General features: G+C 37.4%; 2 protein-coding genes and 1 long non-coding RNA gene across 3 annotated transcripts; 1 reads left to right on the top strand and 2 right to left on the bottom strand.

Moving 5' to 3' along the window:
- Positions 1-23,489: 23,489 nt before the first annotated feature.
- Positions 23,490-25,514, bottom strand: TIN1 (tunicamycin induced protein). Its single transcript, XM_078995696.1, has 3 exons — positions 25,200-25,514; positions 24,496-24,846; positions 23,490-24,412 (listed from the first exon to the last, which is right to left on the bottom strand). Exons 1-3 carry the CDS (start codon positions 25,323-25,325, stop codon positions 23,588-23,590), a joined length of 1,302 nt encoding a protein of 433 aa, XP_078851822.1. The 5' UTR covers positions 25,326-25,514; the 3' UTR covers positions 23,490-23,587.
- Positions 25,515-27,943: 2,429 nt separating this feature from the next.
- On the bottom strand, positions 27,944-29,532 carry LOC144997485 (transcription factor bHLH25-like). Its single transcript, XM_078957398.1, has 4 exons — positions 29,352-29,532; positions 28,738-29,258; positions 28,289-28,648; positions 27,944-28,177 (listed from the first exon to the last, which is right to left on the bottom strand). Exons 2-4 carry the CDS (start codon positions 29,209-29,211, stop codon positions 28,103-28,105), a joined length of 909 nt encoding a protein of 302 aa, XP_078813524.1. The 5' UTR covers positions 29,212-29,258; positions 29,352-29,532; the 3' UTR covers positions 27,944-28,102.
- An 11,050-nt stretch (positions 29,533-40,582) lies between these two features.
- Positions 40,583-41,451, top strand: LOC144998868 (uncharacterized). Its single transcript, XR_013660461.1, has 2 exons — positions 40,583-40,670; positions 41,102-41,451. It is a non-coding gene; the product is annotated as an uncharacterized LOC144998868 (long non-coding RNA).
- Positions 41,452-72,089: the final 30,638 nt, after the last annotated feature.

Here is a 72,089-nt window from a genome sequence, read left to right as displayed (position 1 = left end):
GAGATTTCCTATGGGGTGGATTGGATGGAGCCTCAAAAATTAGATGGGTCTCGTGGGATAAAATCATAGCAGCAAAAGATGAAGGAGGACTAGGTGTGGGTTCGATTAAAGCACTCAACATTGCTTTAATCGTTAAGTGGTGGTGGCGGTTACGATCTGATCCATCTTTCTTATAGAGTCGGGTTATTTCAAGCATTCATATCCTAAATTCTAAGCCCTCGGATTATTTTGCTAATATGAAAATCTCAGGTTTATGGAAAAGCATGGCAGGGGTAAAAAAGGAAATGTTAAAACTTGGAATTCCACTTCCTGATGTCATAGTGAAAAGAGGTGGAAATAATGTAGTATGGAGATGTAGTTTATCTTCTGATGGGATATACTTGGTCAATATATTGAAGAAGAAAATTGACCAACCCACCCCGATCAACCTGAAAAAAATTGAATGGGTGAAAGAAGTTCCAAATAAAGTAATGTGCTTTATATGGAAGACTAGAATGGGTAGAGTTCCTGCAACAACACTTCAAAATAGGGGGGGGGGGGGGGGGTTCAATTGGACTCCCTAGCTTGGTGCAAAGCTTTTGTCTGTGATTAATTCATATTCCCCCGTGTTCCAAAAAAATTAATTCATATTCCTTGGAATCCATAGTTACTAGCAACTGTCAACCTAAATTGACTCGATTTATCATAAAACTCATGGAATTAAGTTTATAATAAACGACTAATCGAGTGCTTAATACTTGATTTCACATCATATAAGACGTTCTATTTGAAAAAATCCCTTATGTTTTCCTATTGTTGATGAATTACGAACTTGCTTATTCATTTGCTTGCTTTTGTGAGGAATTATACGTACATCAGGATTGTTTTTATTAAAAATAGTAAGCTCTAGGGGATGGATGGTCTATTAGAGAGTTGATGATCATTGTAGGATTTCATGCACACAAGGTGTTTGTCATTTTCTAAAAGAACCTAATAAGTGTGAAAGTGACATTTTATGTGAAATACTTAACTTTGAACACCAAAAACCAGGCTTCACGTGGACAGAGTTTCGACTCAAAAACTCTTTTTCTTGGGATTTTCGGGCTTTCTTATGATGCTAGGATGATATTATAGGCATGGGGTATTTAGTGTAGCTTGGAAGAGAGAAAAAGGGTGAAAGAAGTTCAATTTGTAACCAAAAATCAGCTGGCTTCGGATCCTATTTATAGGAGGCCGAAGCTCCTTATTACGCTAGGCGTAATTCTTCGGTACACGGGGCGTACTGCCTCGGAAGACTCTTCGTTGGGCATAACTTCGTACTCTAGGCGTACGAAATGGATCAGCTTGGACGCGTCAAGACTACGACACGTGTCTCTCATGCGAAGGAGTAGGGGGTGACAGACTCCGGATCACTTACACGAGTACGCTGGGTGTACTCCTTCAATATGCTGGGTGTACTCCTTTGGACCAGCCTCAAAGTTTGTGCCTAACACTTCAAAATTTCGTAACGTTCGCATACAAACTCCGTTTTTGACGTTCTCTATATCCACGCGTAGGTAAAATTATGCTCCATAACTTCCGTTTAGACTTCGTCGGCTAATTTTGACTTTTTTTTTTAAGTTATATTTTTAACAGGTCGGGACAGGAAAAGTCCATTAAAAATTCATAACTGCTTCATCCGACGTCCATTTTCGTCTATCTTTTTACCGTTGAACTGCTATCAACAAGATATTCAATTCTCGTTTAGGTTGTTTCGGCTAAAAATCACCCGATCTCAAATTCGAGTTTCGGGTTGCAAAATGCTATGTCAATCTTAGAAAATTCATGACTTCCTCATACATAGTCGGATTTAGACATTCTTTTTATGTATTCTCTCGGTTTAACGTATACTACGATTTTCATTTAGATCGCTAAGGCTAAAAAGCACTTTATCGTAAATTCACTTTTTACGTCATACAACGTCGTGTCGATTCTGTTGCGGAACTTCGACAGGTCATCACTTCTTCGTTGTAACTCGGATTTTGGTATTCTTTATATCTTCAGAATCCTTGTTTCAACCACTACAGCTTCCTTCATAGATATCGGGTTTATCTAACATTTATTTTCGACGCTTATTTTTATCCTTAATTTATTAAATCATAATAATTAAGTATAAGCACATAATACTCAAATAATACATCTTTATTATTTCAAAGCAAGTTACAAAGGTTGGCCTAGACTATTACATCATCATTAATGCTTAGCCTAGAAACACGGGTGTTACATCTTGGATGGCTCATCAATAACCCAATCACCAAAGCCCAAAAGAAAGGCCGAACTCAAGGCCCAAAAAAAATTAGGGTTTTCACATAAAATGACGATTAGAGTTAAGTGACGATTAGAGTTAAGTGTTCTCACTTAACCCATTAAGGAGTTAATCCATTAATTCCATCATTCTACTAGGTCAACCATATAATGTGGTTGGGATTAATCCATAATTCCAATCCAATGGTCCAAACATGCGGGTCCGACAATTCCAAATTAACATATCCAAAATTAGGGTTTTCTAAACCCTAATTAGGGTTTCCAACCCAATCTCATTCCAATTAGTCAATTTGTTAAGTTTTTAGGTTAATTAATGTTAATTAAGTCGGGTACCACCCACTCTCACCTCGGGCGGTGGTGGTCGACGGTGGCTTACGACGGCAGCCAACACCTCGTGGTGGTGGTGGTTATGATTCTAATCCAAATCATGTCTAAGCATCTAAACTAGCAATCCAATCTCACAATGCTCACCGCCACCCAACACGGAAGCTGGTGGCGGAAGAAGGCGGCAGCCACCACCTCACGGTGGTGGTTATGAATTTCCTTGATTATTCCGGCCACTAAATACAGCTATACAAAAAATATCCAAATGAACACACACCCAAAATAATACATGCACACGTACTCAGCCACCCTTGTGGCGGCAGGCGGTGGTTGGGGGTGATAGCCACCACCTCACGGTGGTGGTAGTAGCTTTTCTCGTGAAGTCTGGCCAATCAAACACACATACGACATGCTCTCTAGTGGTAGAAGCATACATACAGACACACACACATCTTTTTCTTGGAAAATGAACCCAACCACCCACCTGGTGGCGTATGGCGACGACAACGACTGAGAGGACGGTAACGGCGGATGACGGTGACTACATCTCTAACGATTTCGGCACAGCGGCGACAGCAATCCCGGTGGTTCACAACCTACACCAACACTCCCAGGTTCGCCTTCGGCCTTTGGTGGATCTCCCGGTTGTTCGCTACGTCCCAGAAAGTGGTGGTAGCGATTCGATGGAGAAGTAAGGGGTGGCGGATGAGGGCTTCACATGGTGGCGGCTAAAGAAAGAGAATAGGAAGAATGGTGGAAGTACGGTTGTGACAACCCGAAATTTCCATTGTACGAACATTATCTATTCAATAGAAGCTAGTCCAATTTCTGTAAATTTCAGACTTGTCCGAACAAGTTTGTGTACATTAGGGTTTACGTTTCTGGACGTATCAGGAGAGTGGATGCTCCTGTAATTGTGAAACTTGAACATTTTAAGTTTCATAATGTTATAGTCCGACTTCTGGAATAAAAATATTTTCTGTCAAAATATTCCAGGACTATAAATAGATTTCTAAATTTAATTAATTCATTATTCACAATTCCAACTAGAGAAAAGCCAATTCTCTCTGACGGATCTTCGGGTTTTCATCCCAGATTGTGAGTCTACTTTCCTAAACATGTTTTAATAATTGTTATATGCTTTATAACATCAATTACATGTCCAAAATACAAGATCCGTGAGTTTACCGCCCAAGAACGTTCTTGGGGAGTAAACTCCAAAATGGAACTTTAAGGCTTCCTAGTCCCGATTCCGTGTTAGACAACGTGTAAAGGACCTTGTGTATGATCTTTATAGACTAGAAAGCATCCAAAATCAACAAGTTAGAGGAGTTTACGGCCAAGGAACTTTCTTGGGCCGTAAACCCCTTTTTAAGGGTCAAACATGCCCTAACTTTCCTCCTTGAGCCTAAGGACTTTAACCACTAATACTTGTGCTTAGTTTGGACTTCAAAACACTTCAAAATGATATAATTATAGGAGTTTACGGCCAAGGAAGGATCTTGGGCCGTAAACCCCTTTTCTAAGGGTAAAAATCATTCCAAGCACACCTTAGGCCTTAAGACAATTTACCTTGAGTACTTGGGACTATAATGGAGAGTAGAACACATAAAAATCACTCCTTGAAAGGAGTTTACGGCCAAGGAACATATCTTGGGCCGTAAACTCCAAGTGAAGGCACAAAAGTGTGCCTCTTGTCCCCATTAGCCTTAGATAAATTCATGGAAGCCATCCTTGATGTGTAAGAGCCTCAAAACAATTAAAAGCCATCACCCCATAGGAGTTTACGGCCGTAAACTCTAGGGTGAATGGACTTTAGGCCGAAAACTCCACTATGGGGTATTCTAGAGCCTTAAACTACTTCATGTGTTATTCCAACAAAGCTAGGAGTGTTCTAGGATCAAGATAGCACCATAAAACACCCAAGACCACCCTTTGAGGAGTTCACGGCCATAAACCCATGAGTTTACGGCCGTAAACTCCAAGGTGTGGGGTTTGTTGGGTGGTGAACTCCTATGCAAGGCCATTTGATGTTTCAAACCCTTTTGCCTTGTCCCGTAGCAACTTAGATGCAACCATTTGAACCTTAAACACTCATAAAAGTGTTTACATGTTTCCTAAGTGTCTTAACTTATTTATTTAAGTTATTATTTGTCTAATTAGTTATATATATGCTTATTATATGATAACTAGGCTCGTGCGAGTAAACAAGTCTCCGTTTGCCACCTAGCACGGTATCCGACACTACAATTCAAACGACTCACCACAAGTGAGTTCATACCCCTTGAATCAACCTTTGAAATGATTTTAAATGTTTTAAATACTTCTAACGGGGGGAATACAAGTCAAATACTTATAGTTATTGCTTCAATCACATGTGATTGCATTTAATCACATGTGATTAATAACTAGGAAAACAACGATTTTTACCAATGTTCAAACTGTTTATCAAACTGTTTCACTTCAAATGTTTTACAAACTCTTTTTTACTTATCAAATGCTTTTATTAAACTTTGTTTTACTTCTTATAAATTGCATGCCCATATATGTATATATATATATATATATAAGTAATGTTTAAAGGGCTTAGGAAGGCCATCCGCCCTATTTCCTTTTCGCGCACTGAGATGTGGTCTGGTGGGATTTCGGGTGACCATCCGAAGGTCGTTTCAACATTAGTTATATATCATATATACATGTATAGACATAAAAGTACTTCCATATTCATATTTATCAGTACATCAATAGTTAGTTACCATCGGGGTAACACAATACATAAAACAATACATATACAATGATGCTAGAAACAATACATATACATATACTAGAAACAATACTTATACAATGATGCTAGAAACAATACATATACATATACTAGAAACAATACATGTACAATGATGCTAGAAACAATACATATACATATACTAGAACGAGAAACAGTACATATACATGAATACTTTATTATTGTGATTTAAATCGGAGCATGACTTAACTGTCATGGCTCGAGTTGTAGCCAGAATTCTCTTGAAGGGAGAGCGTGAGTTTGCGTATAGATCTATACTGGATTGACAATCCTACACCTTGCTGCTAGCTACAGCTGGACCTGCAGGTTTGCGGGTGCCAAACGTCATTCCGTTATTACGACCATTCATTTGTCGTTGTTACTAGTCGATAGTATGGTGCAATTTATCACGTAATGCCTTAATATAAATCCGGTTTAAGGTAGTTAGTACAGCAGTAGTTCTTATAATACAAGGCTACAGTACTACAATAATTTACCCATTACATATTTTTAGTGATAACCTCACTTAAACGTTTATGTACAACTATATTTTGTTAAATGATAGTTACACTTGGGAAATTACACACTTTTACATCAAACGAGCATACAAAACAATTAAGCCTTGGTAGAAGGCTACTTTAATAGAAAATATAGGTTTTTCTGAGAGATTCAAACTTTTACAAACAATTGCAAACCTTTACATACATTTTACAAACTTATTCGTTATACATGTTCAAACATTTTTGGATGACAAATACCGACACTAAAATACTTATGAACTCACCAGCTTAATGTTGATAAACTCTTTCAAAATAACTTGTATTCTCAGGTCATCAGTAGACAGGTACCGAGGCCAGCTTTTGAGAAGATGGAGCGCATTCACGACTCATCTTATTATTTTGATATACGTTATTTTTGGTGTCTATAATGTACAGAACACGCTTGTATTAAAACTATATATTTAATGCAATGGGTGATGTTGTTTGCTTATTTACATTTACTGTGTTGTGATACTTACATGACGTCCTCCGCCCCAGAACGTTTCCGCCGTTCTTGGTTTTGGGGTGTGACGGATTGGTATCAGAGCATTGTTTATAGTGAATCAAGTGTATCAACCCATAAAAGATATACTAAACTATAAACCCATTTGGGATTAAAACACTCTGACCAAGAGTCTATACTTAAAATACTAAAATATTTAATTAAGTATACTAGTCTACATTCATACTAAAACCAGTGTCACAACGACAAGAACAAAAGTATTACGTTTGTTAAATATCACAGGTAAGCTCGGGGATATATGGTCAGTCTTGGGAATGGCATAGCTTGATCAACTATGCTGGTCCGAGGAGTGATTAGCATATGCTCTAGAATGGTTGTGATGTGTTAACAAGTCTAAAAACTTACCAACAATACCACAAGAAGATTCAATAGAACCTAAACTTAAAATACTATAGGTGTATTTTGTACTACCAACTACTTGTATACTATATCTTTATACCTCTCTTCTCGCGTAGATTTAGATGGCTGGATTCCATCACGGCGACCCATACTTTCCAAATGAAGGCAACGTAGGATGGCTCGAAGCAGAGTCTGACGATGAACACCCAATCCCGTTGGATGATCATCAAGCTGAAGGCTTCTCAGATGGATCAGACTCTGAGCCCGAAGTTAACAACCTACCTCCAGTAGGTTAGGCCCCGAACAACAACCCTCGACCAGCTTTTCTAGGTCCCACTCCTTTATGGGTACATAACTTGAATCGCTGGAGTGATGAACAGGGTCAACCCTTACCATACTTTGGGGACCGAACCTTTTACAACGTCAACGATGGTGGCTCTGCTGACCGAGCTCTACCTGTCCTTATCCGTAGAATAGCTCGTAATGTCGAGCAAGGTCGAGCAGCCATCGACCGGGTCGTGGAGATTGATGCCAACTCTGGTGTCAACACAGTCCGCATTCGCCGTCTCGAAGAAGATATGGAACGGACCCGGAGAACCAATGAAACTCTGCAGCAACGTCTGGTTGCCTCTCAAGCTGAAGTCATGGAACTTCGAACTCGTCAAAGGGCTCATGAACGACACCTTCAAGAGGTGGTACGGCAAATGAGAGACCTCAGGGTTCTCCCGAGGAATACTCATCGCCGTTAGATGATGTCTAGTACATCATTATCTTTTGGGTTAAGGATTAGCCTTTTAACATCTGTGCTCTAAGTAGCACTTATCTGTAAAATATTCCTAACTTTCAGTACTCTAATTAGGAATCTAAGAACTGTCAAACTTTCTGTATGGTATGATGTAAGACCTACTGTTAGGTCAATTTTCATTGAACTTGTTACATCAGTAATACCAGTATTGTTGACAACTACCTACTCTGTGGGATGAATCTTTACATTTGGGTTTTCCTACACATCTTTCTGGTTATGAACACAAACACTCATTCAATTGTTGGGCTATGGTTAGTTAGTCCATGTGTCATTCACACATTACTTACAAATTGATTCTTACCACTTTTCTCATCTTTATAAACATATAGTTGAAAGATGCCTCCTCGCAAATCTCCCAGGGCAAGGAATAATCATGCACCTCCACCGCCTCCACCACCTCCGGTCATTGATACAGCAGCCCTAAATGCTGCCGTAGCTGCAGCAGTGGCAACTGCCATGGCACAGTATCACTCTACTGATGCCAACAGAGGTGGAACCCCTGTGGAATCTATTCCGATCGAAATCCCTGTGCGCTCAAGGGAGTGCTCCTACAAGGATTTTACAAACTGCAAGCCGAAGCCTTTCTATGGCACCGGCGGAGTCATTGCTCTCTCGCAATGGTTCGAGAAGACTGAATCAGTCTTCGAAATCTGTTCGTGCCCTGCTGCATTCAAAGTGAAATATGCCGCATGCACCTTCGAGGATAAAGCCCTAACGTGGTGGAACGGCCACGTCAAAGTCCTAACTCTCGTTGTGGCTAACGACATGGGCTGGGAAACGATGAAGGACCTCATGACTGAGGAGTACTGCCCGAGGGGCGAAGTCCAGAAGTTAGAACATGAACTCTGGAACCTGACCATGAAGGGCACCAATGTGATCGCTTACACTGCCCGCTTTAGCGAACTGGTGGCCCTATGCCCCAATATGGTTCCCACTGAGGGTAAAAAGATCGAAAGGTATGTATGGGGGCTAGTGCCTCCTTACCAGGGGAATGTCTTAGCATCCAACCCCGCTACCTTCGACAGTGCCAAGCGTTTGGAACAAAGACTCATTGACCATGGAGTCAAGACCCCCGTAACCACAACCACCCAAGACATCCCAGAACCCTCCAAACCCGCGGGCAACAAGCGGAAGTTCTGGGATGAGAAGAAGAAACAGCGAGCTTCGAAGAAACAGCAAATCGTGGTAGTGCATGCTGCGGTAACCCCTACTGCTGTTACTGCTCCGGGGAAGCAGTATGCTGGAAGTTTGCCAAAGTGCAACAAATGCAACTTCCACCACAACGGCCCCTACCGTGAAATGCAGTGTTCTAACTGCAACAGGAAAGGACACACCATCCATTTCTGTAAATTCCCGGCACAACCAATCACGCAAGTCCCTGGCTCTGGCGCGAGCCCAACTTGCTATGGATGTGGCGAAACAGGCCACTATAAGAGGGACTGCCCCAAAGCGAGAAATACGGGAGGAGCAGGGAGGGTACTAGCTATAGGCCACGGGGAAGCAGTCGCTGACCCGACAGTGGTGACTGGTACGTTCCTCCTCGATAACTCCTATGCATGCATTCTGTTCGATAGTGGAGCGGAGCGAAGCTTCGTAAACCACAAATTTGCTCGCATGCTTAAACCACAACCACACGCACTTAAAGAACAATTCACAGTAGAAATGGCTAACGGCAAAATAGAAAACACCAATAGCATATACTTAGGATGTATCCTAACCCTAGATAACCATTCATTCCCAATCGACCTCATGCCGGTCTCAATAAAAAGTTTCGACGTCATCATCGGCATGGATTGGTTGAGTCTTCATCGCGCCGACATCATGTGCTTCGAGAAAGCAGTCCGACTAAACCTTCCGTCTAATGAAACTCTTATAGTCTACGGCGACAAACCTGGTGCGAGTCTTCGCATTATATCAAGTATTCAAGCACAGAAATATCTGCGCAAAGAATACCATGCATTCCTTGCTCACGTCGTCGACACGAACCTCGAAACGAAAGAACTCAAGAACATTCCAGTAGTGAGCGACTTTCCCGACATTTTCCCAGAAGAACTACCTGGATTACCTCCGCAACGACAGGTCGAGTTCCGAATCGACTTAGTCCCAGGAGCTACCCCAGTAGCCAAGTCGCCCTACCGATTAGCACCAGCAGAGATGCAGGAATTATCTAGTCAACTTAACGAACTGCTCAGCAAGGGATTCATAAGACCAAGCTTCTCACCTTGGGGAGCACCGGTCTTGTTCGTTAAGAAGAAAGACGGATCATTTCGTATGTGTATCGACTACAGAGAACTCAACAAACTGACGGTCAAAAATCGTTACCCTCTGCCTCGCATAGACGATCTATTTGACCAACTGCAAGGGGCGAACTATTTCTCCAAAATTGATCTAAGATCCGGATATCACCAGTTACGAGTGCTAGAGGAAGATGTTCCAAAGACAGCCTTCCGAACTCGTTACGGACACTACGAGTTCGTGGTGATGCCATTCGGATTGACCAATGCGCCAGCAGTTTTCATGGACCTGATGAACAGAGTATGCCGACCTTACTTGGATCAGTTCGTCATCGTTTTCATTGACGACATCCTAATCTACTCCCTAAGTAAGGAAGAGCATGGCGATCACCTACGACTAGTTTTAGGAACTTTACGAACGGAGAAACTTTATGCAAAGTTCTTGAAATGTGAATTTTGGATCCGAAGAGTCGAATTCTTAGGACACGTGGTAAGCGAAGAGGGAATCCACGTGGACCCATCCAAAATTAAAGCCATCGAGAACTGGTCAGCACCCAAGACGCCGACAGAAATTCATCAATTTCTAGGTCTTGCTGGCTACTACCGCAGATTCATTCAGAACTTCTCCCGAATAGCGAAACCTCTTACAACCCTGACCCAGAAAGGCGTGGCCTTTGACTGGGAAGAGAAACAAGAGAGAGCGTTCCAAACGCTCAAACGAGCCTTGTGCACCGCACCAATACTATCTCTCCCCGAAGGGATAGAAGACTTCGTAGTCTATTGCGATGCATCGAACCAAGGGCTCGGGTGTGTTCTGATGCAACGAGGTAAGGTCATCGCCTACGCCTCCCGACAGTTGAAGACACACGAAGTTAACTATATGACACACGATCTTGAACTGGGAGCAGTAGTGTTTGCCGTGAAGATCTGGAGACATTACTTGTATGGAACGAAGAGCACTATCTTTACCGACCACAAGAGTTTACAACACATATTCGATCAGAAGGAGCTCAACATGAGACAACGACGGTGGTTCGAGCTACTCAGTGATTACGAATGCGATATTCGTTATCATCCGGGTAAAGCCAACGTAGTAGCAGACGCCCTGAGTCGGAAAGAATATTCTAGTCGCAAGGTCAAGTCATTATCAATAACCATCCATTCACACTTGTCTAACCAAATTCAGGCGGCCCAACTTGAAGCCATGAAACCTGAAAATGTGACGAGTGAATCCCTTAGAGGAATGGACAAGAATTTAGAAGCCAAGGGTGACGGAGCCTTATACTTCATGGATCGGATCTGGACACCGAAACACGGTGGTTTCCGAGACTTAGTCATGACCGAGGCGCACAACACTCGGTATTCCGTCCACCCAGGTTCAGATAAGATGTATCTGGATCTTAAAAAGCTATACTGGTGGCCTAATATGAAAGCAGAGATTGCTACCTTCGTAAGTAAATGCCTTACTTGCGCAAAGGTAAAGGTCGAGTACCAGAAGCCCTCTGGTTTACTGCAACAACCAGAGATTCCAGAATGGAAGTGGGAGCGGATCACTATGGATTTTATAACCAAGTTGCCCAAGACAACGGGTGGACTTGATACCATATGGGTCATCATTGATAGATTGACCAAGTCTGCACACTTCCTGCCTATCAAAGAAACCGACAAGATGGAGAAACTTACGAGAACATACATTAGGGAAATCGTACGACTACATGGTGTACCTATATCCATTATCTCCGATAGAGATAGTAGGTTCACCTCAAGATTTTGGCAATCACTGCAACATTCCCTAGGAACAAGGCTGGACATGAGCACAACCTACCATCCACAGACTGACGGACAGAGTGAGAGGACAATCCAGACTTTAGAAGATATGCTGCGTGCTTGTGTAATTGACTTTGGAAAAGCGTGGGATACTCATTTACCCCTCGTCGAATTTTCCTACAACAACAGTTATCACACAAGCATAAAAGCAGCACCATTTGAAGCTCTCTACGGCCGAAAGTGCAGATCCCCTCTGTGCTGGGCTGAGGTGGGGGATACCCAATTAGCTAGAGGGCAAGCTTCCGACAGTACTCTCACTGGTCCGGAAATCATTCGGGAAACGACAGAGAAGATCGTTCAGATTCGTGAACGATTGAAAGCCTCTAGAGACCGACAAAAGAGCTACGCTGATAAACGCAGAAAACCTTTGGAATTTCAAGTAGGAGACCGAGTCCTTCTCAAAGTCTCACCCTGGAAGGGCTTGATACGCTTCGATAAGCGTGGGAAGCTTAATCGTAGGTACATAGGGCCTTTCGAGATTCTCGCAAGAGTCGGCCCCGTAGCTTACAAACTTGATCTACCCGACACACTTCGTAACGTACATTCTACATTCCACGTATCTAACTTGAAAAAGTGTCTGTCCGACGAGACTCTCGTAATCCCACTCGACGAGATCGAGATCAACGAGAGCCTCAACTTCGTAGAAGAACCTGTAGAGATCATGGACCGTGAGGTCAAGCAGACGAAGCAAAGCCGTATCCCTATCGTGAAAGTTCGCTGGAACGCCAAGAGAGGACAAGAATTCACTTGGGAACGCGAGGATCAGATGAAACTGAAATATCCTCATCTTTTCGCTTAGTTATTTGTAACTTCTTATTTGCTTAAATTCTAATTTCGGGACGAAATTCCTTTTAACGGGGGGATGATGTGACAACCCGAAATTTCCATTGTACGAACATTATCTATTCAATAGAAGCTAGTCCAATTTCTGTAAATTTCAGACTTGTCCGAACAAGTTTGTGTAGATTAGGGTTTACGTTTCTTGACGTATCAGGAGAGTGGATGCTCCTGTAATTGTGAAACTTGAACATTTTAAGTTTCATAATGTTATAGTCCGACTTCTGAAATAAAAATATTTTCTGTCAAAATATTCCAGGACTATAAATAGATTTCTAAATTTAATTAATTCATTATTCACAATTCCAACTAGAGAAAAGCCAATTCTCTCTGACGGATCTTCGGGTTTTCATCCCAGATTGTGAGTCTACTTTCCTAAACATGTTTTAATACTTGTTATATGCTTTATAACATCAATTACATGTCCAAAATACAAGATCCGTGAGTTTACCGCCCAAGAACGTTCTTGGGGAGTAAACTCCAAAATGGAACTTTAAGGCTTCCTAGTCCCGATTCCGTGTTAGACAACGTGTAAAGGACCTTGTGTATGATCTTTATAGACTAGAAAGCATCCAAAATCAACAAGTTAGAGGAGTTTACGGCCAAGGAACTTTCTTGGGCCGTAAACCCTTTTTAAGGGTCAAACATGCCCTAACTTGCCTCCTTGATCCTAAGGACTTTAACCACTAATACTTGTGCTTAGTTTGGACTTCAAAACACTTCAAAATGATAGAATTATAGGAGTTTACGGCCAAGGAAGGATCTTGGGCCGTAAACCCCTTTTCTAAGGGTAAAAATCATTCCAAGCACACCTTAGGCCTTAAGACAATTTACCTTGAGTACTTGGGACTATAATGGAGAGTAGAACACATAAAAATCACTCCTTGAAAGGAGTTTACGGCCAAGGAACATATCTTGGGCCGTAAACTCCAAGTGAAGGCACAAAAGTGTGCCTCTTGTCCCCATTAGCCTTAGATAAATTCATGGAAGCCATCCTTGATGTGTAAGAGCCTCAAAACAATTAAAAGCCATCACCCCATAGGAGTTTACGGCCGTAAACTCTAGGGTGAATGGACTTTAGGCCGAAAACTCCACTATGGGGTATTCTAGAGCCTTAAACTACTTCATGTGTTATTCAAACAAAGCTAGGAGTGTTCTAGGATCAAGATAGCACCATAAAACACCCAAGACCACCCTTTGAGGAGTTCACGGCCATAAACCCATGAGTTTACGGCCGTAAACTCCAAGGTGTGGGGTTTGTTGGGTGGTGAACTCCTATGCAAGGCCATTTGATGTTTCAAACCCTTTTGCCTTGTCCCGTAGCAACTTAGATGCAACCATTTGAACCTTAAACACTCATAAAAGTGTTTACATGTTTCCTAAGTGTCTTAACTTATTTATTTAAGTTATTATTTGTCTAATTAGTTATATATATGCTTATTATATGATAACTAGGCTCGTGCGAGTAAACAAGTCTCCGTTTGCCACCTAGCACGGTATCCGACACTACAATTCAAACGACTCACCACAAGTGAGTTCATACCCCTTGAATCAACCTTTGAAATGATTTTAAATGTTTTAAATACTTCTAACGGGGGGAATACAAGTCAAATACTTATAGTTATTGCTTCAATCACATGTGATTGCATTTAATCACATGTGATTAATAACTAGGAAAACAACGATTTTTACCAATGTTCAAACTGTTTATCAAACTGTTTCACTTCAAATGTTTTACAAACTCTTTTTTACTTATCAAATGCTTTTATTAAACTTTGTTTTACTTCTTATAAATTGCATGCCCATATATGTATATATATATATATATAAGTAATGTTTAAAGGGCTTAGGAAGGCCATCCGCCCTATTTCCTTTTCGCGCACTGAGATGTGGTCTGGTGGGATTTCGGGTGACCATCCGAAGGTCGTTTCAACATTAGTTATATATCATATATACATGTATAGACATAAAAGTACTTCCATATTCATATTTATCAGTACATCAATAGTTAGTTACCATCGGGGTAACACAATACATAAAACAATACATATACAATGATGCTAGAAACAATACATATACATATACTAGAAACAATACTTATACAATGATGCTAGAAACAATACATATACATATACTAGAAACAATACATGTACAATGATGCTAGAAACAATACATATACATATACTAGAACGAGAAACAGTACATATACATGAATACTTTATTATTGTGATTTAAATCGGAACATGACTTAACTGTCATGGCTCGAGTTGTAGCCAGAATTCTCTTGAAGGGAGAGCGTGAGTTTGCGTATAGATCTATACTGGATTGACAATCCTACACCTTGCTGCTAGCTACAGCCGGACCTGCAGGTCTGCGGGTGCCAAACGTCATTCCGTTATTACGACCATTCATTTGTCGTTGTTACTAGTCGATAGTATGGTGCAATTTATCACGTAATACCTTAATATAAATCCGGTTTAAGGTAGTTAGTACAGAAGTAGTTCTTATAATACAAGGCTACAGTACTACAATAATTTACCCATTACATATTTTTAGTGATAACCTCACTTAAACGTTTATGTACAACTATGTTTTGTTAAATGATAGTTACACTTGGGAAATTACACACTTTTACATCAAACGAGCATACAAAACAATTAAGCCTTGGTAGAAGGCTACTTTAATAGAAAATATAGGTTTTTCTGAGAGATTCAAACTTTTACAAACAATTGCAAACCTTTACATACATTTTACAAACTTATTCGTTATACATGTTCAAACATTTTTGGATGACAAATACCGACACTAAAATACTTATGAACTCACCAGCTTAATGTTGATAAACTCTTTCAAAATAACTTGTATTCTCAGGTCATCAGTAGACAGGTACCGAGGCCAGCTTTTGAGAAGATGGAGCGCATTCACGACTCATCTTATTATTTTGATATACGTTATTTTTGGTGTCTATAATGTACAGAACACGCTTGTATTAAAACTATATATTTAATGCAATGGGTGATGTTGTTTGCTTATTTACATTTACTGTGTTGTGATACTTACATGACGTCCTCCGCCCCAGAACGTTTCCGCCGTTCTTGGTTTTGGGGTGTGACAACGGTGATCTCTTGGTGGCCGTTAGCTGATCGGAAAAATGAGCTACGTGTATGGTAGCAACGACCGGAGGTGAAGGGAGAAATAAGGAAGGTGGCAGTTGTTTCAACTACTTGGGTTAGGGTTATGGGACGCATGGGGAGATGGGTTATATGCATCCATCACATCTTGTAACATCCCAAAATACAGTCAAAAAATTTCGTTTAAAATCATTTAAGAAAAACATAATTAATCAAACATCATAATAATAAAATCATAAGTCATGTATCTCAAATCATCGTATCAAAAATATAGTATTAAATCACGTGTCAAAATATCAGAGTCTAAACATCCCAGGCTAGAAGTTGTGGTGTGTGTCATGCAGTCATCCTAAGCTCTTCCCCTTGCTAGCGGAAGTACCTGAAACCAAAATTGAAAATTGTAAGCACAAAGCTTAGTGAGACTCCCCAAACTACCACATACCATACACATAATCACATAATAAAATATAGTGGGCCTTCCTCACTACATCGGTCCCCGCCCGACATTGGACGAATCCGACATCGAGCCCCGCCCAATATCAGACCGAAGTACGGTATACATATAACATAGCAACAAGCATATAACATAAACACATAACATAAACATATAAGCCAAATTCTTCCTCGGGCTTTCCCCGACATCGGACCGAATTCCAGAACATACAACATATAACATGTAACTAAACATTCCTCGGGCTTGCCCTGGCATCGATCAAAGTCCAGAACATATAAACAAACACATGCAAGAATCATGAAGACATCAAGCATACAAACATTCCTCAGGCTTTCCCTGACATCGGACCGAATACGGAAACATATAATCTACATCAAGCTAACCCGGGCATCGAACCGAAACCCGACATATGCTAACTTACATAAATGGGCCGACATTGGTGCCTTCGGCCCGTTCCTATTGGAGAAAAACTCACCTCTCAAGCTGGCTGCTGAAATATCGTGTGAGGAATCTCTGATGGTTGCTCCAATAACTCCACGACTATCATTATCACAATAAATGCTTAGTCAAAAACTAAGAATCCTTCTATGAGTAAAATGACCATTTTACCCCTGGTCAAAGTCCACATTCTGGTCAAAGTCAACATTCTGTGTTGACCCAACTAGCCAAGTTGCTCCATCAATTCGCCGAGTCCTAGAACCCTGAAATCGCGATCTAACTCGTCGAGTCACCCCCTTGACTCGTCGAGTTCCCTGGTTACTCATAGTCGCAATTTTGCTAATCAACTCATCGAGTTCCTTCACAGTCTCGTTGAGTTCTTCCTTAAACTGAAACGGGACAATCCCGACTTAACTCGTCGAGTTCCTCTATGGAGTCGACGAGTTCCACTGTTTGTTTGGGCCATCTTAACAGATTAAGTCCCTACTCTTCAGATCTAAACCCCATACTTCATGTACATATTGGAAATGCCCTTTTAAGGGTAAGGTTTCCAACTTTACCTGCTAATAATCCTTCTTAATGGGTTTAGCTAAAACCCTAGTTCTTTATGACATAGATCTTTCTCCAAAAGCCTTATTACTCTAATCTAGAGCATGAAAATTGATATCTATGTACTAGACACCAAATGAACACGTAAAGTCTCAGACTTTACTTCCATGCATGGCCTTTTAGGGCTTAAAAGGGCATGATAACACCTTAAAGCTTGCATGGGGCTTCCATGGTCACAAAGTTTGCACTTTTATGCCATTAAACTCCTTCTAGACCCCATATCTGAAAGGTAAGTCACTTAGGATGTCCATTTCCCAAGGACTAAACTTCTTGGACCAAAAACCCTCATAAAGTGAAATATGGAGATCTAATAAACTAATAGACAACTTGGAGACTTGATTAGCAGAAAATGATGAGGATGGAAGGAAGTCTTTGGATCTACAATCTTCTCTTGGAGTCCTCTAGCTTCTTCTTCTTCTACAAGCTTCAAATCACACAAGATCACTAAAAAATGGCTCACACACGCACACACAATGCTCTAGGGTTTCATGGATTAGGGTTTAGGACTTGGAGGATGTAAATGAGGCCATAAGGTGGGGATTAAGATGCTTAAATAGGGTGCAAAACCCCGAAATTAGGATTTCACTCTAGCATACCTACTCGCCGAGTTGAGAGCTCTCAAATCATCGAGTAGATTGCTTAAAAACCCGCGTCCAATCTCGTTTCTACTCGACAAGTCTAGGGCTCCCAACTCGTCGAGTAGCTCTACAAAAATGAATAAAATATGAATAAATGCCTATCAGGAAATATGCATTACACATCTCAAACATTTGGCCATATTGACACATTTAGCCCCTCCATGTCAATTCTTTTCAACTTAAGTAGCATAATTTACCAAACAACCCTTAGCTTTTGAAATTCTTTGCAAAGCCAATCCGGAAATTACCCTTTTAACCCCCACAATATCAATTATGACATATTCAGACCTTCCTTCTCTAATCATTACCATCTAAATCCCCATTTTACTCTTTATCCCTTTCTTCCCACAATTTATTACAATTCAAGTCCAAACATTACAATAAATATCCCAAATTTCCAGAAATTATGTTATTTAGCTCCTTATGACTAACACTGGTAACTTATTATAGATTTAGGGCTACTATTCGTTTTTAATTTTATCCATTTTTTATTTAATAAGTGGGATGTTACACTAGCTAACTTTCAAGTTCAAGGAGGTGAGTTACACTAACTCTCCTATTATGTAAGCATTACTTGTTTTATGTTATCGGTCACGGATACCCTAATTTGGTAGAGTGAACAAGGAAAGGCAGAATGTACTTTGTTCTTTAGTGAGACAAGCAGACAAAATTCATTTCCGCGTTCTCGATTCATTAATTTTTCTCTTGTATTAAATCATGTGTGATTATATGATCTAATCACATATGACTTATATTCACAACACATTTCACGTCTCTTAGTTACAGAAGCGTGTACGTGATGATTTAACAGTGTTTCCTTTAGATGATGTTCAGGTTGATGATCGCCTGAACTATGTTGAGTGGTTGGTGACAATTTTGGATAGGAAGACGAAGGCCTTGTGCAACACGGTGGTGTCTTTGGTTAAGGTCTAGTGGCAACATCGGAAGGGTTCCAAATAGACTTGGGAACCTGAGACGGAAATACGAGAGCACTACCCTGAGTTGTTCGTGACAGTGGACTTAGAGAACGAATTCTGATTCATGTGGGGGAGAATTATAACATCTCAATTTTTAGGTATTTACATTTAGACCCTTGGTATGAGAATTGTTTGCAAATTGGTCGCAAATGGCATTTAAATGAAAATTACGAATTTGGTCACGTACGCTGGGCATACGTGGCAGAGACTTAAACTGTAATTTTTAGGGTTTGGACCCCATTTAAACATCCTTAACTCATTGAGACCCTTTCATTCATCAGCATCCATCCCCATTTTCATCCTAAGCAAACCATATTTCCTTATGTGTGCATTTTGAGTTTGAAAGTGTGCTTTGTAGTGTCATTGAAGGAAGGAGAAAGAGAGGAAACCATCTTAGAAGAGTAAAGCACTTTGGATCTAGAAGTATCTTGCTATCAAGCTTCATTTGGAGGTATAAAGCTCTGATCTTGATGGTTATTCCTTTAGATCTTATTAGAGGTGGAGTTTTGTGCTTATTACTCCCATATCCTTGGTCCATATGAGTATGAGTTACTCTAGACCAAATGAGTTGTCCTTCTGGACATTTTAGGGTGTCTAGAGTGATAAAAATGGAATATTGATTGTTCATATCCTTCCATGCATGCTCTTTAGTGGTTTAGAACTTTATGTTAAGTTAGGGTTTTGGTATTGGGCACTTAATAGCCATGCAAGATCATAAAGTTGGACTCGATGATCTAAAACATCATTTGAGGACTAGATCTGGATTTTAGACGTAGGGGCTTAATGGATTAAGCACTTATTAGAAAGGAAAGTTGATAGACACGTACAATGGGCGTACCTGATGCTATGCTTCGTTTACGTGGTCAACTCCCCTAATCTGGTTAAGATGCATAGTACGCCATGCGTACAAGCTGAGTACTTTGGGTGTACTCAACTGAGTTGACTGATTGACCCCTTTGACTTTTGACTTTGACCAGGATTTGACCTAAGTGTATTTTGAGTTGTAGTTGACTTTGGTCACTATTTGATGTATAGATGACTGGTGGAGCAGGTATTCGGAGCAATGTCCTGTTCAGCTATCTTTTCAGACTGAGATATGAGTTTTCCTCACTGTACTTGTGGGTCGAAGGCACCAATGTTGGTCCACGGGGTTATGTATCCTGGTATAAAGGATGTTGCTATGTTGTATTGATTTGATAGATTTGTATCTTGGTATGTTGGATGTTGTTATGCGGTAGTGATCTGTAGATCTGCATGTTTGTCTATTGACTGGTTATATGATTATATGTTTACTCGATATATTTTATTTGTTATATATATATATCAACATAGTGCAGTTGTGTTGAGGCAATATTGCTCTGTGTGGAAGTCAACAAACTTGGGAGAAAGCCAGACATAAGTTGCGGGTCGGAAAGGCAAGCCAGACATATGTTGTGGGATCGGGAGCAAGCCAGACATAAGTTGAGGGTCGGTAAGGCAAGCCAGACTTATGTTGTTGGCTCGGAGTAATCCAAACATGGGTTGTGAGCCAGAAAGGCAACCCATACTCATGTTGTGGGCTTAGGGGTAATCCAACCTGATGGTTGTGGACCCCGTATACATGTTGTAATATATTTGTGTGGTGGTATTTTGGGGGAACTCACTAAGCTCTGGCTTACAGTTTTAGTTTTATGTTTCAGGTACTTCAGATGATCGGGGTAAGGTGAATGATTGATCATGTACATCCTTTCGATTTTATGATATTTGATTTTGGGATACTCTAATTTGTGATTTTAACTTTTGGAAACTAAGTTTGTAAACATTTGTGGTTTGTGGTTTGGTTTTGAAAAATGAAAAATTTTACCATGATTTTCGGGATGTTATAGAAAACGACTCTATACCAACCAATCAAGACGAATCTCAGCCATCAAATGCCAAACCAGAGTTACTGTTTACAAGCTTCCTTGAAATTTATTGTATGATAAATAACAAAGAAATGCATATGATCTAATAATAGAAACAATATGAATTAATGAAAAAGAAGTTTAATATGGAGAAAAAACAAAGAAAATTTTATAATAATAATTTATTTTACCAACATGCCTATCACAAAAACTAAAGTATTGCTTATGTTCTAACCTCAAAAATAGAATTTTATGTCTTCTTATTAAGTCTTCGATCTACTACACAATCATCATAATTCTCCAAACCATACTAACATAAGTTAGAAATATGAAGTGCATCTTCTTCTTCCAACGCGTATGCTGCTTCCAGAGTAGTCAACACGTATGCTGCTTTCAGAGTAGTCAGCATGAAGTGCATCTTTATCTTCCAACGCCTGAAGTCGACGCCTTCAAACTTCTCCAGTTTAGCAAACTTAGTGTTCATCTCACGGATTGAGTCGCCCATATCTAGGAACATAAAATATCAATTCGAATGTAAGAAATATTAGGGTTTGTAGTGGAGATCCGGATACCAACTTGGATTGTGAGAACACTTTTTCAACTGATATTTCTACCCTATGTTTGGGTTGCAAGAAATTTAACCTGGGATAATCCAAGTGGACTCTTACGATTCTAGGCACAGAAATCGTAAGCCAATTTGCTAGAGAGATTATGTGAGAGTTTGATAAAAACTAGAGCTACTAATCGTTTTTCCTCTGAAAAGGAATAATCGTTTATATATTAAATGAGATTAGGGTTTCATTAGGGTTGTGTCGTCATTAGTTGCTTTGGAAGCAAGTTAGGATAATTCGGATCTAATGAGGATTTAGTGTTACCAAAACTAACGAGTTTCGTTAGTTTTACCATAATCACCCTCAAGAAATTGAATTTTCCACTATATTCCCATATGTAAAATTTGGTCAGCGAGACCCCAATCAGGGGCTCTACCCCTTGGACCCCGCTAGGGGCGCTGCCCACAGACCCCAACTAGTCTTCGAACCGGCTTCAAATTCAATCTTATACATGCGTGCACTCCACACAACCCTGTACATATATTATCGTACAAATTATGAAACCCCTTAGCTCACATGTCAGTTCCGGTTACTTAAAATGGCATGGTGCCACTAAAATCACCAACAATCCTCCCCCATTTAAGTGTAACCCTTGAACAAACATAACTTTATCAAACAAACCAAACTAGTACATAATGAAAATATCGAAACGACTGAATTTCCACTTAGTATCATACGTTTCCAAATACTCGAGAATCAGGGTGTTCTAAGAATTGAACCCATCAAACGATTTGAATACCAGAAAGTAAAATACATACTAGTTTATTGAATTTCTAGCAAAATACAACTTGACACTATTATAAAGCTGTGTGTCCCAATCCTCTCATGATCGTATGAAGATCAAGTCCACATCCTCTTGAAATGCGACTACACTTCACAATCACGCAGGTAACTCCATTCCATGTATGTGCACATATATTTATCAAATGAATTATTAAGAAGTTAAACTTCAAACCAGCCAGGGGCTCTGCCCCTTTAGAAACCCCGAACCCCGACTAGTCGTCGAACTGGCTTCTAATTCGATCTTATACATGCGTGCACTCCACACAACACCGTACATATATCAACGTACAAATTATGAAGCCTCTTAACTCACAAGTCAGTTCCAATTACTTAAAATGACATGGTGACACAAAAATCACCAACAAGAGAGAGAGAGAGAGAGAAGCTCACCAGCTAGAGTAGACCGGGCGACAACGGAGTGGTTGAAATTGGTGAAAAGGTTTTGTTGATCGATGGGAGCTATGTCGTCGGTCACGGAAGATGAAAGGCAACGATGAATACCATCCAAAACCCTAAACTATTTTTGGTTTCGATCTTGTTGATCAACAATTCAAACATCAAAATTAATTGTTGATTTAGGGATATCTACCTTTTTAGGGTTTCAAAATCTGAATCCGAAATCTAATTTAGAAAGTAACAGAGATATGCGAGTAACAGGAGATATGCAAGATTTGGGGAGAAAATGGTGGATGGGGTATGAAGAGGAGAAAGGTCATTTTCGGAACTTCACATAGAAAAATAGAGCAGGTAAATTTGCTTGGTAGGGGTTCCGCAATTGCCACCCTTGACAATTGGATACTTATTTATTAGGACAAAAGATAATGACTTATTTCAAAATGTGAAAGGAAACAAAGTTTTGTTATAATAGGGTGCAAAATACGGTATTTAATAATCTATTAATGATTGGATACAATGATGATGTGTAAGTTCACTTTCCATATGTCTAGGTTTACAAAATCAATATGCAATAATCCTCCATGACAGTTTCATTTTAGGCACAAAACAGAAATTCATGTTGTTGGAGAGTAAATGGAATATCCAAGATCTTAAAAGAGTGTCAAAAGTTGTGTCTCATACATCCCAAAATAGGATATGTTTTTTACAATTAAAGTATGTTTCTTGAACTATCATCATCATCACGCATCACTTGTTGTCAATAAGAACATATCATGGAGTTGTTAGGCAGCATGGAAACTTCCTCTCTCCATACGCAAAACTTGCTTATCTGTTATTCTTGCACTCCGATCAAGGTTTCCAACTGCAGTTAGTACTTGATATTTTGTAGATGATTTGTAAAGAACTCACGTTGCTACCGTTTGACCCCACAACAAGCATGGCCCCCTGACCCCACGTTTGTTTTATTGTTCGGAATCAACTTGGGTTACATAAAAATAGACGACACACTAGTTTTAATTCAAATAAATCACCAACATGTTTTCTTATTAAGTTGAAAATTTCTAAAGATTGGATCACAACTCCATAAAACATATGATCTTTGCATATACTCTGAAAATGATAAATAAAAGGATTCATTTTCAATATGAGTCGCATATAGAAACTTTTGTGACGTTTATAACGCAAATGGACTAAAAGGAGTATAAACAACAGGCTGCTTAGACATAGATGTGTTCCCAACAAATACACTTCGTGCTACAGTATGCTGCACAGCAACAGGCTGAATCTGCACAACTCTCTCCGGCACAAACTTACCTCCATCAACCTTCGCCACCACCTCAAAATGCATCTTCATTGTTTCCGGCTTCGTCCTCCATTCAGGCAGCTGACCTACACGCTGACTCTCCCATTCTGAGAGGTTTCCGCTCAGCTTCTTCTCCACTCTGAACCCTATCTTCACAAAAGTACGAGCAGATACATCTGCTTTCAAAAGCTTAAACGAACCCTCTTTACTGGCTTTCGAACCCAAAACCGACGTCAGCAGTCTTTCTAACCCAACTAGGTTCGAGTGTGAGCCGTTGATGGATGTCACCGGCCATAATGTGGTGAAATGGTCCGGTGTCAGGAGGGTTGGGGCGTCTTCTTGAAGATGATCAACAGTTGAGATTGCGGTTTTTGAAACCGAAGAGAGTTCGACTAAACCAGGTGCGAGGCGCTTGAGCTTGAGTTTGAGCTTTGAAGATGGTGAGGATGGAGTTGGTGATGTGAGAGATGTGGGGCCCACGATTCGAAGAGAGAGAAGTTGAGTTTGTGTTTGGGAAGCGTGTCGGAGGCGTTCTGCTAAGGTTAGGAGACCTGAAGCGAAGCCGTTTTGGGTGGTGTTTAATGGAAGTGGAAGCTCGATTGGGTGGCGTAGGCTGACCGATCGGGCACCCTTCACTGTTACAACCGCACCATCTGCTAAGATTATTTTCCTTAGTTCACCAGCGTCAACGTCATGCTGTAGATTTATCGATAAGAAATCAGAATCTTATTCTTCTCAATAAAATTGGAAGTAAAGAATCATGTGAATCTCGAACTTACAGGCAAGGAAAGCCTCATGTCCTTGGCGTCTTGGATCCAGAGCTCCATTGGGCCTGCGAGCTGAAATGGAGCCAAAACAGGTAGCCTTTCTCCGAGGACTTTCTTCTCGACCAGACCATTCTCATCACCGGCGTTTATGATCTGATCTTGCATTTGGAAAATAGGTAAATCCACGTATTCCCATCTATTGACATCCTCCATAAGTTTAAATGGAAGAATCTTATCATCGATTTCGATATCAAACTCATAAGCTAAGGATCGGCCGACTAAGGCGTCTCGTGCATCAAAGCCAGATATCTTAAAATCATCCGATTGAAGCCCTAATCCTTTGACAATAGCTTCCTTCAAATCCTGAAACACACGGAATAGATTCTTTCACTCTTGATCTAGATTAGTTATTTCGCATCTTTTGGTAAGCTTCCATGAGTTTTCTAAGCGTAAAACGAACAAACGAACGATTATACATCAACACCGGCATAAGACTAGGTTTAAAGATGTATCGGATGCGAAGTGAAATTCAGAATGTTTAGAGATTGTTTCAGGAAATAGTCAAGATACATTCACATGAGAAATACAATTATATGGGAAACTTGGTTTTGTGAAAATTGAAATACGAACAAACTTGATTTAACCATCTATAGGAATATCGGATCAAAAACACAATTCGAATTTACGAATCGGTTGAGTTTGAGATAATTACTTACCGCTATGGCTTTAGGATGTTGTTGATTGATGTCAGGCGCCGAGATCAAAGCCTCTGAACCCCGAAATTGAACTATTAGGGCTAAAAAACAGACATAACCTGCAAAATTCAACAGCCAAAGAGCCATTGAGGAGTGGAATTTCCAATTGGGAGACGACAGAAACGATGAGGATTCAAGAATTGTGATTTGATAGCTTTTTTTGGCCTTATGTTGGGGGTTTTAAACGGTTTGTGATGAATATGTGCAGGTAAAATAAAACGACGATGCTTCTGGAGGGAGGTAAATTGATGGTCAGTGCCGAATGGCGATGAGATGAGGTGGACATGCTACCAGGGTAGTAAATGATTTTAGTGGCACACGTGGCACGCGATTTCTTGGTAGGATGACGGTGTCGGGAACGGGATTCCGCAGCACGTAGGTTGATTTCGGAAATTTTTAATTATATTTTAATATCATCTTTAAATGATATTATTCTATTTTCAGTTAAAAAGTTATCTGGAAATAAAATGGCTTGTACGGGAAGGTGTCCTTATTTATAATCCAATCCAATTCAATCTTCTATTAAAAAAACTATTTTTTTTTTCATATCAATAATTCAATTAAACCTACTCTTTGTTTTTTATATCAACCAAATCTAGTTTAATATTAAAAAAAGTTATATCAATATCGGTATCATTTCGTAGAGAAAATTTAATTATGTATTTTGTATATTTTATTTATTTATTTACTTAACATAAAAGTCAATTACTAACAAAATTAGATTTTATTAAAAAAGTTAATTTAACTCAACTATAATTAACTAGTAAGTGATGGACACTGTCGTTTGGTTCGATGGAATCTATTGGAATTATAAGCAATTACAATCTAATTCCATCATTTTTGTATATTTGATTAAGCTTTCAAAAAGAATTTGATTCCTAAATAAGTCAAATTTTCCTTCCAATGAAGGAAAATAAATTTCATCCAAAAATTTAATGAATTAAAATTCCATCACTTTCCTATATTACTCACTTTTTTTAATACTACATATGAAACATTTCTGTTGCCGCCACCACCACCACTCATCACCCACCACCGCCGCTACACACCACCACTACAACCTCCACCGCCACCTGCTATCACCACCACCACCAGTACCTCTGCTACCACCGTTATTGTCACCGCCAACATCACTGCCACCATCACATTCATTTACTAATTTTATAATTTATATAACATATTTTTACATATAAGTTATTAAACAAAGGAAAATAAGCAAAAAAAGGATAATTTTATCATTTTATATTATTTCAGTTCCACTTTCTGCCAAACAAACAGAATATTGAATTAGATTGAAATTTCTGACAGATTTCAATTCCTTAACAGATTTTAATTCCTTAGAAAAACATTTTGCAAACCAAACAAACCCTTAAGTTGTCACTACAACCTAGGTCATCAAAAAAATTTAGCTTTTATTTTCTTTTAATTTAAAACTGGTGAGCCGCTCACCCAAATCAACCCAATGGGGGTAGTCTAATGGTTTTTTTTTTAAAACCTTATCCTGTTTTTTTAGATCGGTTTCAATTACAACCTACGTGGCTTTTTCGATTTAAAAACCGATTCGGTTCCATTATAGTAAAAATACATGCAAAAATTGGTTTGTTGATTTTTATTAAAACATATTTTTAATTGATGATTCTGTTTTATTTAAACAGGTTATTAAAAATAGTTTTTTTTTTCGGTTTTTAGAAAACTGGTTATGTTTGTGCACCTTTGCTTGTAAGGAACAACAAAAATTTAGCAGATAAAAACTCCAAAAACTTCTTAAATATCCGCAACGAGGGGCTCTGTGGAAGGCACGTGCGGAAAAAGACAAAAAAAATCGTTGTTTTAAATAGTTCCGCAAAAGATGTCTCTGTGGAAATGCGTATGTCTCTGCGGAACTCTTGTACACCTCTAAAGAAATGGTAGCCGAAAGCATTAAAAAATGTCAATTCCAAAGAGGGCTCTATGGATCCGTAGAAATGCCCTGTACGGATCTGTTCTTCATCTAACTCTGAGGAACTGTTATGCACCTCACAATCTCCGTTCTTGTTTCTTCGATCAATCGATTCTCACTTCCTTTACCCGTCTTCATTCCGCAGCAAACCTCCCCCAAACCCATTGCTTCTTCCACAACCTACACTACAAATCGGGTTTTTTTGGGTGATTTTACAAAAAGACCACTGCCACCTCATTTCCTCAGTGCTATTCAGATACTAAGAGCTTTAGGCCTTCTGCAGAGCATCTCTTTGCGGAAGTCATAGTTATTTAATAAAATTCAATTTTTCATGATCATTTGTTTTATACACACCCTTCCATTTGGTCATTTGATGAATTTTCATGGTGTGCATGAGTTGCTCTTCAACACAGAAGTGGCCACCTCCGACCTCACTCCCGTGAGTATGCTTGGTCCTTTGATGCCCTACAACCTAATATTTTGTCTAAAATCTTGAAAAAACTTAATGAGTTTAACCTAATTTATCATTTTCTTTTTTAATATATATACAAACTTCAGTTAAATTTTTAAAAATAGACATTCCGAATTTAATCTGGAACTTAAATGGAGCTGTTTTCATTTAACACAAAACGTCAACCAAAAAAAACCTACGCCACCTACTGCTTTGGTTTCTATATGGGGCTAAAATCATGAGGCAATCAGATTAATCATTAATTATTTGATTCTAAACTAATTTAATATGGATTCTCAAATTTTGATTTCAAATGTATGCATTATAAAACATACATGAACTCGAACTATATTCATTTTACATGGAATTTGTAGAAAAATAATCAAATGAACAACTCACTAATTACTAATAATTGTATTCTAGAACACAGATTTCCATTTGTTCTTTATATTCTAAAACTCAACTTTGAGATATTCACATGAATTTCTTGAATCCAAACCGTAGTTTCTTTACCAATTCCTCCATTGTGATGATTAAATCCCTATCCATCTGTGAAAAATATGGTACATGTTTGAGTCAAATCACATATATCAAAACACAAAACTGCGGCATAAATCGATAAGTCAAATAGCCTCTTGTGCAAAAAAGTCAAACCCTCACCTGAGCAATAATGGTTATATGAAGAGCAGAATTCGCAAAGATCATGGCATTACTGCAGATCACGGAGAGATGAAGCTTCTCTATTTCAGCCAGTGTATTTTCTACAACACCTGTTTTTTTCTCACAATGGACTCTTATTAGGACATTCTTCCCGGAAAATCTTGCTTCTACCTCCGGGAGTTTTTCTGGTACACCGGAGATTTTCTCACTTGAAGAAATTTCACCACCATCAACCACCACCTCAAATTTTACTGATTGTATGTTTGCTTTGTTTTGTGTCTGCTCTTCAAGTATCTTCACTTTCTCTTGTAGGATCTTTGTATACTCGATTGCATCTCCAAGAACAGAAGCCTTATCCATCTATTATCCATAAAACATGCAAATTAGAAGAAAATACTTCATCTAGTATTAAAGACACATGTAATCTGGAAAAGGGATTTTTTTTTTACCCTTTTGAGGTTAGGGAGTATAGCAGAGAGGGCTATGAAGTGTTGTCTGAGTTTCTCTCGCCTTTTTCTTTCAGTCAATACATGATCTTGATATGGAGTAACTCTAGTGTTGTTGCTTGTAGATGACATTTTTGCACCACCATCATTGTTACCTTGAAAATCTTGGTTGAAAACATAGTAGTTTTGGTTGCCAAATTGGGATGATGGTAAGTGATTGCTGTGATTTTTGAGCTCTTTAATGGGTGTTGAAGATGATTCCACATCAAAGAAAGGTGCATGAGCATGAAGGTGATGATCATGTGTCTTCTTCTCTCCAAATGTTGCCATTGAACTGAGTTGATTATCAATGGAGTTGACTGGCCACTGGAAATTGAAAAACGAATCCTCCATTCCGGTTGATTGTGATAAGCTTTTAAATTGTGGAAGTTCCATTATTGGCGATGAGGATTGCACCAAATTCACTCTTTTAGACATTTCAACAAACAGTTTGTACGCAAATTAGTCCCACAGACAGAACAACCCTGTTAACACAGAAACACCAAATTAGTATAACCTTTTGCAAGGTTAAATTGAACTATTATAGGTAGAGTTTTGGCGACATTCAAGGGCCCTACGTGGTCTCTTTCCTTCTACGTATATACGAACTGCACGTTTGCGTGAATTAAAATAAATAAGAGGTATGGATTTAATGTTGGGTCGTAGGAAATTCAAGATGACGCAGCCGTCACAGGCTGTCAGGTTCGGAAGGTAAGTCGACAACTAAAAATGTCTCCCACCGGCCAACTCATCAGTCATAATCCTCCACATTTAGCGGGAATTTAGTATTTGTCTTATTATCTCTCTATATATAATAATAATAAAACTTTAATAATTGAAGTATATTTTCTTATATAATAAAATTTTGATCGATAAAATTTTGATTGATATTAGGTAGAGTTGTCAAAAATCGATCCAATCCATTTATCCGATCCGAACCCAACCTTGGGTTGAGATGTTCAAAGGATAAATTGGTCAACCCACCTAACTCATTTAATTAAATAGGTTGAGTCGGATAAATGTTGTTAATCTGTTTTCAACCTACCAACTCATTTAATTTTAATATATATTTTATTTAAATATTACGATATATTAAACCTACCAACTCATTTAACTTTAATATATATTTTATTTAATAATTATTTAAATATTACGATATATTAATCTAAGTATCTTAAATATTATTAAAAGAGAACCTTTAATTCCACACTTAAGAAATCAAGGTCATTCATTGCATTTCAATCTTATATTTTAAACCCTTAGATTATTTGCTTACGTTATCGTTTGAAAACGTCTCCTTAATGATATTCATAAAATTAGAGAAACCTTAACCCTAATTAGCCTCCACTTGACACCGGCCATGCTTTCTCTACTGACGAATAGCTTCCTAAGTTCACCGATTACTTCCAGCAAATTAATTTTTTTTTCCTTTGCAAAGTGGTGGTTTGAATTTGATACTGATCTTACTCTCCGAAGTCTTCTCTTCGAAGATTTAGCTTAGCCGCATCCTTATATTATAATCAACAATGAAAGATCAATGCTGGATTTAGGTAAATTGAAGCACAAACGAAATATTGAGGCTGGATCTGGAAAAATAGAAAGTAAAAATCTTTTTTATATAGTCGCACCCCTATGCTCTCTCTATGAACATCCACCGTCGGTACCACTGCCATCAGCCATCTACAACCCCTCACCATGTGACATCCCCAAAATCACGGCCAGAAAAGACCGACTTTGTTTATGCTTTATAAAAAATCAGAGTACTTCATTTTATAAAAAGGTTGCGGAATTTGTTCCCAGAAAAACATGGTAAATACGTTATTAAAACATTTTCAAAGAAACGTATTTATTTCATTTAAAAACGTTTGGGATGTCATCGTTAATACAGGAACATAAGCATAAACAGAACTTACAATTATTCACACTAGTGGTCTACATCTCTTTAAATCTCTCAGTGTAATGTCACTTCATATCAATACCTGTGATATAAATAAACTGAGTGGGTCAGGTTGGGAAACCTGGTGAGCACATAGGGATTTCAATCCCACAATGTTATACCATATATATAGTTTAAAATTCACAAAATATACAATTTCACCATACATATATATAAACAACTCTTATCCCACCCCGTCGATCCTCGCAACGAGGCTATCCATACTCTCAGACCTAAGATTAATCGTTTTACCTACTCCATACTCTCGGATCAGAAATGAACGAATTTACCAAATCCATACTCTCGGACTAGGGACGAATGACTAATCCATACTCTCGGATTAAAGATGAATGATTATGCCTAATCCATACTCTCGGACTAGGGACAATAGCTAATCCATACTCTCGGATTAACGACGAATGATTATGACTAATCCATATTCTCGGACTAGGGACAATGACTATGTCTAATCCATACTCCCGGATAAGTGACATATACTAACTTCTATTCTCTGAGTTTAACTCACTTGTACTCGCAAGAATATACTACCCAATATTCCTCATATTTAATTTAGGTCTACTCTTTATCCTAAATTATCAAATATAATCAGGTATGTTCTTTAACACGAATTTCAAGCAACATCAATTAACTCGCACATAAACATATAATTAATACTTCAATCAATACTTGTATTAAAATCATGTTCATGAAAGGGACTATGCACTCACCTGAGAAGGTGGTGACTCGGTACTCGGACAACGCTTCGTTTACTTTAAAATAATTTCCTTCGACGAAACCTAGTATTATCACCAATAGATTTTAGTCTATTATTCGCCGAGACTAATTAATAGTCTAGCTATTATTACTATTATATAAGCGTTAAAAAAATACTTATATAACCCATAATAATAGCCCAAGTATTTATTATATGTTCTTAATAACGTTAATATAATTAAATAAAAACTATATTAAAAATAGCGTAGGCGTAGCTCACTTACAGTGGGTTTTATAGAAAACCAGGCTTTGCTTGGAGCAGCGTTTCCGAGCCGAAAAGCTCTTCTTCTCGGAGCCGTCGAGCACTCCGGGGCTTCCACCTCGTGCTAGGGAGGTTCCCTAGGCTTTTCGGGGGATTTCGGGGCTAGAGAGAGGTTCTAGAGAGAGAGAGTAAAGAGAAGAAAGAATGGGAAAGGTGTGAAGAAAATGAGGGTGGGAGAGGTGGTATTTATAGGGTGAAAATGGCTGAACTTGGTGCCACATGTCACCATCTAGTGGCAAGACTTGGGGAGAAAGCAATGGCCAAGATTGTGCCACATCACCCATTTTCGCACAACACACTTCCGACTTCTAAAATCCGTAACTTTCACATACGACCTCCGTTTTTGACGTTCTTTATATCCACGCGTAGGTAAAAATAATATCTACAACTTTCATTTGGACTCCGTCGGCTAATTCTCGACCGATCTTAAATTTAACAGTACGAGGCGTTTAGACTGTTAAATGACCGCGAAGAATTCGTAACTCCTTCATACGGACTCCGTTTTCGTCTGTCTTTTTACCGTTGAGTTCCTATTAATGAGATCTTCAACTCTCATTTATTTCACGTAAGCCAAAAACCGCTCGAACTAAAATTCGAGTTTCGGGCTGTACACTGCTAAGCCGAATCTTAGAAAAATCACAACTTCCTCATACGAAGTCAGATTTGGGCGTTCTTTTTATCGACGCTCTTAGTTTAACATATTCTACGACTTTTGTTTAGATTGATAAGGCTAAAAAGTCTTCTATCATAAATTCACTATTTACGTCTTCCGGTGCCGTGCCGGTTTTGCCGTAAAACTTCGGCGGGTCATAACTTCTTCGTTATAACTCGGATTTCGGCGTTCTTTATATGTACGGAAACCTTGTGACATATTCTAAAACTTGGTTAAGACTATTCATTCTAAATAATCTTTTGTCGAAAAGTCATTTTTGACCCCTATTGCCTCTAAATTGACTAGCCCGGATCTGCGGGCGTTACAATTATCTCCCCCTTAGGATGATTACGTCCCGGAATCATCAACGAAACAAGGATCGTATAATGACTCCATACGTCATCTCTTCATCCTAGGTAATAATTATAACTTCTTTATTCCTTCAAGTCTATCTCTTAGACTTATTGACTGTAAGCAGTACTTGATCGTGCACCTGATCTCTACCTCATATTAGACTCCAAATTATGACCTATCATCATGTGATGTACGTTTAGACTCAGGTCTCTTAAATTCTAAAACAGACTAAGCCTTCCTTCATGTTCTAATGTGATATAATCATACTTTAACATGTAGCATTTCTAGCTACCAACGAGCGCGATACTTCTATTGATCGCTTTGATTTTTAAGCGTTTGGTTTAAGTCGGACGCTATATCAAACTTGGTTCTCTGAACCACGTAACCTACTCATCGTAGTCGGACTCAAGGTGATATGACCACTAGGGTCGGGATAACAACAATCTTCTTAGTCATTACCGAAACAATGGTAACGACATACTTGAATAAAACGAAATCAATTACTGGCTTCTTGGTAACCTTGTGACTTTCCCTGATCCAAGTGTGAGTCCTGTGCTTCCGGTAGTATAGGCCTCTACTACCATTCACACCTACTCATACTCGTCCCAAGTATTGTCCCGCAGTTTTTCCAAGTCACCATACAAGAAAACCATACAACAACTTAACACATCAGATAACAAAACAAAGGTTTTATATTATTTCTTGAAACTATTACATAGGTGTTCAAGTTCACCCTAGACTATGCCTCTAACGGGCTACATCGTGAGGTACTATCTACACGATTACTCCATAACTCGATCCTCGGATGTCAAGCCTTCACTCTTGAATCCTTGCATTGTCATCTGCTTCGTCAAGGATCATTTTAAATGCTCTCGCCTTTGGCTTTGGTGGCACATTTGGCTTTGTAGCCCCTTCTCTCTTTGGGCAGTCTTGTTTGAAGTGTCCTTCTTCTCCACACTTAAAGCAGACTTCTCTCTTGGTTGTGCATTCGCTGGCATAATGACCAGTCTTCCCGTATTTAAAGCATGTCGTATATTTAGAGCATTTCCCGATGTGCTTCTTTCTACACTTGTCACACCATTGCGTTCCTTCTTCAAACTTCGAGAATTTTCTCTTCTCGCTGGACCTTGAAGATCCTTCAAACTTTCTCTTCTCGCCAACCTCCATCTTGCTGGAGGCTCTTCCCTTGATCATATCTTCGACAGACTTGGCAGCCCAGATAGCTGCCTCTAGAGTAAGTGCTTGACGCACTGGCACCGCGTACTCCCATGGAAGTCCCTTTGTGTACTTGTCGATTTTCGCAGCTCATCCGGAACAAGACACAAGGCGAACTCCATCTTCTCTGTGAAGTTGTTGGTGTATTCATCGATTGACATGCTTCCCTTCTTCAGGGTTAGAAACTGGTTCTCTAGCTCAAGCAGGTTTTGAGCTGAGCAGTACTTTCGTTTGAATTGCACCAGAAATTCTGCCCATGTCAGTTGCAGAGGCTCATTAGGGCTCAGAGTCTTCCCCAAGGTATTCCACCAACGTACAGCGCCTCCTCGAAACTGACGCACTGCAAATGTGGTATGTAGCTTCCCTCTATAACCACATGTCATGAAGGCTAACTCCATCTCCGAGATCCAATCCATGACCCCGATCGGATCCTCCTTTCCAGTGAAAGTCGATGGCTTGCAAGTCAGAAAATCCTTGTACTTGCATCCATTCCTCTCGACCTCGTCATCTTGGTTGTTTTGTCGAACTATTGGTGGGTTGACTTGACCAACAGTCCCACTGTAGTTTCCTTCCTCAGTCTGCCCTTCGTTCAACTCGGGCTGTTCGATCTGAATAGTGGCTTCCTCACGATTTTGCTGGAGCAAACGTCTAGTTACCTCCATTTGACGATCCAACATCGCTTGGATCATCGCTTGCACTCCGGCCATTGTGACTGGCTCAGCGGCGGCTTCCATCACCGGTATTTGCTCAATCACTGGGGGTTGGTTTCTGTTCCCATTTGCATTCACGTTTCCGCTACAGGTTCTTGCCATCTTGATCTATACACCGAATAAGGTGAATCTAGATCTTTACTTAGGATTGACGGTTAAATCATCCTTATCACTCCGAAACGTTTATATGCTAGTTCTAATATCGTAGTCGTACGTTTAGAATCCTAAACACATAAGGTTTCCAGATCCGGTCGGCAACAGACCATAGATCCGAACAACTAACAGCATATCAGGCACAAGTATTTAGCACATAAAAGCATTTTAGGCATAATTCCTAAAATAAGCTAGTGCTCACACCTTACAATCATCGCTTAGCATTCTAAGTTTAAGTCTAGAAATAAATCCATATTCCTAGTTCGCTGAAACTAATGCTCTGATACCAACTGTGACATCCCCAAAATCACGGCCAGAAAAGACCGACTTTGTTTATGCTTTATAAAAATCAGAGTACTTCATTTTATAAAAAGGTTGCGGAATTTGTTCCCAGAAAAACATGGTAAATACGTTATTAAAACATTTTCAAAGAAACGTATTTATTTCATTTAAAAACGTTTGGGATGTCATCGTTAATACAGGAACATAAGCATAAACAGAACTTACAATTATTCACACTAGTGGTCTACATCTCTTTAAATCTCTCAGTGTAATGTCACTTCATATCAATACCTGTGATATAAATAAACTGAGTGGGTCAGGTTGGGAAACCTGGTGAGCACATAGGGATTTCAATCCCACAATGTTATACCATATATATAGTTTAAAATTCACAAAATATACAATTTCACCATACATATATATAAACAACTCTTATCCCACCCCGTCGATCCTCGCAACGAGGCTATCCATACTCTCAGACCTAAGATTAATCGTTTTACCTACTCCATACTCTCGGATCAGAAATGAACGAATTTACCAAATCCATACTCTCGGACTAGGGACGAATGACTAATCCATACTCTCGGATTAAAGATGAATGATTATGCCTAATCCATACTCTCGGACTAGGGACAATAGCTAATCCATACTCTCGGATTAACGACGAATGATTATGACTAATCCATATTCTCGGACTAGGGACAATGACTATGTCTAATCCATACTCCCGGATAAGTGACATATACTAACTTCTATTCTCTGAGTTTAACTCACTTGTACTCGCAAGAATATACTACCCAATATTCCTCATATTTAATTTAGGTCTACTCTTTATCCTAAATTATCAAATATAATCAGGTATGTTCTTTAACACGAATTTCAAGCAACATCAATTAACTCGCACATAAACATATAATTAATACTTCAATCAATACTTGTATTAAAATCATGTTCATGAAAGGGACTATGCACTCACCTGAGAAGGTGGTGACTCGGTACTCGGACAACGCTTCGTTTACTTTAAAATAATTTCCTTCGACGAAACCTAGTATTATCACCAATAGATTTTAGTCTATTATTCGCCGAGACTAATTAATAGTCTAGCTATTATTACTATTATATAAGCGTTAAAAAAATACTTATATAACCCATAATAATAGCCCAAGTATTTATTATATGTTCTTAATAACGTTAATATAATTAAATAAAAACTATATTAAAAATAGCGTAGGCGTAGCTCACTTACAGTGGGTTTTATAGAAAACCAGGCTTTGCTTGGAGCAGCGTTTCCGAGCCGAAAAGCTCTTCTTCTCGGAGCCGTCGAGCACTCCGGGGCTTCCACCTCGTGCTAGGGAGGTTCCCTAGGCTTTTCGGGGGATTTCGGGGCTAGAGAGAGGTTCTAGAGAGAGAGAGTAAAGAGAAGAAAGAATGGGAAAGGTGTGAAGAAAATGAGGGTGGGAGAGGTGGTATTTATAGGGTGAAAATGGCTGAACTTGGTGCCACATGTCACCATCTAGTGGCAAGACTTGGGGAGAAAGCAATGGCCAAGATTGTGCCACATCACCCATTTTCGCACAACACACTTCCGACTTCTAAAATCCGTAACTTTCACATACGACCTCCGTTTTTGACGTTCTTTATATCCACGCGTAGGTAAAAATAATATCTACAACTTTCATTTGGACTCCGTCGGCTAATTCTCGACCGATCTTAAATTTAACAGTACGAGGCGTTTAGACTGTTAAATGACCGCGAAGAATTCGTAACTCCTTCATACGGACTCCGTTTTCGTCTGTCTTTTTACCGTTGAGTTCCTATTAATGAGATCTTCAACTCTCATTTATTTCACGTAAGCCAAAAACCGCTCGAACTAAAATTCGAGTTTCGGGCTGTACACTGCTAAGCCGAATCTTAGAAAAATCACAACTTCCTCATACGAAGTCAGATTTGGGCGTTCTTTTTATCGACGCTCTTAGTTTAACATATTCTACGACTTTTGTTTAGATTGATAAGGCTAAAAAGTCTTCTATCATAAATTCACTATTTACGTCTTCCGGTGCCGTGCCGGTTTTGCCGTAAAACTTCGGCGGGTCATAACTTCTTCGTTATAACTCGGATTTCGGCGTTCTTTATATGTACGGAAACCTTGTGACATATTATAAAACTTGGTTAAGACTATTCATTCTAAATAATCTTTTGTCGAAAAGTCATTTTTGACCCCTATTGCCTCTAAATTGACTAGCCCGGATCTGCGGGCGTTACACACCATCTCCTTCATCTTCCGGCTCTCACGCTCTCATCAACTCTTGCAATTCGCTAAAACTTTTCGGATTTAAAGATCTCGCCTATAACATTCTCCGTTTTTTCTTCTTCTTCTTGATGACCCATTCAAATTTTCACATATTTTGTATGTGGCTTGGTTGCAGGTTGATTGTTGATTGTTTCAGTTGGTTTTCCCCTTCCCATTTCATGTGTTCGTCATCTTGCAATCTCAAGTCTTCTACTAATTTATGTTTTTTAGACCTAAATCGACTTATGGTCTCTGTTTCATTTTGATTTTTAGCTTTTGAAACCCTTAAGGTTCAAGCCCTAAATTGATTTATGGTTCTCATGTAAATATTGCATCTTATGTTAGAGCATCATTTTGATTGTTAGCTTTTGAAACCCTTAAGGTTCAAGCCCTATATCGATTTATGGTTCTCATGTAAATATTGCATCTTATGTTAGAGCCATGCCTGCTAGCAAACTTTCTAAGCTTACTTTCGTTGATCCAGGGCAAACATGACTTTGGGAACTGATTAGGGGGAATGATCCATTCACATTTGTGGGGATGTCTTTAGTTAACGACTAAAGAATAGGTAAGATGTTAGACAGGATTTTGTTATTTAATTTCATTCTCAGGTCATTTCGAACTTAGTATGTCATTTTAACATGTACTCTCTTTTATATAGGTGAAGATGACTGAACCAAGCGAGATTCCTAAATCCAACAAGGTATGTTTAATCGTTGGCACTTATTCTTGATCTGAATTTTATTTTTATTTGAGTCATTTGAGTTTTCATGAGGATTTGATGATAGCAAATGATTTGAAGAAATCTCACATGAATCTTAAGATGAAGTAGCATCCTGATAAAAACTAGGACTGACAAATATGTATCACAGATAACCAACCAACATATTACCAACCGAACCAATAAAATCGGTATCCAAGTTGTTTGGTAGCCAATATGTTTGGCTGGTAATACCATGCCAATTAAGTAGTATTGGTATGGTAACGATATGAAATTTTGAATACTACGGTTGTACCGTACCAACATATATATATATATATATATATATATATATATATATATATATATATATATATATATATATATATATATCAATTCATAAATACACAGAAATATAAGTTCTCATATCTTCATGTTTTAATTAGAATAACAACTAACAAGTCTTAGAATTACTAAACTAACACATTGATCGACAAATTTCTTGACACTTATTGTTTGATGTGTACCAGATCGTTGATACATACACTAAAACTTAAAAAGGAATACTAACTTCTCATTCCTAATACTTGTACTGTTACCATTTGTTTCCTCTAGCAACTTGCTATGGGTAGACATCTTTTAATCATTTTAGTGGTTTCCAAAAAAAAAAAATACTACCAGAAGCGAGTGAGGCAACGGCCAAATGTCCACAAATTCAACTTATATTAATGTATAGTACATATTAGTTAAAATTTTTGGTATATACCAACCAAATTTGTTAGTAGCTAAATTAATTGGTACCAAGTATACTTGGTATGATATTGGTAGCTAAAATCTTATACCAATTATAGTTGGTACGGTATACGGTTTGGAGAAAAAAAAAAAAACTTGGTAGCGTACCAATTCCACCCCTAATAAGAACCCAATAATAAGAAGGAAGCAGAAGCTATGTTTAAACAAATCTGTGTATCATATGATGTATGTCTCACTTCCTTTCTCCATATATCTCTGTATGACGTATTTTCCGTTAATTGCTCAAATTCTTATGATGTGAATTCTTAATTGGGTGTTTGGTAGTTTTTATGTAGATTGAAATACATGATCTTCATTTGCAATCAACTAAGTATAAGTTCATTTGCTGATGTGAACCATTTGGATTAAGTTTTATTGTTGTTATTGGATTTTGATTAAAATATTGTGTAGCAAAATTGGTTTTTGATGAAATTATCTAAAATACAATATTTCTACCTTCTAATTGATTAGGTTTTCATACTGGATTGGAAATTATGTGATAGAATAATTCAAATTCCTTCTAATTTCTATAAAAGAACATTTTTTATGTTTGTGAATTGTGAAATTAGAACGCTGATTTTAGTCGATGAGTATTTTTGGAACAACTAAAATTTTATAAATGTAAACTAATAACTATCAAAATCGTTTTAATTCAAACGATATTCCATTTTCTTCACTTGTTTCTCTTTCGAAATATATTGAAGGAACTAAGTTACTGATATATATTGGTTTATAACAGGGTTGATTTTCTTTTTATTTTTCTCTATTAATTTCTCTTTTTTTACTATTTATTATAAGTACCCATCTAATCAAATTGATCTCTTTAAAAAAAACAAATCTACGATGATAATTGGTATAATACTGGAAAAGGTGCTCATCTTACACTAAAGCGTGCAAAAAATGGAAAAATATATGATAAGCGGACAATACAAAAAAAGACGTAAGTACCCTTTCGAGAAGATGTGATAAAGGTGTTGGCTTTCAAATTACTGAAAATGAAATTCAAAAATGCAATCCAAATTTGCAAAAAAGAAATGAAATTGTTGAAATTAATTCATTTAAAAATTAATTAAACAATGGGTGACCTCCTCTTTCTGCTCCTTTTGGGTGACTTAAAACTTAAAAGGTGTGCAAGTATTTTGTTGGAGCAAACAGAGTAACAAGTGTGTATATATATATATATATATATATATATATATATATATATATATATATATATATATATATATATATATATATATATATATATATATATATATATATATATATATATATATATATATATATATATATATATATATATATATATATATATATATATATAGGAGTAGGATCAAATGAGAACAAAAAAAAGTTGAGAACGCGAGAACAAAGTATATTCATTTGCGATTCCATATATTTATTTGTGGAGAAATGATAAATTTTTACGCATTTAATTTCAACTGAAGAGAAAAAACATATTCATGTTGATTATACGTAAAAATTTATAATTTCTCTACAAATGAATACACGATATCAGAAATGAATATATTTGTTCTCGCGTTCTCAACCTTTTAAGTGTTCTCATTTGATTATATATATATATATATATATATATATATATATATATATATATATATATATATATATATATATATGGTTAAATTGGTTTATTATTATATAACTTTTGTGATTTTTTTGTCTGTGTAGGAGGGATTCTACCAAGGAGACTACAGTGTATATCGACAAAATTATTAAAATTTGAGAAGTGACATTTGTTCATGGTGTAGATATTCAGGTAATATCTTTTAACTATTTTATATATATGATTTATGTAGTGACTGCTATGAGGGAATCATGGATCGAATGGAATGAGTCATTCCTTCTGATGGAATGGAATGGAGTGAGTCATTCCGTTTGATGGAATGGAATGGAATGAGTCATTCCATCTGATGGAATGGAATAAAACTATTACAATTTTAACTTTGGATATAGAAATAAATACATTTAGTTACTTTTTTTAATTTGCATGAAGGTTTGTTTTACCAGGAAATAGAATATATGGAAAATATGAATTTGAAAAGAAATTAGAAAGAGCTAGACTTGTAGAAAATTATAAATCGTGAACTTACAACGCATCATGATTTTCCTAGAAGTTTCATATATGTATTTTAATTTTTTCACCAAATATTTGTTATGCATATTTTGTGTTGATGATGGTGATTGCAGTGAGATAATGTTGGTGGTTGTTGATGATGTTGGGATTCAAGCAAATGATTCTGATTATAGTTCGAATGCAAGACTCTTGGGTTTGATGTACTCATAAGTACACAACCAATGAACCAATTAGTAAAGTAAGTCCCCGTAATAAGGATGAATACAATAATGGAAAGGGATCTAAAGGTTGAATAAGACCTCTTTTAACCTTTAAACTTTCTTGATGTATATCCAATTTTTGTAATTATGTTATGTAAAGTCTTAGTTATGACTATATAGAACTTGGCGAATTTGACTTTATGGACATATCTTAATATCTTTTTTGTGTGAAATGAAGCATGACAAGTGAACTACAAAGTAAAGTGGCATGAATTTAAATTTAGAATATATTTGGATATTAACTTATCTTTTTTTTTTTTTTTGGTTATTTTTATGTTTTTTTATTTAATAATAGACATCCCTTCCAGGTTTGTAGTTCTTATTATAAAAAAATATCAAATTGTATAGAAAATAACTATGTACTTTGCTTTAAATACCAATTCAAACAATGTATTTTAGTTTGTACCCTCATTAATTCATATTTTTAGCCTTTAACCAATAACAAAAAAAAGTTTTATTAACACGTAATAAAAATGTAAGTACGACTCTATTTTTAGTTACATATTAGCATTTTTGGTAAAAAAAAATTTACCAATGTAAGTATGTCCTGATTGTAAGTATGTCCTGATTGTGATTTAAAACTTAAAGTATATTATGTACTTTTGGTAAAAGAAGGAAAGTTGTTTGTTCAAAGGTAAATTTGTCATTTATAGTCCAAATATATGCATAAGGAACAATCAATGTCGTAAATATGAGGTTAAGGTACTAGGAATGTGTTTTATAAGTGTAAGGTAAACGAGGAGTTGATCTAAGTTACGGTTTAAATTTAATTTAAAAAAATGTTATATTAAAATAGCTATTAAAGATTGTCATAATATTTATAACCTAAACTAATATTTATTTATGCCAAATAAAAAACTATTGAACATAATAGCTGTTAATCAAAAAAAGACAATTGTTGATATGATTAGTTAAATTTGAAAATTTTAAACTAAAAATACATTGGATTTTTATTTTTAACTAAAGATAATAACACACTTTCATAAATTTTAAACTAAAAATATTATATTAAAATAGCTATTTAAAGATTGTCATAATATTTATAACCTAAACTAATATTTATTTATGCCAAATAAAAAATTATTGAACATAATAGTTGTTAATCAAAAGAAGACAATTGTTGATATGATTAGTTAATTTTGAAAATTTTAAACTAAAAATACATTGGATTTTTATTTTTAACTAAACATAATAACACACTTTCCTATGCAACCCACAACAATCAAATATTTTAACTTTTAACCTAAAAGACATAACATGCATTCTCATTTTAAACTCAAATTGCATCGTACTTATATTTGTAAATCAAGTCAACAACAAACTTTTATATTAAACCATACATTAACATGTTTTTACAACCGAAAACAAAATACATTGTAGATATACTTTAACGAGAAAGATACTTGACGGTTCTTTAGAATAGAACATGTACTAATAAAAAACTAATAGCCGAAAGGGAATTAACCACCCCTGAAAAAAAACTAATCACCGAGAGGAAATTACTCACCAACTGTCAAAAGTAATGAATCATTTAAAGAGAACTAATTGAACCAATCAATAACTACATGTTAGAATTGATGAAAGATGAAGTGAAAACATATCTAAGTTCAATTTTTTTATGTGAGACAGAGTTACCAGATTGTTTTGAGAAATTAGTCTACTCTCTAGATGTGTTGAACGGTTTTAAGTCATCTAGAATTTTCAACCGTAAACTTACACTAAAAACATATGTTTTAGTCATGTTACTTCATAATATCGATCAAACCAAAATACATGCAATGGTACTAGATTACAGATTGTTAGACTTGGAAGACATGTCCTTGAAGCCCGAATCACATTTGGTAGATTCTTTAACGAGACTACTTATATACCTTATATAAAGTTAGATCCGTCTGATAAAAGAATCTCATTCCGTTTTCAGCAGATGCAATTCCCAATAGTTGTTTGTTTCTCTATGACCATTATCAAATGTCGGATTATACTTGTATAATGTTATCTTCACGCAAGGTCACTTATATGTAGTTGTTTCTTGTATCACAAGTAAAAAAACGTTTTATGATACTCATATGTGACAACGGAAGTAGTTCAACTAATAAAAAAAAATATTGTCTACAAAGAGGACCTCCAATGATTATAAATATTTACCGATTTCATTGTATTTTCTAGACATTTTAATATTACCAATAATTGTATTTTTTTTAACAATTGTGCAACATTTTTATACCTTTATATGTACTTTTTTTACGCGTTTCCCGCGTTTTACGTGGGTTATAATCTAGTTAATTTATAAATTACAATATTTTATTATTATTTATGTTTTAAAAAATGCAATCCTAATTCCTAACTTTTTTGTTTATGCAGACAACACTAATTACTCTTCAAAATCATTTCGAAAATACATATATTTAATATTATTTGAACAATTTCTTTGTATTTGTGAATTAAGATTGTGTTTTTATTATACTTTGAAAGTTTATTTAAGTGGTGTAATCTTTAGTTAATTTATTTACTTATTTTTATTTTAAATGGGTTATCCTAGGTTTAACCTATTTATTTAATATGTTGATTTGAGAATTATATTAACGAGTCAACCCAGACAACCCATTTATCTGAAATGTTGTGTTGGGTTGGAATTATCCACCTATTTAAATAAAAATGTTAGGTTAGATTGAAATCTTTAATCCAATTAATAAATGGGTTGAACCCGAACCCGAGTTGACCCATTACCAGCTCTAATATGAGGTGACATCTTTACTATTGAGGCTAATCGGAGTGGATTCGGCATCGACTTCGGCAATCTCAGCAAATATCGGGCCGAGTCTGAGGCATGCCGAGCTCGGCTCGACAACTCGGTAATGTTTTACCGATCAAAGAGAAAATGTTTTTTTTACCCATTAACTCAAATTCATTTTCTCAAAAAATACTTTCTTTTCAAAAAAAAAAAAACACCCAATTCCAAAAATATAATCTTTTTTCAAAATTTCAAAATTTAAACCATCAATCTTCAAATATAAATATCATCATCCTCATTCTTCATCTCATTCTTCGTCTTCTTAATTTAAGTCTCATAACTTTTTTTATTTTTCATATTCTTCAAAACCTCACGCTAATGGCTTGAGTGGTTCGTTTTTGGTTCCCTGAAGAAGAGATATTGTTGGCTCGTTCATGGGTTGATGTTATAGAAGATCCAATTCGCATTAACCTCCCTACGGTAACTTTTTGGAGGAGTGTCACCGAAAAATACAACCGTAAAGCCCCAGTCCCTCGAGGTAAAGAAGAAATCTACTCCAAATGGAAACACACAAACACAATGTAACGACCCAATTTTCAAAAGAAAATTTTCATTTTTAATTAGTCAAAAACAACTTCCAATATGTCATAAAATCTTAAGAACATTTGTTTTCAAATTCATATCATCAACAAAATTATTCTAAACATCAGAGTGTCCCATAAAAACGTCCGAGAAAGAGTGCATGTCGCGTCATCAAGCCTTGCCCTTGCTCTTAGGCTCAGATCTACTTGAAACAAATCCACAAACTGTAAGGTAATGCTTAATGAGTTCCCCAGAGCATACCTCACACAATCCACATAATCACATAATCATATTAGCTATAGAAGCTACATAAACCACATAATACATGCATACAAACATATAAGGAAGCCATGGAAACCCCCCAGGGTCTTACACCTAGTGCCACTGGAACCCCCACATGATCTTAACTAACTGTCATGGGAACCCCCACACGATCTTTACAACCAAGAGATGACATACAAACCACACAAACAAATATTCTAGAATGCCATGGAAACCCTCTAAGGTCTTACATATGAGTGCATCGGACCCCCCCCCCCCCCCCCCGATGTCTTTCATGCACGTAGCACAAATAAGTAGCATATCACATATCACATAACCAACTAATCAAAACTCATAACAATAATGAGCCGACCTTGGTGCCTTCGACCCATTGGTATGTTGATGAGACTCACCTCTCGTGAATGTTGAACTGACAAGATAAGATCAGATAAGTCCCACGCATTGCTCTAACTCAACTGTCTATAATCATCATGTGATTAACTTGTCAAAATCCCAAAATACCATAAATGTCCTCAAAGTCAACCCTGGTCAAAGTCAAGGTCAACAGTCGATGTTGACCTCATCTCGTCGAGTAAATCCAGCAACTCGTCGAGTTAGCTGAGTAACTCATCAACTCGCCGAGTTACCTATGTAACTCATCGAGTTCCCTAGTGTCCAGAATACCGAAAAATCATCCAGACCGAAAACTCTAATCTTTCACCGAAATCACTCAGAACCTCGAAAACGGGTAAACCCTATTCAACTCGTCGAGTTGGCTAAGGAACCTGACGAGTCCCTTCAGTTCTTTTTTTGTTCAGACATTTTTAAGCTACCCCAAAGCTCCAAATTGCAGATCTAGCCTCCTAGGGTATGGTTTCCACGTAAAGTTGCAAACTTTATGTGCATGCAAGCTCTTAATGCCAAAATCAAGCTAAAGGAGGGGTTTAAGCCAAAGAAAAGGACCAAAGCTTGATAAATTCAACAACTTTATAACTTTAAGGACTTAGAGGAGTCCATATATGAAGTTACAACTCCAGATCTTACCCAACACCCGAAATGCTTCACAAATATACTAAACATGACCTTAAATCCAAGAAAAAGGGGATCTAATGCTAGAATGATCAAGGTAACAGCTTGTTACCTTCAAATGGATGCCCAAACGTTGTAGATACTGGATCTACAATCTCCTTCTCGTTCCAAGCTTCTCAACCTTCAAACTTCTTCAAAAAAAATGCACCAAAAGCACTCTCTTAGCCTCTCAAGCACAAGGAAGCAACAAAGAACGACTAGTGTTTCTCCTCTGGGTAATGAAGTGGTAAGGTAGGCCATAATAGGTGGATTAAATCCTTTATATAGGGTGCAAACCCTAAAAATTAAGGTTTTCCTTTACGGCGCCTACTCGTCGAGTCGGGACCTTCCGACTCGTCGAGTAGGATCTAAATCCCGCGTCCTCATAATTGACTTCTACTCGACGAGTTGGAGCTCCCCAAGTCACCGAGTTCCAACACAAAACCCTAAAACTTAAGAAAAAATAAATGATACCTGGAACAGGTGTTACACGTAGTTACAACTCAGTTTAACAATGTGTTTCGTAGGGTGATGCATGAAGCTAGAAATGGTGAAAATGAAAACTAGAGAATGCTCCTGAGGCTTACCATGTTGAAATTAACAAAGTTCCGAAGTTTGTTGAGTTATTGGCAAATTGTAAGGCAATCCCCAAATTTTGCTCAAATTTAAACTCATTTTCTTTTAATTTAAGTTTTTTTTCAATGTGTTATGTGTTTTAAGTTTAAGTGTGTATTAGTTTAATTTCAAGTATGTTATGTTTTTTAAGTTTAAGTGTGTATTATTTTAATTTCAAATGTGTTTTGTTTTTTAAGTGTAAGCGTGTGATTTTTTTTTATTTTAATGAAATTTTAGTTTTGAAAAAATAGTATGTTTGAAATGTTTATTTTTTAAATTAATTAATTTAAAAAACAAAAGTATCATGGCAAGTGTGACAATATGTGCCATGTGATGACAAAAATTTAAAGGAGTGTGATCAATCTGACGTAGCTTCTACGTTGACCGTGACAAATGTGACACCACTCCCTCTAGCCTAAGCCCTACCACAAAGTCACGGTTTCTTGTCACACCCATAACCTTAGGATCTTGATTGATCTATTATCTATATATCTATGTTAAGGGATGTTGACGATCTTTGAAAAATAAAAATACATGAGCTTCAAAAATCAAGAAATTGACCATTAGAAAGATTTTTTAAAATTAGTAATACATAAATGTTCAAATCTTGGTCACTCGTTGCTCTTTAATCATCTTGATAGATCTAGTTTTCATATATCTAAATATTATTAATAGAGAACATTTAATTCTAAACGAAAGAAATCAGGGTCATTGGTTGCATTTCAATCTTATATTTTCCACCATTGAATTATTTGTTGACATCATCATTTGTCAAGCCTTTTATCTTTTTTATCCACCAATTTTATGAATAGTATTTTAACGATTTAAATTACGAAATTCTATAAATGACAATTAAATCTTACGAAAAATAAAATATGAATTCTATTAATGACAATTAAATCTAACAAAAAAATAAAATGGAAAAAAATACCCCGCCCCACGCCTCATTATCAATACCCCTACGCTCTCCCCCTAATCTCTTCACATAATCTATATAACCTAAGTTTTGTACTGGAGAAGAAAATGGGAGATAGAAGATCTAAAATGTAACACTCTAAATTTTCAAATATATATTTTTTTCATTTTTAAATCCACACAAAACATAGTTTAACATTTCTCATACTCAATTTATAAATTGTTTCAAACACAAGACATGAAAACCGTTGTCAAATATCCCAGAATCCTCAAAACACAAATCAACCAGCTGGTGTGTACAATCTTGTCGGCGCCTTCCTGCAATCCTGAAATGTACCTGAAACACATATCACACAACACTGTAAGCTTGAAGTTTAGTGAGTTCCCCAAAATACCACACATAAATAATTAGCCTCTCATGGCTATATCTTGATAAGGACCCTTCGGGCAAGTGTCTCAGTGAAGTGCATTTATCTCAATAAAGGTACAGAATAATATACACCATAAATCACAAAGACAAAATGCATAATGTCACATATCTCAGTATAAGCACATAAGACCCTCCGGTCAATAATGCAGATAAGACCCTCCGGTCGCACAGTAATTACCACTCAGGTAAGTATAGTGAGAAGACTCACCTTGTAAGTAAAGCAAAGTATGTCTCGCACTTGGACTGTCGGTCTAGACTCTGCCTATCACATATCGCAACCATCTCTAATTAATAATTGATATTAACAACCCCCAAAGATGCTAGGCTAATTCATCTTCTAAATCTTAGAAGGGTAAAATACCATTTTACCCCTTCATGGTCTCTAAAGTCCATAACTTGACCAAATCCTAAAAGTCAACACTCAAGTCAACAGTCCATGTTAAGTCAACTCGTCGAGTGCATCTATGTGACTCATCGAGTTCCTTTTGTTCTCAGAAAACCGGGAAAGTTCGCGTCAACTCGCCGAGTTGTCTCGCCAACTCGTCGAGCTTGGACGGTGTCAAGAATACCAAGTAAAACCCTAACCAACTCATCGAGTTCACCCTTTTCTCATTCGGATGCTTTTAAGCGAACCCAAGGCTCCAAACTATAGATATACTCTTTTAGGGATGAGATACCACATAAAGATGCAAGCTTTACGTCCCTGCATGGAATCTAGGGGCTAACTTGCCAAAAAAAGGCTCAACAAGGGGTTTATGTCACAACTAGAAAATTTTGGGCCAAACCTAGTCTAAGGAGTCTTGAATACAAGTATATCCACAATGTAAGATATAACCATATTGCAATAAAACATTTGAAAGTCATATGAGCATTAAGTCACATGATTGAAATCACAACTAATAGTAAATACATAAAGTTGGAGAATTTAGGGTTCTAGCCACACATGACTAGAACAAAACACAAATCTAGAAATTAGATTTAAAGTCTTACAAATTGAAATCCAAACTACATCCAAGTGATTCCAAGTATTAATTGCCTTCCAAATCTTCCAGAAAATCGCCCCCCAAAATCGACCTTTTTTTCTAATGGAACATGTTGCCCATTTTTAGAAAGAAGAAAAATTGTTTTTTCACGACCATGTTTACACGACCCGTGTAAATTAACACTACCATTTACACAGCCCTTGTAAATACAAAAGTATACTGCGCAATTTGGTCAGACCTTCAAAGTACAATGCTCAAGAGTTTTTGTTTACACCGACCATGTAAACACAAGGCTTCCATTTACACGACCGTGTAAATCTTTGAAAAGCCAAAATCTTTAATTCTTTGATATCTTCCTCCTCAGTGCTCTGCAAGTCCCGAAATTTTGTCCGCAACTCTTATTTACCTCCTCAAACAAGATCCTACCTCCAAAAGTCCCTGAAATATCACAAAAATGTGTGAATGAAATTGCCTCATGAAAAATCCTGAAAAACATGCAAAATGCATGAGTTTAAGCCTATATGCAATGCACTTTTATTAAATAAAGCTACAAAATGGGTGCATAAAATGCACCTAACAAATCTCCCCAAGCTTGAACCTTTATTGTCCCTAAGAAAGTACACGAAAAATTTAGACCGGAGAAAATAAAATAAAATAAAAGAAACAAAAATCAAAATCAAAACTTTTGAACTTAATGCAATAACAAAAACAAATATGAAAAAGATCCAACCTAATTAACCTCGTTTTTGTAACATAGTTGAGAATGTATCTGTCGTGCATCGAGTCAACTTGGCATTAGTCTCAAAATATTATATAACAATAGAAATAAGACTTTGGCCGCTCCCTAATGCAACTCAACAGAATCAAAGATCACAACACTTGTTCCCCTTTAAAAAAACATCAAGTCAATTCATGGAGCAAATTATGATCTTACTCTCGTGAAAATGTATGTGAAAAAAATATGCTCAATCATCTTTGTTTTACAAAATATAACAATGACCGACTCCAGCTATTTGTTGATTAACAATAATCTTTTTCTAAGAATTCCCTAAAATTTACCCAGATTGGTTACCAATTTCAAACCACTTACACTAGTCAAAGTAATTAACAATTAGTCCCAATGTCATAAGTTCAAGTCCAAGTCTAAAGGAATCTTTTGGCAACCAAACATTTTTTCTAAACATATTATTTAATTAAACTATAAACACAAATATATACAAACTATATAATTACATTTTCCTACAAATAAAGCTCATGGCTTTCTTTGAAATCCATGTAACGAGCTTCCAACCAACACATCCAGACCAGATGACCTTAGTGTGCTGGATTAAAAAAATCCTCCGGGTTTACTTGCTCGAACCTCAAAGGCCACATATTAGCTTTATTTGAATATATATATATATATATATATATATATATATATATATATATATATATATATATATATATATATATATATATAAGTTCATGACTTTCTATGGAACACGTGTAGCAAACTTTCAACCCAACCAGTCCCAAACAATTCAGCTTTTGACGATTAGGTGTAGAACACCCCTCGGAGTTTACTCATTCGAATCCCAAATGTCACAGATGAACTTATATATATATATATATATATATATATATATATATATATATATATATATATATATATATATATATATATATAACACTCTTATCAATTTATATACTTGGCCTGTCTCTTTATATTTTTCGTCATTGATTTTTCTATTGTGGGACATCTCACGGTCTATTATTGTGAGAGGCTTCTATATATTTTTTTCGGGGGACTGAAGTCAACACGCAAAGACCCGTAAGTATAGTTAGAAATTATGTCCCTAATCAAAATATATAAAAGGGAATGAGTAGAAAGGACTTTTTAGAGCGTTGGAAGGCTCAGGACACTGAAATTTTATATTCTTTTTATTCTTTCTTGAATTTGGCATTTTGGGTCAAATGAACACTTACTACTCATAAGACCGGTCACATCTCCCAAAGATTAACTCATACATGTCGTTATGCTCCGATGTTGACAACCTTTTCATTTTCTGTTTTGCACAAGTAGCTTCGGGAGGTGTGTTCGTGTGTGATTAGCTTGCTTTGAGATTTTCAATAAAAAGAGCAAGTCTAATCTCAAGGCATACGACTCATTTACAAGCTCAACTGTTTTGAGAAGATTTGGCTGCTTGGGATTGGATCAAAATAAACATAGAATAAAATATTTTTGAATTTTTTTAAATGAATGCAATGCAAAAATTGAGATGCAAAATGCAAAAAATATTAAAAATAGAATAGAAAGAAAATACTTTTGGTTTTGAAAAATCTTAGATGCAGAAAATGAGAGCAAAATAAAAAGAATATATAAAAATAAAATGAAAAAGGAAAAATTATGCAATATGTACAAAAATGCAACCTACATGTAACATGATCTATTTGCATGTATGGATGCCCCTCCCCAAGCTTAATGTAGCATCATCGTTGATGCTGAAGAGAGGCATAGCCGGCCTATTGAGAGCCGGGCGGCGGAAGATGTGGTAGGAATTGTGGAGGGTAAGAGGGCTTATAATCAGTAGGATAATATGGGGCCACTGGGGTTGGATGATGATGGTTGTTGTTGCGGTGGAAGGACAAGTACACGATGGAGATCGCTCATCAAGTGATGCATGTTGCGATTGTGTTGCTCTTGAGCGGCCCATCGCTGATGAAATTCGTGTTGAAATAGTGTCTAAGGCTGCAACTATATTAGGCAAGTATTTGACCCGATTGTGCATGGTCTTTTTGGGTTGCCTTCACCATAGCAACTTGATAGGATGATTTATTAAGAGAGAGTAAATATTGTTAGTATATTATGAGAATAATATAAAGAATAATATATAGTTATTTGATTAATATAAGTCATAGATTAATTAGTATTAATTTGGTGACTTAAGGATATTAATTAAATAAGAGGGTATAAACTGTCAATTGTTTGATAGTTACACTTTAGACTGTAAATCCTTATTGGATAGAGGATGGACGAATTCTAGGGCTTGGGATAGCCTCAAATTCATCCAAGGGTTATCCAAAGTAAGGATTAGGATCACCTAAAGTCTAAGTTATCCAATTAGGGTTTAAGCTGTAACCCTTAAGGAGTCTACAAGTATAAATAGACCTTATGGGATAGAGAATTCGGTACCCATCTAAAGTAAAGATACTCTGGTTGAATTCCTCCCCTCTCCTCTCTCCCAAATCATCCTCCTTGCTATTTGGTGTTTGTAAGCCATTAGAGGAGTGACATTTGTGACTCTAGAAGCTCCAAGACAACAAGATCAACAAGGAATTCAAAGGTATGATTCTAGATCTGTTTTAACATTGTTATTACACCTAAATAGTCATTAGAAGTCTTGGATTCAAAGCATGTTTGATTAGAAAGCCTAGATCCAAGCATTAGGGTTTTGCATGCGCACATAGGAAAGTTCTTATGGCTAAAACCCATCAGTGGTATCAGAGCCTAGCTTGGTTTTCATTGAATTGTTGCTTGATTGTATGAAACTAAACTGAAAATTTCGATTTTCATGTTTCTGAGTCATGGACTCGGCGAGTTCCAAAGTGGACTCGGTGAGTAGGCCTGACTCGGCGGGTCCCTTTGTGTACTCGGCAAGTTCGAGCTTCAGGATTAGCCAAAAACGGGATTTTTTCATGTTTATCTTATGGAAACTTACCTTAATCATATTAGATCAACCCTAATCCGATTTTGTGATATATATGACTATATTTTTGATCTAATTGAAGATTATCAATTAATAAAATATTTGATTTCCTTATATGATAATTATTAATCAAATATGGATAATTATGTGATTTGATTATTTGTTATTTGATCCTTTATGTTTTAAATGTATAAAACTTGTCCTCAAGTTTTGAAATTTATGTTTTGTGATTAAAAGTTTAATTTAGACAATTTAAATTTCAAACCCTAGAATTTTACAAGTTTAAAATACAACCCTATACTAATATAATATTACAAGATTAATATATATATATATATATATATATATATATATATATATATATATATATAACTTAAATTCTAGTCTTACCGTTAGTAGGCCTCATTCACGAAGCCGGTCTATAAGGTGGGTATAAGGTTGCGGCCTATAAAATGGCACTTACACACCCACCGCTCGCTTGATTGGTGGAGGGTCGTTAGCCAAACGGGTAGGATAGGGCAACCTCATCCTCTCATTAAAAGTATAATAAGAAATACAAAGTAACTACATGTTTTCTTAAAATTTCCCAATCTTAGTTACTTTAGGAAAAGTGAATTGATGCAATCCCATGAAATTACACTTTGCACCTTGCTAAGAAGTTAGTGGAGCGTGTGTGGTTTACCGGCACACTAATTGGTTCTAAGCAAAGGTGGCAAAGGGTGATTCATTGTTTATCATAGTTCGATGGAGCGTGTGTGGTTTACCGACACATCGAATAGGTGATCGTTACAATGAAGGCACCACGTTAATTTGCATGGTAATTCACACCCGCTTTGTGATCCTCGGTATCCCAATCACAAACAAGAGGGGCATATCGAGATTTAAACATGCCATTGAAAAGTTTCAATGAATCTCATCCGAACCTAGGAATTCTCAATAGATTTAGGACTTCAAGTTATGTTTTTCATGGTGGAGAATTAGTGAATCGTCATTCACTTACCTTCAAATTGTTTGCATATTAGATTACGGCATCCCTTTTCTAATGTGTAAATATTGTTGTTGGATCCTAGCCCTAATTCTTCTTATTGGGTGATAATTAGGGATTCACATTCTAATCTATCTTTGTCCTTTCTATTTGTAGATGTCGAATGCTAACAATGCTGCTGCGAGTTCTTTCACTTTGATGAGCCTTTGTCAAAAGGTCACCTTTGATGGAACGAACTTTAGTGAATGGATAAGATACATTCGCACGATTGCTCGCTATGAGGATAAGGATTATGTCCTCGATGAGAAGATCGAGAAAATCAACCCCGAAATCGCTACTCCTGCCGAAATCACCGCTTTCGAAACTTACGAGTGTGATGCAACGAAAGTGCATTGCATCATGATCGCGACTATGAACTCCGAATTCCAAAAGTCCTACGAGGACATGTATCCGTACGAAATGCATCAAGACTTATTGGAGAGATACCATCAAAACGCGAGACAAGAGCGTTATGAGATTTTCACGAACATGATTTCTGCTAAGATGGGTCATGGAGAATCTCTTACCGTGCACTTGCAAAAGATGCAAAGGTATGTCGACCGCCTTCGCAAGTTAAATGTTGACTTTGGGGAAGACTTGGCGATCGATATGGTGCTTCACTCTTTGCCTCCGAGCTACAATCAATTTAGGATGACCTATCACATGAACAAAGAAGAGGTCACCCTAAGCAAACTCCAAGGTCTCTTGAGGGTCGCTGAGAGCAACTTCAAGGACAAGTATGTTGCACCAACTCCCAATCCGCCCGCTGCTCCTGTCTTGGCAATTGGACAATGAAAGGGAATGAAGAGGAAGGCTTCATCAAATAACTATCGAAAGGTTAAAGCCTGAGATGGTGCCTCTTCTAGTGGGACCAAAGTTGATCCCGCTAAGCCCTGCTCTAACCCGAAGGAGGCAGAGTGCCACCACTGCCACAAGATAGGACATTGGAAGAGAAGTTGCCCGGAGTACCTGCAAGCCATCAAGGAAAGAAAGATCAAGCCATCTTTTGCAGGTATATATACAATTAAATCTAATGATTCCCACAATACTTCTTGGGTTCTTGATACCGGTTGTGGTTATCACATTTGTTCTAATGTGCAGGGACTAAGAAGAAGTAGAGACGTGGAGCATGGAAGAATAAATCTAATCATGGGGAACAGAAGATCGTCGCCTGTGACCAAGATTGGAGTGTATTCTTTAGTGCTTACGAATAGTTTATCTTTAGATTTGAACAATTGTTGCTATTCGCCAGAAATGGCTAGAAACATTATTTCTTTTCATGGTTTGTTTAGACAAGGTTTTAGATTTTCTTTTAATAATGAGAATGGTTCTATTTTAGCTTATCCAAATGGTGTCTTTTACTTTGAAGCTATACCATGTAATGGAATTTATGAAACTGTTATGATTGTTGATAACTTAGAAAATGATGTTTTGTACTTGGATTCTTCCAATAGTATGGATAAAGCATCCTTATGGCATTGTTGTCTTGGACATGTCAACAAGAAACGCATAGCCCAACTCCAAAAGGATGGAGTGTTGGAGTCATTCGACCTTAGGGAAGATGACACATGTGAGTCCTGTTTACTTGGAAAGATGACTAAGTCACCCTTCGCTGGTACATGCGAGAGGGGTGAGGGTCTATTTGACCTCATACATACCGATGTGTGTGGACCATTTAGATCTACCACGAAGGATGGTAACCGCTTCTACGTGACTTTTACCGATGACTATAGTAGATATGGGTATATCTACTTAATCAAGCAAAAGTCAGAAACTTTTGAAAAGTTCAAAGAGTTCAAGAATGAAGTGGAGAATCAATTGGGCAGGAAGATCAAGATGCTTCGATCCGATCGAGGAGGAGAGTACCTAAGTCTTGAATTCCACTATTATCTCAAGGAGTGTGGAATAGTTTCACAATTGACGCCACCTAGGACACCACAATTGAATGGTGTGGCAGAAAGGCGTAATCGAACCTTGTTGGACATGGTTCGCTCTATGATGAGTCGTGCTTCGCTATCTATCTCTTTTTGGGGGTATGGCTTAGAGACTGCCGCCCATATCCTTAACCGAGTCCCTACTAAGAAGGTTGCCAAAACACCTCACGAGATGTGGACGGGGAAAGCTCCTTCGTTAGCACATATCAAGGTTTGGGGTTGCGAGGCTTTCGTAAGACGAGATACTCACGACAAGCTCGAACCTCGTAGTGAGCGATGTATTTTCATCGGCTACCCGCAGAAATCCTTTGGATATCTCTTATATAAACCGAAGGACAATGTTGTCTTTGTTGCGAGGAGAGGAGTTTTCCGAGAGCGAGAACTCATACAGTGGGAGGCAAAATGATCTTGAAGAGATTCAAGAGTCGATAGATTAAGGAACCTCAACCGCTGGCGCTCAACCCGAGGAGGAAACTCTGGTTGAACCAATTGACATATCATTACCTTTTAGATGTTCCGAAAGAGTTAGGTTTCAACCCAGTTATATGGTTTTCATGTTACTACCAAAGGGGACACGTATATTAGTGATAGTAGACTAATAAACCTTGATGAACCTAATAGCTATAAGGAAGCCATGGCAGGCCCGGAGTCTGCGAAATGGAAAGAGGCAATGGATAGCGAGATCCAATCCATGTATGATAACAAAGTTTGGAATTTGGTTGATAATGTGCCTGGACGTAAGACCGTTGGGTGCAAATGGATCTTCAAGAAGAAGACCGACGTGGATGGAAAAGTACACACGTTTAAAGCGCGACTAGTTGCGAAGGGCTTTACTCAAACTCCCGGAGTTGACTATGAAGAGACCTTCTCACCAGTTGCGAAGATAAAATCTATTAGAGTGATGCTAGCTATTACCGCATTTCATGATTATGAGATTTGGCAAATGGATGTCAAGACCGCTTTCCTTAATGGAAAGTTGGCTGAGGATGTTTACATGGCTCAGCCAGAGGGGTTTGTGGATCCGAAGCATCCGAATAGAGTGTGTAAGCTTGATAAGTCCATTTATGGACTAAAGCAAGCATCTCGCAGATGGAATCTTTGCTTCGATGAGAAAGTCAAAGAGTTTGGATTTGTACAAAGCGAAGATGAGTCATGTGTATATGTCAAAGCCAGTGGGAGTGTAGTAAGCTTTCTCGTTCTATATGTCGATGACATATTACTCATAGGAAACGACGTCTCGACTCTGCAGGAGGTTAAGTCCTGGCTCGGGAAGTGCTTCGCTATGAAGGACCTCGGAGAGGCTTCCTATATTTTGGGAATAAGGATAGTAAGAGAAAGAAGTAAGAGACTAATAGGACTTAGCCAGAACACTTACTTAGAAAAGGTACTAAAACGTTTTAGTATGGAAAACTCAAAAAAGGGAGAATTACTGATACAAAGCAATGCCAAGTTGAGTAAGACTCAAAGTCCGAGTACCGAAGCCGAGATAGCTGAAATGAGCCGAGTTCCATACGCTTCCGCAGTTGGCTCAATCATGTACGCTATGACTTGTACTCGCCCTGATGTAGCCTTTGCTTTGAGCATGGTTAGTAGATATCAAGGGAATCCAGGCAGAGCCCATTGGGTTGCAGTGAAGAATATCCTTAAGTACCTTCGGAGGACGAAGGAATGGTTCTTAGTCCTTGGAGGGAGTGATGACTTGAAGGTGCGAGGGTATAGTGACGCCAGTTTTCAGACCGACAGGGACAACTACCGTTCGCAGTCGGGCTGGGTCTTTACCCTGAATGGAGGAGCAGTAACTTGGAAGAGTTCCAAGCAGGAAACCGTAGCTAATTCAACGTGCGAATCAGAGTACATCGCAGCAAGCGAAGCGTCGAAGGAGGCAATATGGCTAAAGAACTTCATTGGAGATCTTGGAGTTGTACCTGCCATAAAGGAGCCCATGGAGATTTTCTATGATAATGAGGGAGCGGTTGCCTTGACCAAGGAACCGAGAGATCATGGTAGATCACGACATATCGACAGAAAATATCACTTTATTAGACATCGTGTAGAAGAAGGACAACTCGTAGTGAAGAGAATATCATCGGAAGATAACCCAGCAGATCCGCTTACGAAGGGACTGAGTAGGGTTAAGCATTTGCAGCATGCTAGGAGTATTGGGTTGAAGGATGATATTAGCATAGATTAGATAGTATTAGAAACGTGTAATAGATAAATGTAATTAACATTTGATGATTAAATAAAGGAGTTTTATTTATAAGTAATGTTACTATCTTATGTTAATTGTTTAACCATTGTTTCACTTTGCATGTTTTGACTTCCATAATAATTGAGTTTATTAAGAATAATTGAATTGTTCAAATAGTCCACAATCGTTCATATGTTGGAAGTAGATATGAATGAAGATTGTCATGAATAGGTATGTAGAGTGTCTAAATGGTGTTAGACATAGCAAAAGATTGCTGCAACGTTCATGAGTGCTTATGAACTAGGTTTAAGCATTGGAACAAACCCGCGCTTGCTGGAATCACCTTATGGAATTTGATAGTAATTGGGTGATCGCAAGACGATAATATCATATAGTCTTAAAACCTAGATATATGGTTTGTTATTGGTTAATTGATTGTACATTGATAATGCGAAAATGCATTGGTAACTCGATGTTATAAAACACATTGTTGTGTGTAGTTGGTTAATGAATAAGTAAATGCATATAAGTCAAAGTTTATTTGTAACTTTTATCCTAAGAAGGAAAAAGCGATATCTCGGCCGCTCGATGATTTGATTTGACTTATGTGCAGGGCCCGGTCAGAACTGAATTGATGTGTTCGATTAAGTTCTATGTCAAATAAATCGGAGATCGAGAAACCAAATGCTAGACTAACTATTCCATAGTATTGTCGACATGATATCTAACAGAGGACTGTACGATCCCTTATCTAAAGGACAAGATTGATTAGATCAGAGTTTGACAGCGTCTTTGAGAGATACGATTGCAAATCGGAATGTACCTGCGTATATAGTTACTAGACTTATCCAAGTGGGAGACTATTGGAATAGTGTCTAAGGCTACAACTATATTAGGCAAGTATTTGACCCGATTGTGCATGGTCTTTTTGGGTTGCCTTCACCATAGCAACTTGATAGGATGATTTATTAAGAGAGAGTAAATATTGTTAGTATATTATGAGAATAATATAAAGAATAATATATAGTTATTTGATTAATATAAGTCATAGATTAATTAGTATTAATTTGGTGACTTAAGGATATTAATTAAATAAGAGGGTATAAACTGTCAATTGTTTGATAGTTACACTTTAGACTGTAAATCCTTATTGGATAGAGGATGGACGAATTCTAGGGCTTGGGATAGCCTCAAATTCGTCCAAGGGTTATCCAAAGTAAGGATTAGGATCACTTAAAGTCTAAGTTATCCAATTAGGGTTTAAGATGTAACCCTTAAGGAGTCTACAAGTATAAATAGACCCTATGGGATAGAGAATTTGGTACCCATCTAAAGTAAAGATACTCTGGTTGAATTCCTCCCCTCTCCTCTCTCCCAAATCATCCTCCTTGCTATTTGGTGTTTGTAATCCATTAGAGGAGTGACAATTGTGACTCTAGAAGCTACAAGACAACAAGATCAACAAGGAATTCAAAGGTATGATTCTAGATCTGTTTTAACATTGTTATTACACCTAAATAGTCATTAGAAGTCTTGGATTCAAAGCATGTTTGATTAGAAAGCCTAGATCCAAGCATTAGGGTTTTGCATGCGCACATAGGAAAGTTCTTATGGCTAAAACCCATCAATTCGGCCCACCACAGCTCCTGCTGGGCCCAACGCTCATCCTGAAGATTACAATAGTCTTGAAACTCGGAGGTGTGTTCAACAACACCTATATAAATCTCGCCTACCTTCTGCTGAAGACTCGTGTAATGGTGGTCCAATCATGCAAACTCGCCCATGTAAATGTTGTGTTCAGGAAAAGGAATGGGGCGAGACGAGCTGGAGGCACCTACAGTTGGAGCAGGGGGGTGAGGAGTGGTGGTTGGAGGTCTACGGGCTGCAGTAACACCCAAGTTGGACTGGAGGCACCAATTTGTAGATGAGATGTCATTGGCCAAAGTGAGTATCTTCTTATTTCGGTTGTCAATACGTAGATACTTTTTACCATCTACGGTCCAATGAACATCCCCGTTGGGATTATGGTGAAAGAGGTGCATAGTCTCCATAACATCAATAGATAAACGAGTATGGCCCGGGATTATGTCAGTGGGGTTGTTGGGTAGGTGGGGACCAAGATGTTCAGCTATAATTGAGACCATTCCTCTACAATGAAGCTGGCCACCATTGTTCATGGAGTTTCTGAGCGTTTTTTGGATTACCCAACACCCGAAATAAGGAACTTCCTCGGGCTTTGGATCATGCACCATAGGACTTCCAATTCCTTCTTGTTTGCTTTGCTAATCTATTTTTGAGTGAACAAGAGACAAGCAAAGATCCAGTGGGTCACCTTAAGGAACAGATGTATAATACTAGGAGCCTTTGTCGAGCCTGATTGTAACTCGTCTTTACAAGAGATGCTTGTCCAAAATCCTCCGCAGCTTTTCTCAAATATGACATTTTTTCTACCTTTTTTCGTACACACATCCCTTTTTGCTTTAGGAGCACCAATAATGTGACAAAGGGTATCAACATGAATCCGATGTGATTGGTTGAGTAGACGAAATATGAGGATGTGTGTTTGGTACTCAAAGGTGATGGAAGACAAGAGTTCCAACATAGGCGTTTGGTAACTCACTGCATGGAGATTCAAGAGACCTTCCCAACCTATGTTCTTCAAAATTTTGTGGACTCCCTTGTAGATGTGAAGGTCCTTAAGGGCTTGGATATCCACAATTTTTTGAGTCCCTTTTACCCTTCGAATAAGGCTTGAGTATAAAATTTCTTGTGGATTGGACTAAAAATAAGACCAAGTTCATAGGGGTTTTCCATGGGACCTTGGTCTTGTTCATCATGAGTTTTTTGACCACCCATATTAAAGGTCCCAACTCTTGCCATTTTGCCACGGGATGACATTGTCCAATGAACTTAACAATTTTTTTTCACACAATGTAGCACAAATGAACAAGTGTGAACACTAAAGCATGCACAAAAACTAAAAATTGCCCAAAAAACGTGGTCTTAATATTATGCACAAAGAAAGGGGCTTGGAACAATTATACCAAATTTGTGCTTGTAAATAGTGTTAGGGTGATGTCGAATGCTTCCCCAAGCTTATCCTACAAGAAATTACAAGAATTAGCTCGAAATTGTGAAACCCAAAAATTATAGGGTTTGCTCAAAAACCCCAGAATCTGCCATTAGAGGGTGAAATTGAGATGAAAGACAAAGAAATGGAAGAAAAGTGAAGAATTTCATACACTGGAGCTTCATTTATGGAGCAAAATTGAGGAAGATGGAATGTTTTGGTTGATTTTTTCGAAGGGGGCAGTAGTGAGAAGAAAAATCACAAGTTTTTGTTAAAAGAAAGTGAAGAAAAATCAGATTTTGCTATTTAAAAATCACAACCTTGTATTTGCGTTTACATGGGCCGTGTAAATGAAAGAATAAAGTTTACACGGTCGTGTAAATGAAAGATCTGAAATGCACTGGACTGAACGATTACACGGGCCATATAAATGATAGGCAAAAATATACATGGTCGTGTAAATCTTTGAGAAGGCAAAAAAAATATCAATTTTTCGTTTTTTTCAAATTGCAATCCGCTAATCCGCTACTGCCCGGAAAATGATTTTTTAACCTCTTTGAACACGAAAAACAACTTGAAAGCTTTAAAACGAAATGAGAAATGAAAGAAAAGACAAAAATACCTCCGGTGGAATTTTTTAAAGGGTCTGGTGGAATTTTTTATCCCAAATCTTGTGCTTGTTCCACCGGTGGAAGGGGCTTGCCTTTGGTTGTAGGTGGCGTGGACTTCATTTCATCAATCCTCATATGCTTCTTGTCATCAATAAACTCCAAAACCTCCAGCAACTCGTTATTTATAACGAATTCCTTTGCAAGTTCTTTGGCTTTGTTCCTGTCTCGTTTTCGTGACAAAACTAACTCTAGAAATTCATTTTTAGACAAGTTTAAACCTTTTTAGTTGAGGGTTGGATCATATCCACAAGATTGACATATTGAACCTCGAAAGGAAACTTTTTTTCTTCATGAATATTGAAGTTGATAACTTTACCATCAAATTCCATAGTTAAATTTCCATTTTAGACGTCAATTTTTGTTTTAGAAGTTTTAAGAAAAGGTCTACCCAAAAGTATGGAACTTGAACTTAGAGGGTCTGTTGGATTAGGTGTCTAAGCTCATAACTATTTTGGTATGTACTTGACCCGATTACGAGCATAGTCCATTTGGGTTGCATTCACCATAGCAACTATAGGATGAATTAAGGAGAAAGAGGATTATTTATGGTTAATTAATATATTATATGAATAATATATTAAAGGAGAAATCATATTGTTTAATTAATATTAGTCAAGAATTAATTAAGAATTAGTTTTGTGACTAAAAGACATTAATTAAATAAAGGAGATTAGAATTGTCAATTGTGTGATAGTTGAATATTGGGCTAATGGACTCCATAAAAGTTGGAGTGGACGAAATCTATGGGGAAACCCATGAGAATTCGTCCAAGGCCTCTAAGGAGGGAGTCCATGGGCTGCTTAGGGCCTAAGCAGTCAGATTAGGGTTTCCTGGTTGAAAACCCTAATACTCTAAGTATAAAAGGAACCCTTAGCAAGCCAAAAATGTCCCTAACCTTCTAATAGAAACCCTATGATGTTTTTGGTGCCTCCTCCCTCTCTTCTTGTTCATCTTGTTGCATATGGTGTTTGTGACTCCATTAGAGGTGCAACATTTGAGACACTCGGCTTTCAGAAGTCAATTACAAGAAGGATTTAGATTGTTATTGCAATTTAACAATCAAGGTAAGATCTAAACTCCATTCTTTTGCCAATTTCGATTATTGTATGCTAGATCTAGGGTTTATTGTTTTGGTATTCAATGTTGTATGTTTAATTAGAAAAACCTAGATCAAAGCAATTAGGGTTGCATGAACACCATATGAATGATGTTATGCTCAAAGTCCATCAGTGGTATCAGAGCCTAGGTCGTTTTTCTAGTTGAATAGATGCAAAAGTGAACTGCCAAAGGATCAAAAAGTCAAATTTTTGTTGTCTGTGCCGCCATCTCGGCGAGCCCATTAGTGGACTTGGCAAGTTTCCTGAACTCGGCAAGTCCATCATTGGACTCGACAAGTCCAGGGTGCTCTTGACAGGATTTTCGAGTTTTTGACCAGATTTTGTTGAGGATAATTGCAAAAACTCATTTTTCTTTCCAAAATCCAAATTTTTAAGTTTGGATTGGTTATCCTCATAAAAATTGATGGATTTGGTTAAATATGGATAATATTGTATTATTATTAGTCAAATATTTTACCTAGTAAGTTTGAAAAGTTTCAATTTACACTCTTTAAGTTTTATAGTTTAAATTTGAACTTTAAAAGTTTTAGTTTATGAAATTTAAATAGTTAAACCCTAATATTTTGAAAGGTTTCAAAATTTATCCTCAAGTTTTGGAATTTAAAATTTAATTAAAAGGTATTAATTTTGAAATATTAAATTCTAAGACCCTAGTATTTTGAAACATTCAAATTACACCCTTATGGTTTTATTAATTTAATTAAGAGATTAATTAAAAGAGATAATTAATAAATCCATAAGTATATGGTTTAAATTAATCAAATTAAAAGTCTAATTTATTAATTAAACCTCATAGTATTTTAAAAGTGTAAAATAGACCCTTATACTATATAGAGTTAAAGGTTTAATATTATATATGTACAAGTAAAATATCAGTCTTACCATTAGTATGCCTCATTCATGAAGTTGGTCTCTAAGTGGTGTTTAAGGAAATTGCCTATAAAATGGCGGTTGAATGGGTATCCACTCTTACCCACCGCAGTCTTGACTGCTGGAGGGTCGTTTGCCGAACAGGTAGGATATTACACAACCTTCTATTATAAGTATAATGAAATACGAAGTAACTAAACACTTTTATAAATTCCCAAATCTTAGTTACTTTAGAGAAAATGTGGAATTTGTGCTAATCCATGAAATTACACATTGCACCTTTGTTGGTTGATTAGTGGAGCGTGTGTGGTTAACCGACACACTAATATGGGACCAATGAAGGATGATGATGGGTAGCTTGATGTTTATCATAGATCAATGGAGCATGTGTGGTTAATCGGCACATTGATTAGGTGATTTGTAACATCGAGAGTACCAAGCCAATTTGCATGGTTATCCACAACTAGTTTGTCATCCTCGGCATCCTAGTCACAAATGAAGGGCACAATCGAGATTTAAATATGCCATTGAAAAGTTCAGTGAATCTCAAATGATCTAGGAGTTTCAAATCATTTAAAACATAAATTTCCTTTTCGTTTTTCATGGGGGAAATTGGTAAATCGTCATTTACCTACCTTCAAATGTTCTGCAATTTAGATTACGACATCCCTCTTCCAAATTGTAGAATATTGTGTTGGTTCCTAGCCTTAATATCTCATTTGTGTGTTTTATTATGGACTCAATCAACTAACTTGAATTTTCTCCCATTTTGTAGATGTCAAAATATGACAACTATGGTCTTCCTGAATCCGTTGAAAAAAGTTTTCCGCCTGAAGATGATGTTCCACGATTGGATTGTGGAAATGGAAATCATTATTCACTTCCTCCACCTACTCCAATAATTCTCCATGACCCACATGTTTGAAGACTTGAAAAGTTCAAGGTCACTCAATCCCTATTGGCTAAGAGACACGAAGATGGAATGTTTGTATGCGCTCATGTCTTGGATATGAAGTTGCATATTGATAGACTGGGAATGTTGGGCATCGATGTCTCAGAGAAATTGGATGTTAACTTGGTTCTTCACTCACTTCCCAAATCATATGGTAAGTTCATTAGAGAGTACTATCTGATGGGACACGATGTAACCCTCATTGATTTGACTTATTTGCTTATTGCTGCGAAATCAACAATGATTTTGGCACACTGGTTGAACAAATTTGTTTGGTAGATCAATATCCCAACCTTTTATGGGCAGTGACAACATTGGAAGTCTAGAAAAGTTTTCTCTACGCAAGAGAAAGGTTGAGTCTGAGATAGTCCCGTGTACCATTCCAAAAGAATCCATATGTTTCTACTGCCAAAAGAAGGGGCATTGGTTACGAAGTTGCCCTGACTATCTAAGAGATCTAAGAGATGGGAGAGTCAAGATATATAACTCTGCTTCAAGTAAAATCTACTATCTGACTCTATTAAGTTCATATTTAGAGATTCTTAATATGTGATGTGATAAGATCGCATTTTAATGTTTTGTAGGATCGAAGAAAAGAAAGGAAGCTTAAAGGAAGAAGCGTGCTGAGTCTGATTGCGAAGAAATGGATTTCGATCGCATGGTTCGATGATCGAATTTTGAACTGCTACTTTTAGAGTTATGATAGATTACTTACGAATATGTACTAGCATAATTTTCATTTGAATAGCATTGTAAGGACAAAGTTTTCCGAATCTTTTATAAAATAAATAAATTTTGGTTTTGTCTTATTTATATATTTCCTTTCAATGGCATGAATGATAATTAATGTTTATGTATTTTTAATTTTAGCAATGTTGAAATGGATGTGATAATTAGTTATGTTATTTGTGGTAATATCGAGAATTTACCAAATTAGGAAATATTCTTGTCGCCCGAGTTTCAATTAGACAGAAACTTAGAGTCATACAACTTGTATTGTATGATGAATGAGATACTTCATTTTTGGAAAATTAAGATCATTCCTTAACAAAGAGTCAAGTGAAGGACTAGGAGAACTCGTACACAATGTTGTGCACGAGCAGGGGCGGAACACAACCATATGAACCGAGGGGGCCGAAACTTGAACTTATAAATAAAATTATATAGACAAAATTAACCTACACTTATTATTATTTTCATATATATATAGAGTACATTTTTACAAACATTTTATTAATAATAGATCTTTTGAAATCTAAGTATTTTACTAGAGATATGAAATATAGTAACAAACAAATAAACAATAAAATTTTATAACTTCAAAATATTCTATCTAGTAAGCGATTAGATCCTTAAAATATGATCTATTTTTTAAACTTCAACATAAATATAAAGCCAATGTAGAAAATTTGGTCTATTAACTTAAATTCAATAATCACTAAGTATGAATATTTTATAAAGTATTTTAATTCGTAATATATCTCAATCACATAAAAAATTATTTTTAATTGTACTTCAACATAGAGACTATAACTCTACCCATACACAACTACATTACTTGTTTCTATGTTTTACTGAGACTTATTATCATTATTATGAAGATATTCATATAGTATACAAATAAGATTACCAAATGGGTTTGAGACCGTGAGTGACGAAGAAAAAAGGGATACAAAGGACGTGAGTGTGTACCTTTATTCCAACATAGAGGAGAGAACGAACAACAAAGGAATAAGTCTTACCGATAATTCGTTCCGACGAGTCAGTGACGGAGAGAGCAAGAAGCCGATAGAAAGGAGACGAGGCGAGGAAAGAGCACCAAGACCGGTAAATTGTGTCACACCCCGAAAACCGAAGGCGGAAAACATTTCCGGGGTTAACTACCACGTTGAGTATCAAATCCAATGCACATAGTAAGTAAAGTAAAACAACCATTACATTACATAATAAAAGTTTTACAGTTGTTTCAAAAGTAAAGTTTGTACAGTTGTGATACATAGTATATATAGACAAAATGAAACGGATCTTCATGTACTCCATCTTCTGATCAAAAAGGAATCTTCGGGTACCTGTTCTAACGCTGACCTGAGAACACAAGCGATTTGAAAATCAGCATAAAGCTGGTGAGTTCATAAGCGGTTTTTGTTTGTGAAAATGTTTCGAGTTTCCTTTCTGTTTCTGAAATGTTATATGCACCAAGAAAATCCCATATTTTCTTAATAGTTGGTTATTGTTTCCCAATTGTAAAGTATAGTAAGTTTGTACACTGAAAACATGTTTATTCATATGAAAAGGTGTAGTTGGTTATCTGACTGGTTAAACTGTTCTGTTTACTTATCATGTGTTACCAGGAAAGTCCCATACTTTCCTTATTGTATGTTACAAATTGTAAAAGATGTAATGTTGTCCAGTTTGTTACTCTTTCTAGTTATGTAAGTGTTACCCAGGAAAGCCCCATGCTTTCCTGCATGTAGGTTTCTAATGTAAACGATGTTAAAGGTGTAAAAGATGTAATCGTGATTGGGTTCCATGTTTTCCCCAGGAAAGTCCCGCACTTTCCTGATTGTTAGTTACAAAACGTGAAAGATGTAAAAGATGTATAAAATGGTTCATTATTACTGTAAGTAAATCTCTATTATCCTAATTGCGAGTTCCATAACCATACAATAGACTGAAACCTGTGGCAATAAGTAGTCCACGTGTGGCAATAAGTCGTCCACATACTTATGACTTTCGTCACCCTTGAACCATTTCGGTTCGGCTGTAGCTAGCAGCCAGGTGTGGGGTAGTCAGCCCCGTATAGATCTATACACTCAAGTCACGCTCTCTAAATACCAGAGATTCTGGTCATGGGTGTAGTCCTCCACTCGCGTAATCTGGGTGGAGTGTTCTCCGAGGACGTGTCTCCAATCATACAGGAATAACAAATTTACTAGTAATAATATGATAGTCCTCCACTCGTGTATGTGTGTGGAGTGTTACTGAGGACAAAATAGTGTACATGTATTATGTTCAAATGTTTTAATGTCATGCTTTTAACTGATAATTTGTGGAAAACCATTTGTGAAATATATGTAAAACATACTAGTTTAAAGACCTATTTCACAAATATATGTTACGTGATCTGTATGTTTAATCTGTTATCAGTTGTAGTAATCAGTTATAAAAGCATAAGAATATGAAACACACATTTGAAAACATGTTTTGAGTACAAGAATTCCCTTGTACTTTGCTTGTGTTCCCCCCCTGAAAACAGTGAAAAACAGTGAAAAAGGGTAGGGGTATGAACTCACCGGACTCGGAAACGTGTCGGTTTTGAATGCTAGACGTTGGTTCGGGGTTTGATTACTCACGATGTCCCTATGTAAAATGAAATAATGTCCATATATATACAATTAGGGATACATTCACTAATCATATGGAACATTACACTCCAATGAGGTTAAACACCTCAAAATGAACGTTTGGAGTGACCCGGGTGACATCTTCGGACTTGTAATGGCACTAGGGACTTGGGACTTAAGTTTACTCCCCAAGAGTAAACATTTTAAAGAGTTTAAAACTATGGAACACACACATACATGAGTTTACGGCCGTAAACTCATGTGGGTGTGGTTTTGATGATTTAAGGGCTCAAATGGACATAGGGATTGCTAGAATGGATTATCTAAAATGCCTTGGAACACTTGGAATGAATTTATACCATTTAAAACATGAGTTTACGGCCACACTCATAGAGTTTATGGCCGTAAACTCACCCATGGCTAAGAATGGTTAATTTGAACTATTTAGGGCAATCACATGTGATTCAAACTAATTTTCTAAGCATTGTTATGAATTTAGATTACCATTTTACAAACTTATAGGAGTTTACGGCCTAGGGGGAGTTCTTTGGCCGTAAACTCACTCATGTTGGGTATATGTTGTGTTTAAGGTCTCCAAATCATTTTTAGATGAATCTAGGATTTACCACAAAGCCATTGGTTGAGTTTGAAAGCATTTTGACATGTTTAAAGGCACTAAATCATCATTTAAGAGGAGTTTACGGCCCAAGAGTATGTCTTGGTCGTAAACTCACTTTTATTACTCAAAAATCAAGTTTAAAGTGTTCCAAGTCTAGATTTGCAAGCCCAAAGGTCATATCTAAGTTCCAACTATGATTTGGAAGGGTTAATTGGCTCAAAAACCCTTTGAATATGAGTTTACGGCCCAAGAATGATCCTTGGCCGTAAACTCCTTCAAACCTCATAAAATTTATGTTTTAATTGTTTAGAGTCCATATCATGAAGTCCCTTGGCCATAACTAAAGTCCAAATGAGTTTAGGAAGGAGTTTAAGGGCTTAAAACCCTTCAAATTGGTGTTTACAGCCTAGGCATGCTCCTGGGCCGTAAACTCACATATGTTGTCCTATTTTATGATTAAATGTCGAATTTGGAAGCCAAACATGCTATAGATTAAGGCTAGGAAGGTACCTTAGAGATTTGAAGTCTTAATTTTGAGTTTTGATCCCTTAAACTTGGATTAGGAGAGAGGTTGGTAGTGTTTAATGGTAAATTGACCAAAGGCTTCAAATGGAGTCTTAAACATGTTTATATAGTGTTTAAGTTTTGGACACGGTGGAATTCTACCCGATACCGGTGTTAGACGAGGCTTTTGGTCGTACCCGATTGAGTTACCGTAACCCGATACGGTAATTTCTAGAAATATTCCGATCACTAAAGTTGGGTGTTAAAATGATTTCTAAATGTATTAAGACACCCATTAAGTCATTTTAAATGTGTACCAGATAATGACTTAATTAAACGGAAGATCGGAAATCGAAATTGGAAACGACAATTGGTTGCGCGAATTGTACTATGAAAGAGTTACAATAAAATGATACGGAAATTTCGGGTTGTTACATTATCCCCCCGTTAAAGGGAATTTTGTCCCGAAATTCAAGTTTAGAACATAAGACAAGATACAAATCATGGATAAGAAAAGAGTTGCGGATATTTCTGTTTCATTGAATCTTCCCGTTCCCAAGTGAATTCCGGTCCCCGCTTGGCATTCCAGCGAACCTTCACTAACGGGATGCGACTTTGTTTTGTACGTTTGACTTCTCGATCCATGATTTCGATCGGTTCCTCCACAAAGTTGAGGTTTTCATTGATCTCAATCTCGTCTAAAGGAATTGTTAGGGTTTCATCGGATAGGCACTTTTTGAGATTTGAAACATGGAAGACAGGATGAATGTTACTGAGTTCGTGAGGTAAATGGAGTTTATAGGCAACTGGACCGATCCTGGAGAGGATCTCAAAGGGTCCAATGTACCTTGGATTAAGTTTCCCACGCTTACCAAAGCGTACAGTGCCTTTCCAGGGCGAGACTTTTAACAGGACACGGTCTCCAACCTGGAATTCTAGTGGTTTCCGACAATTATCAGCGTAACTCTTTTGACGATCACGTGAGGCTTTCAGTCGGTTACGAATTTGAATGATCTTTTCGGTGGTTTCACGGATGATTTCAGGACCAGTGAGAGCACTGTCGGGGACTCGACTCCTGGCTAACTGTGTATCCCCCACCTCGGCCCAGCACAGAGGGGATCTGCACTTACGACCGTATAGGGCTTCGAACGGAGCAGCCCTAATGCTGGTATGGTAACTGTTGTTGTACGAGAACTCGATCAAGGATAGATGTGTATCCCACGACTTTCCAAAGTCAATGACACATGCCCGAAGCATGTCCTCCAGGATTTGGATTGTTCTCTCACTCTGTCCATCGGTCTGAGGATTATACGCCGTGCTCATATCTAGTTTGGTTCCAAGGGCTTTCTGAAGGGATTGCCAGAATCTGGAGGTAAACCTACTATCTCGATCAGAGATAATGGATACAGGTACACCGTGTAGACGTACTACCTCCTGGATGTAGATTCGCGCGAGTCTTTCCATCTTGTATGATTCTTTAATTGGAATGAAGTGAGCGGATTTTGTCAAACAATCGACAATTAACCAAATGGTATCGTACCCACTAGAACACTTGGGTAGTTTGGTGATGAAGTCCATGGTAATCATCTCCCATTTCCACTCGGGAATCTCGGGTTGTTGGAGTAGACCTGAAGGCTTCTGATGTTCGACTTTGACTTTGGCGCAAGTCAGACACTTGCCCACGAATGTAGCTATCTCAGCTTTCATGTTTGGCCACCAGTACTGTCTCTTGAGATCCAGATACATCTTGTCCGAACCCGGGTGAACAGAGTATTTGGTTCTGTGTGCTTCCTCCATGACTATTTCTCTGAATCCACCGGATTTAGGAATCCAGATTCGATTCATAAAATAGTGAACTCCGTCACCTCTGATCTCAAGTTTCTTTTCCATTCCTCTCAAGACTTCATTCGACATGTTCTCGGATTTGAGGGCTGTATACTGAGCTTCTCGGATGTGTATGGGTAGATTGGAATGAATGGTCATCGTCTGGTTCTTCACTTTGTGGCTTGCACTATCCTTCGGCTAAGAGCATCTGCTACCACATTGGCTTTACCGGGGTGGTAACGGATTTCACACTCATAATCACTAAGTAATTCTACCCATCGCCGTTGCCTCATGTTTAAGTCTTTCTGATTAAAGATATGTTGCAGACTCTTGTGATCAGTGAAGATTGTGCACTTGGTTCCGTAGAGATAATGTCTCCAAATCTTCAATGCGAAGACTACTGCTCCTAGTTCCAAGTCATGTGTGGTATAGTTGACCTCGTGTGCTTTCAGCTGTCTAGAGACATAGGCAATCACCTTTCCTCTTTGCATAAGCACACAGCCTAAACCTTGATTAGACGCATCGCAGTAGACAACGAAGTCCTCTGTCCCTTCGGGCAGAGACAGAACAGGCGCGCTGCATAAGGCTTTCTTTAATGTTTGGAATGCTGTTTCTTGTTTATCATTCCAACAAAAGGGTACACCTTTCTGTGTTAGAGTGGTTAAAGGTTTGGCGATTTTGGAAAAGTTCTGAATGAATCGTCGATAGTAGCCGGCGAGACCCAAGAATTGACGAATTTCTGTGGGTGTTTTCGGTGCCGACCAATTCTCTATCGCTTTAATCTTGGAAGGATCTACATGAATACCCTCCTTGCTTACTACGTGACCGAGGAAAGTTACCTTCCGTATCCAGAATTCACATTTGGAAAATTTTGCGTATAGCTTTTCGGATCTAAGGGTTTCCAACACTAGCCTCAAGTGTTGCTTGTGGTCTTCTTCGCTTCTGGAGTATACGAGGATGTCGTCAATGAACACGATAACGAATTTGTCTAAGAAAGGACGGCACACCCGGTTCATCAGGTCCATGAACACAATCGGTGCATTAGTTAGACCAAAGGGCATCACTACGAACTCGTAGTGTCCATACCGAGTCCTAAAAGCTGTCTTGGGAACATCATTCTCCTGGACTCGTAACTGATGGTACCCTGACCGAAGGTCTATCTTAGAAAAGTAGCTGGCTCCCTGGAGTTGATCGAAGAGGTCGTCTATTCTTGGAAGAGGATATCGGTTCTTAACGGTTAACTTGTTCAGTTCACGATAATCGATACACATCCGAAAGGATCCATCTTTCTTTTTGACAAACAGAATCGGAGCTCCCCAGGGTGAGGAACTCGGTCTAATGAATCCTTTACTGAGCAACTCATTGAGTTGACTGGATAACTCCTGCATTTCTGCCGGAGCTAAGCGATACGGGGATTTTGCTACGGGAGTAGCTCCAGGAATTAGG

Source organism: Lactuca saligna, chromosome 5 (assembly GCF_052625555.1).
Source record: "Lactuca saligna cultivar CGN05327 chromosome 5, ASM5262555v1, whole genome shotgun sequence".
NCBI classification, from domain to species: Eukaryota; Viridiplantae; Streptophyta; class Magnoliopsida; order Asterales; family Asteraceae; genus Lactuca; species Lactuca saligna.
Note: the sequence above shows the minus strand (reverse complement) of the source record. Positions and strands in the feature narration are given on the sequence as shown.

What these genes read in the sequence shown, in the direction of transcription:
- TIN1 (XM_078995696.1), bottom strand. Translation starts at nt 25,325, where the DNA reads ATGGCTCTTTGGCTGTTGAATTTTGCAGGTTATGTCTGTTTTTTAGCC. An exon ending in AACATCCTAAAGCCATAGCG is followed by an intron (nt 24,847 to 25,199) that starts GTAAGTAATTAT and finishes CGTGTGTTTCAG; the next exon opens with GATTTGAAGGAAGCTATTGT. An exon ending in ACATGAGGCTTTCCTTGCCT is followed by an intron (nt 24,413 to 24,495) that starts GTAAGTTCGAGA and finishes ATAAATCTACAG; the next exon opens with CATGACGTTGACGCTGGTGA.
- LOC144997485 (XM_078957398.1), bottom strand. Translation starts at nt 29,211, where the DNA reads ATGTCTAAAAGAGTGAATTTGGTGCAATCCTCATCGCCAATAATGGAA. An exon ending in TACTCCCTAACCTCAAAAGG is followed by an intron (nt 28,649 to 28,737) that starts GTAAAAAAAAAA and finishes TATGGATAATAG; the next exon opens with ATGGATAAGGCTTCTGTTCT. An exon ending in ATATAACCATTATTGCTCAG is followed by an intron (nt 28,178 to 28,288) that starts GTGAGGGTTTGA and finishes TATTTTTCACAG; the next exon opens with ATGGATAGGGATTTAATCAT.